We start from the raw sequence: 72,089 nt of genomic DNA, 5'->3' as shown, positions 1-72,089 counted from the left end.
GTGCTGGTCTCATGTGACAGGCTTGGAACTAAAGAGCTCAACAGCTCCTTTTTTTCCGCAATAATGGCATTCTGAGCATTTAAACAGATTCCTTTAACTTGCACATAATAATACCAGCAACCAGGAGCGCAGGAACTATTTTTTGGGTTGAGGTGCTGTATATACTGTACAAGAACAATAACATACATACATTAACATAATGAAAACATGTATAAACCCAGATGAGACAACAACACCCAGCGTTCCAGCCACCATTCCTGCACGTTTTTGGGCGGTCTAGCCTAATTAACAGTTTGTGAAAGTTAATGGAACCTCTTTGAATAAACATAATGCCCTTAATTTGAACAATGAAGGAGCAAGTGAGTTCTTGAGTTCCATATTGAACTAGATGAGTGTCAGTACATGTGTGTTAATGTGTATTTTCTGTGGCAGAGGAAAGAGGACTCCAATATAAATACACAAAGTAGTGGGTGAGTGCAAGTTCCAAAAATGTATTTTATGTAGAGTATACAAAATATATTTTGACAAAAAACTGTCTCAGAACCTGCCATTTTATGAATTATACATCTATTTTGTCTGCAGAATGAAATTTACCAATTCTATTTCTTACACAAAACACAGTGAGACATTTAACAAAAATCTTGTTGACATAATCAAGCAAGAAACTCGGAAAATTATTTTTTTCTGTAGTATGGTGCAAAAATATTTTTTTTTCACTAGCCAAATCAATTTCTATCACTGGCAAAGTCAATCACTGTAATTGCATTGGAAGTTGTAAATGTCCCACTTAATGATCTACAGTATCTATCCCATTTCATTTGTGAGCATACATCTTCCGTAGCTCATTTTATATTTACCATGCAGTCAGGAATATTAGAAATAGTTATCAAATACAAACAACAGTATAAAGGTTTTCGAAAAACATAGATGGATGGAAAGATAAATACTGTACATGATCTTTCAATTGTAAGGCACATGTTTTGAGGATACATTTCCACTTTAACAGTGGGATTATAAAACAATCTAGCAAAGACTGTATTCCTCAAATTCCCAACTCCATGGTATATGTACAGTATAATGACTGATTGCGCATACTGATATAGTAAGCCTCATTGTGTGATATTCTTAGAGACAGACTGGCCTGGGTGGCAGGGTTACCTCCCTGCCCCAGATCAGCCTTAACTTTAATTAGTTGGATTAGTGCCTAGGCACCAAATCCTTCTGACCTCTACTGCTGAAAGCCTCATCTGTCTCAAGATTAAAGATGGACACATTTTTTTGTGAATTTTGATCCGCAGCGGACCGTTCGGTTCCTTTGGTCCACGGCTTTCAGCGGATCAATGTCAAAAAGGGCGATTGGTGTTTTGTAGCTTTTGAACTTATTTTTAGCAATACACTCCATGGATTTTTTTTTTTGTGTGAGTATTATGCTGAGTATAGCGGATCGGATGTGAAAGCAGGATACCTTAACTATATTTTCTGCAATGGGAAAAGATTTTGTGCATAGGGCTTCATCACTGTACATGGAAGAATAAATGTATTTTCATTAGGAAGAATGGTAGGGCAATAATTCCTTCCCCATAAATACAGAACATGAACCCTGCTCTAAAACATAAAAACAATCTAACTGTAATTCTACTTACATTTTATATCTGGCAAATAACAGGCTATAATAAATGTTTGTTACGCAGCTTTTGCTGACACAAGTAATTCCTTCCAGTAGCATCCATTATCATGGTATGAGTCTAGGCAAGAGAGGGGGGTTGTGTGTAATCAATTAAAGCTCACATGAGAAGTGCATTACTGAAATTGTAACTCATACGCTGTAAATCACTCCAGATACTTATCTCATGTCGTCAGTGACCGTGTCATAACATCTTCGTAGCAAGAAATCACACGCTCACAGATAAAATGTCCCCCCACCTATCCCGTCTTGTCCCGTCCTGTCCCGTCCTGTCCCGTCCTGTCCCATCCTGTCCCATCACTCACATCCGTCGCTGCCTCTCTTACTCCACTTTCGGTTATGCCCTCTCTCTGTCTCACACACTCTCTCTCTCGGTCTCACACACACTCTCTCTGTCTCACACACTCTCTCTATCTCTCACACTCTGGATTTGGATATCTTATTTACCCTGCAGATGCAGCAGCCATTATTTGAACACTTCACATGGTGTATACCTCGGAATACCCATGTGATGGTACGCGATTTCTTCCAACCATATCGCCTTAAGACGCGTGTTGACTCAGGTTTTTATCGGGTTCAGAAAATTGCATTTAGCGCAATCTGCAAAAGCGTCGAGAAACTCAAGTGGGCAATCGCTAGTTGTCTTAAAAATCTAATAGCAATTCAACCTGTCTTTTATTGCCGTACAGTTCTGCAAGTGAGTGTGTGTGTAATTGTAATTTGAAGATTAACATTACGAGTTCATACTGTATGGTGTACATGGGAAAGAAGTATTTTGTACAAATTACCGTAAGTGTTGAATTTGGATAATAAAGAGAAAAGGAGTAATACAAAAAAACAATGTCCCCCTAAGCTAGATGTTCAACAAATAACTCAAGGGTTACGACATTGCCAGTTGGTAGATATCTGGAGGGAGCAGCACCCTCAGAGTAGGGATTACACCTTTTTCTCCAACCCACACAACCGCTATAGTCGGTTGGACTACTTCCTGGTATCCAATAGACTGGTCCCAGTGGTCTCCCACACAGGGATACACGACATTTCGTGGTCAGACCACACACCAATTGAGCTGCGGTGCACACTAAATTTACTAGACAGACCGGGAGCAAATTGGAGATTAAACGAATTGTTGCTAAAAATACCAGACACTAAGAGAGAAATTGGAGAGGGCAGTGTATCATCACACACCACATTGTGGGAGGCCCATAAGGCTACCCTAAGGGTTCTCTCATGTGCCTAGCAGCTAGGCGCAGGAGAGAACAGGAACGTCAAATAAAAACCTTGCAGGAGAAATTGGCTGCCCAAACGGAGGCCCACAAAAAATCCAAAAACGACGACACCCTGAGAGAACTCTTAGATACTAAACAGCAGTTAAACATTCGATTGGCCTCCCAGGCGGAAAAGGAGATGAGCTGGTCTAAGCGAAGGTACTTTGAGAGGGCAAACAAGCCGGACACCCTTTTAGCTAATCGACTCCGCAACAAAATTCCAAACTATCACATACAAGCCATCCGCACGCAGGGGGGAGATCTTACTTCAAATCCTAAGCGGATCGTAGCAGAATTCAAAAGCTACTACGAGACGCTCTACGACGGAGGTAAGGTCATACACAATCAAAACACGAGGGACAATCTCAGGGAATTTTTGAGGGAAGCAAAACTGCCGACATTGAGCCGGACGGAGGGGGAAGCGTTACAGACGGACTTCTCTTTAGAAGAGTTAACGGAAGTTGTAAAGTCACTTAAGCCTGCCAAGGTGCCTGGCCCAGACGGCCCCACACTTATTGAAGCTATTTAATTCGATCATGCAAGGGGCCTCGTTTCCAGCCCAAATGCTCCAGGCGTCCATCTCCCTGATCCATAAATCGGGTAAGGACCCGGCAGACTGTAAGAGCTAACGGCCAATCTCGTTGATAAACACGGATATTAAAATCTTCTCCAAACTCTTAGCTAATCGAGTGGGTACCGTTCAACCCAGATTGGTTCATCCAGATCAGGTAGGGTTCATTGGGGGAAGGCAAGCGGCAGACAATACCAGACGAATAGTCGATTTGATTGATTTGGCACAAAAGCAGAATATCCCGTCTATGGTATTGAGTCTGGACGCCGAAAAAGCCTTTGATAGGATCGATTGGCCCTATTTGAGAGGGACGCTGGAAGCATTTGGTTTAAGGGACGTCTCTTGGGGGCCATTATGGCGTTGTATGAGGGGCCAACGGCAAGGGTACGGCATCAAGGGTTCCCATCAGATCAATTTCAAATTCAGAGTGGCACCCGACAAGGCTGCCCGCTGTCTCCATTGCTGTTCGCCCTGTGTGTAGAACCCTTGGCGGCGCATTTGAGAAATAACCCGGATATTACGGGAATATTTGTAAAAGAACAGTCACACAAAGTGGCGCTATACGCGGATGATGTGATCCTGACATTATCAAATCCCCTTACCTCCCTGCCCAATGTCTTTTCAATTTTGGGGACCTTTAAACAAATCTCAGGGTTCAAAATTAATCAGGCCAAATCAGAAGCCCTCAATATAAATTTACCTAAGCCGGTGGAAAAATTAATTGGACTAAATTTCAACTTCAAGTGGCAACCCTCTATGATCAAATACCTAGGGGTATATATCACTAAGGAGTACAAAGCTTTGTATAAAGCAAATTATCCCAGGTTGTTTCGGACTCTGCGAGAGGATCTCAGGAGATGGGCGGAGTGTAGCATCTCGTGGATAGGTCGCATTCATAGTGTGAAAATGAATCTCCTCCCACGGGTGCTGTACCTTTTCCAGGCCCTCTCGATCCCCCTAGTAAAAGACGTTATCCTCGCGCTACAGTCCTTAATAACAAAGTTTATCTGGAATAAAAAGGGCCCGAGAATTAGAAAAGAAATCTTGAGGAGGCTGACCTCGAGAGGAGGGTTGGGGGTGCCATGCTTGTTCGCCTACTACGAAGCAGCCCAACTGAGCCAGATTATACAATGGCACGCAGATCCGAGCCTTCGGAGGTGGGTAGCATTAGAAAAGGAATGCTGCGCACCGATAGAAATACAGAATCTAATTTGGTTGCCCAAACGGAGTCGGTCCGCTATGCGGACACCGCAGCAGGCCATGGTCAGTTCCCTGAAAACCTGGGAGGCGGTCAAATTCAAATGTTTTCTCACATCCCCGAACTCTCTGATGACCCCCATTTGGGGGAATCCAGACTTTGCTCCCTGCATGGATAGCTCTAATTTTTCAAATTGGATTCGAGCAGGGTATCTCCGTCTAAACGATCTGGAGGGTAGACAATATATCAAAACCTTTGATCATATCAAAGAGGAGCAGGATATTCCTAACGCAGAATTCTTTAGATACCTCCAGATCAGAGCTTTCTATAATGAAGCTCCTATTCGGCCCCGGAGAACAAATTTCGAGCAGCTCTGTTCAAGAGACACGGACTCAAGGGGACTAACCTCCAGGATGTACAGGGAAGTGGTCTGCCCAGAGACGGATGACAAACCGAGACTTAGTTACATGAGACAGTGGGAAGATGACCTAGGGGAGACGTTAGAAGACGATGACTGGGACAGGATCCTACAGGCAGCAGCCAAAAGCTCTATCTGTACCACGTTAAAGGAGAACGCATATAAAGTCCTGATGCGGTGGTACTATACCCCCACTAAACTATCCAAATTTGTCAAAGGCTACTCTCCGCTCTGCCCCAAGCAGTGCGGAGACAGAGCGGACTTGTGCCACATGCTGTGGTCTTGCACGAGGGTGACTTCGATTTGGGCGGAAATTAGGGAATGGCTCCAACGATTGCTGGAGGTGGAGATCCCCCTGGACCCGTGGCTGTTCCTATTGGGCAGACGGGTCGAGGGGATCTTGAACGCTTCACACAAGTTGATCACACATTTGGCAACTGCCACCAGGTGCGAGATCGCAGCATTATGGAAACAACCAGATATCCCAATTATTCCCAAGATCAGGAACAGAATTTGGTTTGTCTGCCGGATGGAACAGTTAACAAGTATGGTTAACGACACCGGTTCAAATTTTCTAAATGTCTGGGAGCCTTGGCTGGCACAGACGGACATCCCGGGAATAGACAGTGCCACAATATTACAATGATAGTTAAAAATGCGTTCTCCGGTGACAAAATGGATCCTTGACCATATAGTGACAGGGGGACTGGGGGGTGGGCAGGAACCCTGAAGGCGTAGGATGTCCCAAGAGGGAGAGTTAAAAGAGTAAAGAGGTTCACAGACCTGAGGAGAAAGGTACACACACATATAATCACCCTGAGACTTCGAAGAGGAGACCAGTTGGCTGGATGGCAAGGAGCCAGAGTGTTGCCCCCCCCCCCCACCAAGGATACAGATCCCTCCACGCACCCCCCTCCCCCCCCTCTCTCCTTCGCTTTCTTACCCTTTGGTCATGTCTCCCTGTCTGTCCTGTGAGTCCGGTGTGTCAATGTGATGGATAAACGTTAAAAAAGAGGTGATGATACTGAAGCCATTGGGTTGTGTTACCATGTCTGTAATATTTCATCTAATAAAATCAAAGTTATAATAAAAAAAAAAAAAATGTCGCCTCTTCCGAATGTTAAATATTTTTTCCGCTCATGCGTGTACAGTATGTCTCTGCTAAGAAACCCCAAAAATAAAATATGTATATAATTTATTCTATATGTATTATTTATTATTCAATACTTTCAACTTGTGCTACTGTAGTCTTACTCTTCTTTTCATACTGTTTTATTTTATGCGCATGTGTGTATGTCTCATTGGAACCTTGTTGAAAAGCAATATGCGTGTCATCACATTTATGCGCATGCGTGTATGTCTCATTGGAACCTTGTTGAAAAGCATATGCGTGTCATCACATTTAGGCACATGCGTGTACGTCTTTGAACTACAGGTACAGGTATAATCCTGCACACCCGGATCAGTGTGATACTGTAAATCCTTCTTGGGGATTTGGCGAGAATGACTTCTCAAAAAAATAGACCATCTTTTTTTTATTCTCGACATGGGCTTAACAATTTTTGCCATTCTTACAATCAATAACTAGCTTTTTAATTCTACAGTAATGTATACTGTACTTTATGAGGTGGTGACATACTGTAATTTTTATTTGGGGGTAGGGGTTCAAAACATTCTGATGACCTGCACATCTCCCTCCCCCACCCCCCCACACACACACAAAGAATTTAAAGAAGGAACAATTTTATTTGTACAGGATAATCATGGAAAAATTAATAATTCTTCTTCCAAATTTACAATCTTATCTTTATGTCTTGGTAATGGCTGCATTTCATTCTGTAGTTCTTTTGTCATTGAGAGAGGGTGGATTAGTGTAAATGACTGACCTTTACTACAGTATACACACAGTACAATACTTTTGCACATGCCCCCCCTTCCTGTAGTTCTGCAGCTCTGAAAAGAAAAGAAAAAAATAGTGCATTAAAGTGCATTGAGTATTTCACAATATTGGACTATAACTACTGTCAAACTATATACAGTATAACTCTATAACTACAGTATAACTATAACAAGTTATGGATTGGAGCACTGTGTCTTACCTGCCAGTATTGGGAGAAGAGGGAGGGGGTATTTCCTATACTTTGGGCCTCATGCAGAGAGCAGCGAATTTTAAAATTGGCGAATTTATTAAAAAGTAGCTTTTTTGGAGAGTTTTATTCTCCATATGCAGAAAAGTGCGAATTCTGCTATGTTTAACATGGATGCGTCTGGCGAGTTTAAATTGGCGAGATGCGCGCTTCAGAAACTTGTAAAAACAAATGCGCGCCTTTTTTTTTCCCTTTGCAATGGCCGCGAGCGGCAGCTTCTTGCCAATTTTTTCTGGCGAGGGAAAAAGGAGACAATAGCGCCATTTTATTGGCGCGAACAGCCGCTAGATGCCGTTCGCGGCTCTCTGCATTAGGATATTTGTAAAACTGGCGAGATTGAGGTTTTCGCCAGCCGCGAGGCGAGTTTTACAAATAGAAAAGAAAAATTGGCGCGTTTTTCGGAAATCTCCATTTTCTGCTGTTTTCTGCGCGATTATCTCCAAAAAATGGCGAATTTCGAAAATTCGCTGCTCTCTGCATAGGCCCCTTTATCTATATTGCACTAACTAAATACTGTATAATTATAACTATACTACTGTAGGTTAGACAGCACACAGATATCTAATACAAATGTACTGTAGAGTGTACATCCTGTACTGTGTGTGTGTGTGTGTGTGTGTGTGTGTGTGTGTGTGTGTGTGTGTGTGTGTGTGTGTGTGTGTGTGTGTGTGTGTGTGTGTGTGTGTATATACATATACACACACACAGTACAGAATGTACACTCTACAGTACATTTGTATTAGACACACATATATATATATATATATATATATATATATATATATATATATATTTATGTGTGTTACAAAGGGGAAAAAAATTAAGTAGCGCCACTAGTGAAACTAGTGAATAATAATAATATAATTCTAATATGTGCAACATACAAATAATTATAATAAAAAATACTTCCAAAAAATGCTAACAATCCTATATAAATGTAAAAAAAAATAATTCAAATAATATATTATAATAATATCAAACAAACTCTAGATGCATGAATACATTTTTTTCTGCATATACAATATTAAATAAAAAAGTCCATGTGCAAATGTTCAAACCCTAGAATGAGTCCTGATGGGTATTTCAGAACAAAATGTACAAAGTCCAGGGGTCCACAGCTGCTCTCAGATGGATGGATCCAATTCCAATGTAGATTCTAAAGGAACAAAAAGAAGACAGAGAGCGCACGCCACATAGTGTATTATTGTACATTAATTAAAGAGGGGGATGGAGGAGGGATTAAAAACACTCACAAAGTAGATGTATAAAACAGGCAATTTGTGATAAAAATCACCAACGAGGCAAGCACCGTCCCGTGTTACGTCGGCAGTCCAACAGGAAATCTTCAAACGATTCACAAGATAGCGTTCATCCTCTAATAACGATCAATAAAGTCCTCCACGCAATGTGGCATACGAGTAAGGCCTTAGTAAGACACCATGCACGCTCCGGCCGTAAAGCGTGCACGTGACGTGATGACGTAATGTCGTGGTGTACGTCCCTGATGCGTTTCGTCACAATACTGCAACTTTATCAAAGGGAAATGTGTCAAGGTCTCCTAGACCTCCTGCCTAGCCATAGTTCTTCTTTGTCCACCGAGTGTGCTGCTGCCTTCTGTGTGCTCTGGGGTTCCTCTGTCTGTCTGTCTTCTTGTTGCTCCTGTCTCTGTCCTTTATAGCTTCTGCTTTTTGGTTGGTTCAATTGCCTTTGTTTTGAGTCAGACTCCTATTCACATGCCTCTGTCTTTGATCCTGATCTGTTCCTGTATTTTGATTCTGTTCTTAGTAAAGGCCCTTGCTGGTAATCTGGCTTGTCCCTGTTTGTGCCCTGGTCTCAGTCCCTGCTCCCCGGTCTCAGTCCCTGCTCCCGTTCTCAGTCCCTGCTCCCCGTTCTTAGTCCCTGCTCCCAGACCTGTTCCTGCTCCCCTGTTCTGTTCCAGTCTCCTCGTTGCCGAAATTTGCTTGTTACCTGACTGTGCTGTCTGCCGCCTGCCTCGAACCCCTGTTGTCACCCGACTGCACTGTCTGCCACCTGCCTCGGACCCTCTGATTGTGACCCCTACTACGCTCCTGCTGTTCTGGCCACCGAGATCCTACTGCCACAGGAGTCTCCCGTGACAGAAAACAAAGGCCACTTCTGGACCTCGCCGGAACAGATTCTCTGCCTTCCTGCTTCAGCAGACCCCATCCTCTTGGAGGAAGATAAGTACCTTTTTTTGTTTTTTGAAATCCCAGTTGAGATCCTGAAGGTTTTGTTGCTGCAAAGGTTTCTGCAGGGTTTTTTGTGCCACTTTCTCCCTGAGAAGAATTCCCTTTTACAAAAAAAGCCTTCCCTTCAGTACCTGTTTTTGCCATTTTCAGACTTTCATTACCGGGACAAGGATTGTTTGTGCATTGTGGGTGGACTACTGCAGATTTTCAGACTCACATTTCTATTTAAGACAGTTACCTTGATTTACTGCTTTCCCTGGTTGGACCACTGCTGTTCACAGGGTCCCCATTTCAAAAGACAAAAGTGATCCCATTATTTTGTTGCTGCATGCTGTGATTTTCCTGCAATCTGTAGTTCTTCCTATGATTGGTTCCAAGTTTTCAGGTTTCCCTGTAGTTTGTTTCTCTGTCAGTTATTTCCATGCTTATTTCTAAATATTCAGATTTAACTGCAGGTTTCTCTGTATGATATCCCTACGCCTGATATCTAAAGTTTCAGATTTAACTGCAGGGTTTTCTGTCTGATATTCCTATGTCTGATGTCAAAAGTTTCGGATCTAACTGCAAGTTTTTTTCTGTAGTAGTTTCCTGCTGTCTATGATATTTCTATGCCTGATTTCTAAAGTATCAGATTTAACTGCAGGTTTTCTGTCTATATGATATCCCTATGCCTGATGTCTAAAGTTTCATATTTAACTGCAGGTTTTCTGTCTATATGATATCCCTACGCCTGATGTCTAAAGTTTCAGATATAACTACAGGTTTCTCTGTCTATTTTTTTCCTTGCATTTATGATACCTCTGTGACTGATGCTATGGTCTCAAAAGGTCAGCTCTCCTATCTTGTGTCTCTCTGTGTCTCTAATATTCCTGTTGTTCATTCTGATGCTTCTGCTTTAAAGACACATTCCCGCTTTACTGGTTTCTTGGGAAGTTTGGTTTCCCTACAGTATGTCCGGAGTTTTTGGCTCCCACTCTGAAAACAGTCTTGAGCAGTAAATGTGAACACAGTACCACTGATTCTTCAGAACTTCTCAAAGCAAGGAAGAAGAAAAATAAAGGAGGTATTACTGTGGAAGTTGCAGAAGGAATTAAGGATGAACCTTTAACCTCAGAGTCTGCACTTGATGAAAGAGATATGCTGCAGTTTAAGGCAACTCACAGACTTATCCCAAGAATAGTGAAAGAAAAGAAAGATGTATTTAATCAAGGAAAAGATGCCCTAACTCAGACACTTCAATCTGCACGAAAAGAGATTGATTGTCTTCATGGATGTTTAGATAAAGCGCAAGAAGTCAAGGCTGCACTACAAAGCGTCTATCCTCAGCAATTGCTAAGTGTGTTCTCCAGGAAAAAGAAAAGCACCAGTTGGAGAGTGACCTGGATGTCATGTCAGATGAGCTGGAGAGGGCATATGCTGATACTGCCGAGGATCAGCGTCTCACTTCTAAAATTAACGAATTCCTGGAAATCTCTATGAAGGAAATTGACAGGCTTAACACAGAGCTTAAAGTCTCCCAGGAGGAGATACGTTCTGTGAGAGAGAGCTTTGAAGGGTTAAATAGCAGTTTTGAAACTGTAACCCAAAAGTGCAAGAATCTCTATGTCCAAGTCAGTGAAGGAGATAAGAAACTCCATGAATTAGGAGAGGAGAAGAAACAGTTAGCCCAGGAAAAGTTAGATGTGCAGACAGCACTGCAGAATGCAGAGAGAGTGCTGCAAGAAGAACTTGTCTCGCTGGAGCAGCGCACACAAGCAGATAATATGCTGCAGAGTCAGCTGCAAGAACTGCGTACACATCTGCAGGACATGAGGGAGAAATGGGTGAATGCTGAGGAAAAGCAGCGAGTTCTGCGGGAAGAAAGTTTCCAGACTGCCTACAAAATAAAGATGCTGCAAGAGTATTTGAGAACCCAGTGTGTCCCCAAAGAGCAGCATGAGGAGCTGAAGGCCACACAAAGCATAACCAGAGCCTCTCTGGAGGAGGAGCTTAGAGCCCAGGTAACCCTGTATGAGAGGGAGCACAAGACGGTCCAGAAACTGAAGCAAGATTTAGAGTAGCAGAGACACTGCTCCATCCCTAATAGCCAGTACACCCAAGAGAAAGAGACTTGGAAAAGACAAGCTGCTGAGACCATAGCAAAGGAATTTGCAGGGCTCCAATACGTGATGAGGGATGCATGGAAACGAGCTGAAAATGATCACAGTGAAGAGATGAAAGCCCTGAGAAGAGAATTGCAGGATGCACTTAACCAGGGATCTCTCACTGAGGAGTGGAAATTGCAACAACACCTAAAAAGGAAAGAGTTAAAGCTGACAGCTGAACACACATCACAGCATCTCACAGCACTGCAGGCGCAGATCACTGAGTTCAAGACACAGCTTGCCAAAAAAAGAGAGGAAGGAGGTGTCCGTCCGTCAAGTTGCTGGCCTGACACTGCGCTATGAGGTCAAGATGGCTGATACCTGCAAAGTGTTGAATCACACAGCCCATCAGAAGGCTTGGCTGCAGCTGGAGCAGGACAAGGTCTGGGAAGAGTACCGGCAGCTGCAGATCAGAAATGAAGAAGATGAAACACATTTAAGCTTTACTCTGAGTCAGCTGGAAGATATGGAGTCGCGACTCAACTCCAAAGAAGCTGAACTGCCAACTGCATTGAGTGGGAAAAGAAGTGCAGAAGGACAGCTTCAGGAGCTGAAAACTCAAATAGCTGGTCTTAATGAGAATTTAGGTGATACCACGAAACGGCAGTTACAAAAGGAGACCATGGAGCGTGAATTCTATGTTCCCACTTACCCATGTGGAAAGTCTGCACCCGTCCTTGATGCCCACATTCCTGATGTCCATGCCTCTGCAATGGAGTTGAACGTATCCAATGGGAAGTTCCTGATTCCAAAACTAAAATAGATATATTGGTCACAAAAAGAGACCAAGGAAAGGGAATATGTCACCTCTGCCGCATGTGAAGAGCCTGATGTATCTTTTCCCGATGCCCCTGCTGTGACATTAGATGGATCCCTGGTGAAGTTCCTTGCTATGCCTAATGTACTTGATGCTGATGCCAACGCTCTTGTGATGAGGATAAATGCACCTCTCACAGATTTCCCATCAGCACTTGACGTACACAATAAGTTGGCCTTCCATCAAGGTTTCCCTGAAGAGCCTGGAGTGTTGTCCGGAGTTGTTGCTGATTCCTATGTTCCTGCGAAACATGGAGTGTTGTCCGAAGGCCATCCTGAGTCGGCTTTCCATCAGGGACACCCTGCTAAACCTGGAGGGTTGTCAGGAAGATTTACTGGCTCCTCTGCTCCCGCTGTGAAGACAAGCGCACGTTCTTCCATTTATCTACGAATATCTGATGCGTCCTCTGCTGAGCCTGTGACCTACTCTGCAAAGTCAAGCTTACTGCTCACAGGTTCTCTGGTGTTTAGGTTGATGCATCCTGACATTCAATAGTTCCGAGAGAGAATTGAATTCCTCTGTCGGCTTTCTGATGGACTCTTTCAGTCTGTACTTGTGGAGTACCCTCTGCCCGCTGACAAACCACCAAAGGTGGGTCATCTTGAGTCCACTTTTCATCTAGGCCTCCGGGAAGAGCCTGGAGGATCGTCCAGAGAACGCTCTTGAGAGGGGGGAGTATTGTCAGGGTCTCCTAGACCTTCTGCCTAGCCATAGTTCTTCTTTGTCCACCGGGTGTGCTGCTGCCTTCTGTGTGCTCTGGGGTTCCTCTGTCTGTCTGTCTGTCTTCTTGTTGCTCCTGTCTCGGTCCTTTATAGCTTCTGCTTCCTGGTTGGTACAATTGCCTTTGTTTTGAGTCAGACTCCTATTCACATGCCTCTGTCTTTGATCCTGATCTGTTCCTGTATTTTGATTCTGTTCTTAGTAAAGGCCCTTGCTGGTAATCTGGCTTGTCCCTGTTTGTTCCCTGGTCTCAGTCCCTGCTCCCCGGTCTCAGTCCCTGCTCCCGTTCTCAGTCCCTGCTCCCCGTTCTCAGTCTCTGCTCCCGGACCTGTTCCTGCTCCCCTGTTCTGTTCCAGTCTCCTCATTGCTGACCTCTGCTTGTTGATCTTCCAAAAAATCAGGGGAGCTTGTCTCGTAGCCATAAAAATAAAAAGAACATTACATAGTGCAATAATGTTTTAAATCAGTGATTTGTGCAAAAAAAGGCTCAAAAATGACTACTCACATTAAAGTAATCAAATTCAGGCAGTCAACCAACTTAAGGGGTGGATGCACCCTGTGTATATGCAACAGCCACCAGTCCCCAACCTCCAAGGAAAAAAGAAGAGACCATATAGTGCAGATGGTATTATATTAAAAAAGGGAATACAAAAATGAAGGCTTACACTTCATATGATCGAGGTAGGCAGTATTGAATTGTGGATAACGGGTGCTCAGCTGGTCGCGATCCTCTGAGTTCCTCGCTCTCCTCTGCTCAACCGGAAACACTCGCGTCCACGCCGGGGCTCCCGTCACGTCACTTCCGGTGCAGTGGGAACCTCCGGATCTGGTGGTAGGAGTGGATCTTTGGTGTTCTTCCTCTCTGGTGTGGGCTGAAACACTCTACGCGTTTCGCTGTTACTTCTTACGGCTTCGTCAGGAGTATCTATTGGCTGCTAGACTGGGTATTAAATACTCTAAACCCCTCCCTCTTAGTTATATTCTATTGGCCAATCAATGTGACGTCATAGGTAAACAGAGCGGGTGGGCATAGCTTATTACATACACCTCCTGATAGTATCCTATTCTCTAACGTCGCTGCGTGAGAATATGTCTCCTGCCACTTGAAATGATTCACCTCCGGAGGCTTTGACCCCACTCTTAAAGTACTGATATCTGGAAAGACAAAATGGCAGACGAGCTCGGAGGAGGCAGTAATTGAGTCAGACAACCTGTGAAGCTTTGTCAAAAACTGTTCTCCTGTTTAATAACGATTTTGAGTCAGGTTATATAGCAATCTTGAGCATAGAAAAAACACAGATATGAGCAACATACTTCCCCTTTAATTCATAGTCTGTCTATTTCAGAAAATGACAGCTAGACGGTTTACGATCTGGGAAGTGGCCTGAGTACAGTGTTTGGAGGCAGTTGAAGGAAATGTCATTCTTCAGGACAGTATATTGTGTAAGACATTCGTAGAAGTCATGCTCAGCATGGCTGGCGACATTTCCTGTTTCTACAGAGCTAAATAAGTCTGAACAAACAGAGTTCAGTTGGCATTAACTGGGAGAGAGGTCACTTTCTGACATCTGACTTGAAGACACAATTATGTATGACATTTGGCATTTAGTTAGTTTCTGAGATTTAAAATGTTAGTACATAATGGTTATAGAGGAATGGTTATATAGCAAACAAAATGGAGTCCCCCCTTGATATACACATTATCAATCCCTCCTTTTGTCATCACAATGACAACGTCTAAGATATAGGGGTCTCGTACTGGCTTTGAATATTATCATAATCCACTAAAGGTATCGGGACTCTAGTGGTAGTAGGTCTAGAGTCATGTATCATATTTGGGAAACTATGAATGGGGGCATTAACGTTCAGTGATGCATAGGTGTGATCAACTGACTTTCCAAAAGGCATAATCATTTTACATAAAGATAAACACATTAATTTGCAGCATGAAAAAATAACGACTAATACTACAAATATGCTAGTGAGTAATATCAGTCCCATAATAAATTTCCTTCTCAATTCTCCAATCCATGCGCCTAACCCAAAAGTCCAATCAAACTGATCAACTCTCTCAGTAATGTCTGAAACAAGAGTTTTGATGTCAGTCACATGGTTTTGCAATGACTTTGAGTGATCGGAGAGATTGAAACAACACATTCCATCAAAATCTTGACATCCATGCTCATGTTTAAGCAAAAGATAATCAATTGCGGCGCGATTTTCCAAAATTGCTTTGCGTGTACCTTGTAAATCTATCATCAGTTCCTCTAGGGCCTGGGAAGTGTGATTTAACCCCTTGGCTACAGCACATGCCAGTTTGTTGAGAGTTCTTGCTGAATACACAGCCAATCCAGGAACTCCAACAAAAGAGACTGCTAGACTTACAATTTCAGCAGTTGACAATAAAGTTACATGTGAATTGCAATCTTCAGTAAGTGAAATAGTGGATCGCTTAACTTTGGTTTGATGTAAGCCAGGTTCTACAGAAAACATCATTATCCCTAACCTGGTGAGAGCACATGGTCCCCCTGAGATGTTTCCTGGTATGTATGTGTATGTAGTATTACCACAAGAAAACAACCATCCAACGGGAAGTTTAACAGAATATAGATGACTTGGTGTGCTTATTGTGTGATTGCAACTCATAGTGTTATTGACATTAGCACAGTTGTCATCAGCTCGATTACACAATATTCGGGTCATGTTGGTGGATGCTGAGGATGTCAATTTTACTTGTTTACATTTGCCTATCTTTTCAGGATTACATGTCATTTGATAACATATGTCACCCTGTGTTATATTCTGGGTCGTAATTTGTGTCATGTTAGCCCATTTCTCACCAATACACTGGGGACAGTCACGACAGTATTCATAGAAAGAAAAATGCTGTCGCACATCATGATGTTCTGCCAAACTATCATTATTGCTTATGCTAAATACTTTTAACAAAATCTCTACTGGTGTGGGTACTGCTATTAAACAGCTTGTGATTATGTCAGTGGTGCTGGTCATGTCGGCTAAACAGAAATGTGACATATTCAGTACCTCAACAGCCAAATGCTTCCAGATGTTAGTTTTGACTTCTGTTAGAAATGAAGCCATACGTTTGGAGCGTGTGTAATGTTTTCCTGGCAGATTGGAAGAGTTAAACTGGACCTGTTGTACATGGGTTTTGCTTTCATCTTGTTCTCTGGAAAAGAGAGAAGAGATTTCACCTTCCCCAGAGAAAACAGAGCTTTCAGGTGGACTGTGGTGAGGACAGGTAATAGTGGTACTAGTGTTACCTAATCCTTTTACGCATATGTAGTAAAGAATGCATACTATTATTGTCAATATGCACAAGAGTAGACACACTTGTATGCATCTGCGCCGATTCTTCTGAAATCGTGTCTCTGGTATTTCCCGAATCTCAATTCGTGGCTCTACTCTTTGGTTGACTTGATACGTGATGCGTGAATCCATGTTGACAAATCTTCAGTCAGCACGGCTGTACGAGTCACTGCGAGGATCGTGGTTGGAAGTCCGTAGGGAGGTTCTGTTGTCCCTCCTTTGGCGGGCAGGCGCTTGACAACGACTTTGTCTCCGGGCTGGAAACGATGTGTCGGCTTATCTGAAGGGAGCGGAAGAGAAGAAGAAACATCACCATAGATGCCATTCAATTTCTGTATCAAGTGATAAACATAATTCTCTTGAATTTGTTCTAGGTCTCCAACTTCCTTCGGGCAATACGTACCATGAGCCCAGGGAGTTGGAAACGGCCTCCCCATTAAGATTTCAAAAGGTGACAATTTGGTAGTACTATTCGGGGTCATCCTAATTTCTGCAAGGACTGCGGGAAGGACATCTGGCCATCTTGAAAAGGTACCATTTGTTCCTTTCCGCAGTTTATCCTTGATTGTACGATTGGTCCTCTCTACCTGACCTGAATACTGTGGGTGGTAAGGTATGTGAAACTTCCAATCTATAGCGAGAGTCTTAGCAACTCCATGAGTCACCTGGGATGTGAAATGTGTTCCTCTATCACTGTTTATTTGAAGAGGACATCCCCACCGGGGAATGATTTCTTTACAGAGTATTTTTACAACAGTCTTTGCGTTTTCGTTCGATGTAGGAAATGCCTCAACCCATTTGCTGAATTGATCTACCATTACCAGTAGGTATTTCAGCTTTCCTGCAGCTGTTGGCATCTGTGTGAAATCAATCTGTATTTGCTCCATTGGGCCACTAGGTGGCGGTAGATGTTCATGTTTTGCGGGTCTTGTGCCCTGCGTGTTGCTCTGATGCATGTTAGACATCTGGCTAATTGTGTCTCAACTACCTGATCAATGTCTCTGACTAAGAACAATTCCTTAATCTGATCACCTGTAGCTTTCTTTCCCTTATGCCCAATTCCATGGAAATGTGAGATTAGAATAGGGCTAGCTATTTTAGGAAAACCTATCACTGTGTCCTTAGTCCAAATCCCATTCTCATCCTTGCTCAAACCTTTTTCCTCCCATAGCTCTACATCATATTCTTCTGCAAGTTCCTGTAACATTTTAAGATCATAGTCTGGGAAATGGCATGTCATTACCATATTGAGCTGTGTGTCAACAGTGGTGTTGTAGGCTGGAAACATAATCTGTGATTGTGCAGCCTCTTTCGCATAAAAATCAGCCAACTCATTACCTTTGGCCTCATCTGTCTCTCCACCAGCATGTCCTTTACATTTAACAATTGCTAGTTTACTGGGTAGCAACATGGCATCCAGTAACTGCTCTACCAATGTGGCATGTGATATTCCCTTACCATCAGCACTTACAAAACCACGATTTTTCCATATGACTCCAAAATCGTGTACCACTCCGTATGCATAACGAGAGTCTGTGTAAATGGTTACCGTATTCTGAGATGATGCTTTACATGCTTCTGTCAATGCTACTAATTCTGCTGCTTGAGCTGAAACAAACGGTAAAGCTCCAGAACAGATAACTGTGTCTGGTAACCTAACTACTGCAAATCCAGTCAGATATACTCCATCTGAGGGTTTAGAGCATGACCCATCTACAAACAATGCATATCCCTCCTTAAGGGGCGTACTTTCTAAGTCGCTCCTTACTGACGTCGTGTTGTGTATGTTTTGTAGGCAGTCATGATCTTCATTGCCTATGTCAGAGTTGTGCAGTAACAGATTAGACAGAATTTGAGCTGGACCAGTGTGTGGTGGGTGATATTTGACAGTGAGATTTGAGGTAGATGTGAGGATAGTTTCATACCCTGTTCTACGCTGTGCGGTCATGTGCTGCGTAGTGAGGTTCTTAAGTACATGTAGTACCTGGTGTGATGTATGCAAGGTTAGTTTGTGTGACAGCACGATAGTTTGTACTGCTTCTACCAAAATAGCGCATGCAGCTACTTGTCTTAAACATGCCGGGAAACCTTGCACAATCTCCTGCAGTTTCTTAGAATAGAATGCCACCGGTCTATAGCCTGAGCCATGTTCTTGCGCTAGTACGCCAAGAACCGCCAACGACTGTCTCGCTGCAAAACAAATGGAAAGGCAGGTTATAGTTCGGCAAGCCCAGAGCAGGGCTAGAACACAAAGCAGTCTTAAGTTCAGTGAATGCAGTGAGAATCTCTGGCGTCCATTGCAGTGTGTCTGGCTTATGCACCAATGTCATTTGTCTCAAGATGTTATCCCAGTGGGAACAGTTCGGTATCCATTGGCGGCAATAGGTGATCATCCCCAGAAAAGACAACATAGCAGCTTTCGTCTTGGGCTTGGGGAGAGTGGCAATTACCTTGACTAGTTCTGGCGAAAGGAGTCTCTGTCCTGGCTGTAGTATGAAGCCTAAATATTTGACAGTTTGTTGCGCCATCTGTACCTTGTGTGGTGAGACATTATGGGCCTTATTCAGAAAGCCTCGATAAGGCCCTTATCGAGCACTTATCGACCAAAATGGCTACTGGTATTCAGATAGCCTCGATAAGTGCTCGATAACGGCCCTATATCGACGCAAAATTTTATCTCCGTCCGAAATTCGCTGACTGAGCAGCGATCAGGCCCTTATCGACCATTTTCGGAGGGTTGATAAACTCCCGCTATTCACAGACCCGCGAGTCGGGTGTCGCGGCCCATCGCAGCCCATCGCAGGCTTAAAAAACGATTTTCTCCCCAAATCCACTTCCCCACAAAATTGTTGGACAATTGGTGGGGAAATGCCTCGATGAGCTGCGATGGGTCGGGACTTACAAGAAATCAGGCCCCTTTCCTGCCTCGGATTGATGCCGGGGGTCTCCGGAGCTGATAGCCATTAATAGCAGCTCCGGACCCCCCCGGCATGCATCTGAGGCAGGAAACATGAATGTACAGCAACTTCATTACCTTAGCGGCTAACCGCTAAGGCAATGAAGGGGTTAAACACCCGTGCCAGGCTTACTGTAATAAACATACAGTACAATACAATACAGTGGCTATCGGGGGTGGGTGAAGGGGGAATTTGGCCCTTAGTGGCTGTTTAGGTATTGCGGGGGGGTTGCGGGGGGAGTTAACCCCTTCATTACCTTAGCGGTTAATACCGCTAAGGTAATAAAGGGGTTAACCCAACCGCTACCCACCCACAAGGTCTAAACACCCATCCTTAGGGCGAATACCCCCTTCACTCACCCGTGAGGCCTAAGCACCCACCCCAGACTGACTATACCCACCCTATACCCATTGAGTAGTATAGTGGTACATCATACCCATATAATAATAATATGGGCATGATAAGCCTCTAAAGCACTCAATGGGCACCCTAATAAAAATACAGTAATACACAAGACACACAGTAATAAAACCTAACTATACTCCCAAAAAACACACTTCACTAAATAAAATCAGTAGCCAGCTAATCCAATCAATAGAAGCAATTACAACATCAACAATGAATTAATAAACCATTACCCAATCAAACCAATTAATCCCTAAAGCAACTCAAAATGAATAGTAACACTAACCAATGTAAACAATGAATTAATCCTACATTAATTAATGTAAAACAGAAAGTGAATCCCTGCGCTTCTCCCATAGGGATAGCAATCAATGGGGAATATATATATATGTATGGTGTAAATATCTATAAGAAAAAAGGAGACTTTTGGTATACATCCTTTGATCAAATAATGCCAAGCCTGCTAACCACGTCAAGGTAAGTCTCTTTAGCAGGTCCCTACGCTAAATGCATACTAGTGTTATGTGAAATAAGCCCAGAAGGGGTTAAAATATCAAAGCATATGCTTGTATAACCTAGTGCAATTAAAAACTGGTATATACCAGTACAGATACTCACATGTAAGTGAAGTGAAATAAGGGGACCTTGCTAGGAGATTATATACCTAGAAGAGGAGGGGCTGGCCTGCCACAAACTGCTCAATAAGCAGTTGCAGGTGATTGGCTAAATATATTCAATTACACCATAGTAGTGTTGCCCTCTAGGAGCGTGCTGCAAAGGATTAAAATCGGCCCAACAAATAATGTAAAACAAATATAATCACTGCGCTTCTCCATGTAAAGAGCATGCAGCTAGTGAAGGAAATGGCCATACAAATGTGCAAAACAGAAAGTGAATCCCTGCGCTTCTCCCATAGGGATAGCAATCAATGGGGAATATATATATATGTATGGTGTAAATATCTATAAGAAAAAAGGAGACTTTTGGTATACATCCTTTGATCAAATAATGCCAAGCCTGCTAACCACGTCAAGGTAAGTCTCTTTAGCAGGTCCCTACGCTAAATGCATACTAGTGTTATGTGAAATAAGCCCAGAAGGGGTTAAAATATCAAAGCATATGCTTGTATAACCTAGTGCAATTAAAAACTGGTATATACCAGTACAGATACTCACATGTAAGTGAAGTGAAATAAGGGGACCTTGCTAGGAGATTATATACCTAGAAGAGGAGGGGCTGGCCTGCCACAAACTGCTCAATAAGCAGTTGCAGGTGATTGGCTAAATATATTCAATTACACCATAGTAGTGTTGCCCTCTAGGAGCGTGCTGCAAAGGATTAAAATCGGCCCAACAAATAATGTAAAACAAATATAATCACTGCGCTTCTCCATGTAAAGAGCATGCAGCTAGTGAAGGAAATGGCCATACAAATGTGCAAAACAGAAAGTGAATCCCTGCGCTTCTCCCATAGGGATAGCAATCAATGGGGAATATATATATATGTATGGTGTAAATATCTATAAGAAAAAAGGAGACTTTTGGTATACATCCTTTGATCAAATAATGCCAAGCCTGCTAACCACGTCAAGGTAAGTCTCTTTAGCAGGTCCCTACGCTAAATGCATACTAGTGTTATGTGAAATAAGCCCAGAAGGGGTTAAAATATCAAAGCATATGCTTGTATAACCTAGTGCAATTAAAAACTGGTATATACCAGTACAGATACTCACATGTAAGTGAAGTGAAATAAGGGGACCTTGCTAGGAGATTATATACCTAGAAGAGGAGGGGCTGGCCTGCCACAAACTGCTCAATAAGCAGTTGCAGGTGATTGGCTAAATATATTCAATTACACCATAGTAGTGTTGCCCTCTAGGAGCGTGCTGCAAAGGATTAAAATCGGCCCAACAAATAATGTAAAACAAATATAATCACTGCGCTTCTCCATGTAAAGAGCATGCAGCTAGTGAAGGAAATGGCCATACAAATGTGCAAAACAGAAAGTGAATCCCTGCGCTTCTCCCATAGGGATAGCAATCAATGGGGAATATATATATATGTATGGTGTAAATATCTATAAGAAAAAAGGAGACTTTTGGTATACATCCTTTGATCAAATAATGCCAAGCCTGCTAACCACGTCAAGGTAAGTCTCTTTAGCAGGTCCCTACGCTAAATGCATACTAGTGTTATGTGAAATAAGCCCAGAAGGGGTTAAAATATCAAAGCATATGCTTGTATAACCTAGTGCAATTAAAAACTGGTATATACCAGTACAGATACTCACATGTAAGTGAAGTGAAATAAGGGGACCTTGCTAGGAGATTATATACCTAGAAGAGGAGGGGCTGGCCTGCCACAAACTGCTCAATAAGCAGTTGCAGGTGATTGGCTAAATATATTCAATTACACCATAGTAGTGTTGCCCTCTAGGAGCGTGCTGCAAAGGATTAAAATCGGCCCAACAAATAATGTAAAACAAATATAATCACTGCGCTTCTCCATGTAAAGAGCATGCAGCTAGTGAAGGAAATGGCCATACAAATGTGCAAAACAGAAAGTGAATCCCTGCGCTTCTCCCATAGGGATAGCAATCAATGGGGAATATATATATATGTATGGTGTAAATATCTATAAGAAAAAAGGAGACTTTTGGTATACATCCTTTGATCAAATAATGCCAAGCCTGCTAACCACGTCAAGGTAAGTCTCTTTAGCAGGTCCCTACGCTAAATGCATACTAGTGTTATGTGAAATAAGCCCAGAAGGGGTTAAAATATCAAAGCATATGCTTGTATAACCTAGTGCAATTAAAAACTGGTATATACCAGTACAGATACTCACATGTAAGTGAAGTGAAATAAGGGGACCTTGCTAGGAGATTATATACCTAGAAGAGGAGGGGCTGGCCTGCCACAAACTGCTCAATAAGCAGTTGCAGGTGATTGGCTAAATATATTCAATTACACCATAGTAGTGTTGCCCTCTAGGAGCGTGCTGCAAAGGATTAAAATCGGCCCAACAAATAATGTAAAACAAATATAATCACTGCGCTTCTCCATGTAAAGAGCATGCAGCTAGTGAAGGAAATGGCCATACAAATGTGCAAAACAGAAAGTGAATCCCTGCGCTTCTCCCATAGGGATAGCAATCAATGGGGAATATATATATATGTATGGTGTAAATATCTATAAGAAAAAAGGAGACTTTTGGTATACATCCTTTGATCAAATAATGCCAAGCCTGCTAACCACGTCAAGGTAAGTCTCTTTAGCAGGTCCCTACGCTAAATGCATACTAGTGTTATGTGAAATAAGCCCAGAAGGGGTTAAAATATCAAAGCATATGCTTGTATAACCTAGTGCAATTAAAAACTGGTATATACCAGTACAGATACTCACATGTAAGTGAAGTGAAATAAGGGGACCTTGCTAGGAGATTATATACCTAGAAGAGGAGGGGCTGGCCTGCCACAAACTGCTCAATAAGCAGTTGCAGGTGATTGGCTAAATATATTCAATTACACCATAGTAGTGTTGCCCTCTAGGAGCGTGCTGCAAAGGATTAAAATCGGCCCAACAAATAATGTAAAACAAATATAATCACTGCGCTTCTCCATGTAAAGAGCATGCAGCTAGTGAAGGAAATGGCCATACAAATGTGCAAAACAGAAAGTGAATCCCTGCGCTTCTCCCATAGGGATAGCAATCAATGGGGAATATATATATATGTATGGTGTAAATATCTATAAGAAAAAAGGAGACTTTTGGTATACATCCTTTGATCAAATAATGCCAAGCCTGCTAACCACGTCAAGGTAAGTCTCTTTAGCAGGTCCCTACGCTAAATGCATACTAGTGTTATGTGAAATAAGCCCAGAAGGGGTTAAAATATCAAAGCATATGCTTGTATAACCTAGTGCAATTAAAAACTGGTATATACCAGTACAGATACTCACATGTAAGTGAAGTGAAATAAGGGGACCTTGCTAGGAGATTATATACCTAGAAGAGGAGGGGCTGGCCTGCCACAAACTGCTCAATAAGCAGTTGCAGGTGATTGGCTAAATATATTCAATTACACCATAGTAGTGTTGCCCTCTAGGAGCGTGCTGCAAAGGATTAAAATCGGCCCAACAAATAATGTAAAACAAATATAATCACTGCGCTTCTCCATGTAAAGAGCATGCAGCTAGTGAAGGAAATGGCCATACAAATGTGCAAAACAGAAAGTGAATCCCTGCGCTTCTCCCATAGGGATAGCAATCAATGGGGAATATATATATATGTATGGTGTAAATATCTATAAGAAAAAAGGAGACTTTTGGTATACATCCTTTGATCAAATAATGCCAAGCCTGCTAACCACGTCAAGGTAAGTCTCTTTAGCAGGTCCCTACGCTAAATGCATACTAGTGTTATGTGAAATAAGCCCAGAAGGGGTTAAAATATCAAAGCATATGCTTGTATAACCTAGTGCAATTAAAAACTGGTATATACCAGTACAGATACTCACATGTAAGTGAAGTGAAATAAGGGGACCTTGCTAGGAGATTATATACCTAGAAGAGGAGGGGCTGGCCTGCCACAAACTGCTCAATAAGCAGTTGCAGGTGATTGGCTAAATATATTCAATTACACCATAGTAGTGTTGCCCTCTAGGAGCGTGCTGCAAAGGATTAAAATCGGCCCAACAAATAATGTAAAACAAATATAATCACTGCGCTTCTCCATGTAAAGAGCATGCAGCTAGTGAAGGAAATGGCCATACAAATGTGCAAAACAGAAAGTGAATCCCTGCGCTTCTCCCATAGGGATAGCAATCAATGGGGAATATATATATATGTATGGTGTAAATATCTATAAGAAAAAAGGAGACTTTTGGTATACATCCTTTGATCAAATAATGCCAAGCCTGCTAACCACGTCAAGGTAAGTCTCTTATTTCACTTCACTTACATGTGAGTATCTGTACTGGTATATACCAGTTTTTAATTGCACTAGGTTATACAAGCATATGCTTTGATATTTTAACCCCTTCTGGGCTTATTTCACATAACACTAGTATGCATTTAGCGTAGGGACCTGCTAAAGAGACTTACCTTGACGTGGTTAGCAGGCTTGGCATTATTTGATCAAAGGATGTATACCAAAAGTCTCCTTTTTTCTTATAGATATTTACACCATACATATATATATATTCCCCATTGATTGCTATCCCTATGGGAGAAGCGCAGGGATTCACTTTCTGTTTTGCACATTTGTATGGCCATTTCCTTCACTAGCTGCATGCTCTTTACATGGAGAAGCGCAGTGATTATATTTGTTTTACATTATTTGTTGGGCCGATTTTAATCCTTTGCAGCACGCTCCTAGAGGGCAACACTACTATGGTGTAATTGAATATATTTAGCCAATCACCTGCAACTGCTTATTGAGCAGTTTGTGGCAGGCCAGCCCCTCCTCTTCTAGGTATATAATCTCCTAGCAAGGTCCCCTTATTTCACTTCACTTACATGTGAGTATCTGTACTGGTATATACCAGTTTTTAATTGCACTAGGTTATACAAGCATATGCTTTGATATTTTAACCCCTTCTGGGCTTATTTCACATAACACTAGTATGCATTTAGCGTAGGGACCTGCTAAAGAGACTTACCTTGACGTGGTTAGCAGGCTTGGCATTATTTGATCAAAGGATGTATACCAAAAGTCTCCTTTTTTCTTATAGATATTTACACCATACATATATATATATTCCCCATTGATTGCTATCCCTATGGGAGAAGCGCAGGGATTCACTTTCTGTTTTGCACATTTGTATGGCCATTTCCTTCACTAGCTGCATGCTCTTTACATGGAGAAGCGCAGTGATTATATTTGTTTTACATTATTTGTTGGGCCGATTTTAATCCTTTGCAGCACGCTCCTAGAGGGCAACACTACTATGGTGTAATTGAATATATTTAGCCAATCACCTGCAACTGCTTATTGAGCAGTTTGTGGCAGGCCAGCCCCTCCTCTTCTAGGTATATAATCTCCTAGCAAGGTCCCCTTATTTCACTTCACTTACATGTGAGTATCTGTACTGGTATATACCAGTTTTTAATTGCACTAGGTTATACAAGCATATGCTTTGATATTTTAACCCCTTCTGGGCTTATTTCACATAACACTAGTATGCATTTAGCGTAGGGACCTGCTAAAGAGACTTACCTTGACGTGGTTAGCAGGCTTGGCATTATTTGATCAAAGGATGTATACCAAAAGTCTCCTTTTTTCTTATAGATATTTACACCATACATATATATATATTCCCCATTGATTGCTATCCCTATGGGAGAAGCGCAGGGATTCACTTTCTGTTTTGCACATTTGTATGGCCATTTCCTTCACTAGCTGCATGCTCTTTACATGGAGAAGCGCAGTGATTATATTTGTTTTACATTATTTGTTGGGCCGATTTTAATCCTTTGCAGCACGCTCCTAGAGGGCAACACTACTATGGTGTAATTGAATATATTTAGCCAATCACCTGCAACTGCTTATTGAGCAGTTTGTGGCAGGCCAGCCCCTCCTCTTCTAGGTATATAATCTCCTAGCAAGGTCCCCTTATTTCACTTCACTTACATGTGAGTATCTGTACTGGTATATACCAGTTTTTAATTGCACTAGGTTATACAAGCATATGCTTTGATATTTTAACCCCTTCTGGGCTTATTTCACATAACACTAGTATGCATTTAGCGTAGGGACCTGCTAAAGAGACTTACCTTGACGTGGTTAGCAGGCTTGGCATTATTTGATCAAAGGATGTATACCAAAAGTCTCCTTTTTTCTTATAGATATTTACACCATACATATATATATATTCCCCATTGATTGCTATCCCTATGGGAGAAGCGCAGGGATTCACTTTCTGTTTTGCACATTTGTATGGCCATTTCCTTCACTAGCTGCATGCTCTTTACATGGAGAAGCGCAGTGATTATATTTGTTTTACATTATTTGTTGGGCCGATTTTAATCCTTTGCAGCACGCTCCTAGAGGGCAACACTACTATGGTGTAATTGAATATATTTAGCCAATCACCTGCAACTGCTTATTGAGCAGTTTGTGGCAGGCCAGCCCCTCCTCTTCTAGGTATATAATCTCCTAGCAAGGTCCCCTTATTTCACTTCACTTACATGTGAGTATCTGTACTGGTATATACCAGTTTTTAATTGCACTAGGTTATACAAGCATATGCTTTGATATTTTAACCCCTTCTGGGCTTATTTCACATAACACTAGTATGCATTTAGCGTAGGGACCTGCTAAAGAGACTTACCTTGACGTGGTTAGCAGGCTTGGCATTATTTGATCAAAGGATGTATACCAAAAGTCTCCTTTTTTCTTATAGATATTTACACCATACATATATATATATTCCCCATTGATTGCTATCCCTATGGGAGAAGCGCAGGGATTCACTTTCTGTTTTGCACATTTGTATGGCCATTTCCTTCACTAGCTGCATGCTCTTTACATGGAGAAGCGCAGTGATTATATTTGTTTTACATTATTTGTTGGGCCGATTTTAATCCTTTGCAGCACGCTCCTAGAGGGCAACACTACTATGGTGTAATTGAATATATTTAGCCAATCACCTGCAACTGCTTATTGAGCAGTTTGTGGCAGGCCAGCCCCTCCTCTTCTAGGTATATAATCTCCTAGCAAGGTCCCCTTATTTCACTTCACTTACATGTGAGTATCTGTACTGGTATATACCAGTTTTTAATTGCACTAGGTTATACAAGCATATGCTTTGATATTTTAACCCCTTCTGGGCTTATTTCACATAACACTAGTATGCATTTAGCGTAGGGACCTGCTAAAGAGACTTACCTTGACGTGGTTAGCAGGCTTGGCATTATTTGATCAAAGGATGTATACCAAAAGTCTCCTTTTTTCTTATAGATATTTACACCATACATATATATATATTCCCCATTGATTGCTATCCCTATGGGAGAAGCGCAGGGATTCACTTTCTGTTTTGCACATTTGTATGGCCATTTCCTTCACTAGCTGCATGCTCTTTACATGGAGAAGCGCAGTGATTATATTTGTTTTACATTATTTGTTGGGCCGATTTTAATCCTTTGCAGCACGCTCCTAGAGGGCAACACTACTATGGTGTAATTGAATATATTTAGCCAATCACCTGCAACTGCTTATTGAGCAGTTTGTGGCAGGCCAGCCCCTCCTCTTCTAGGTATATAATCTCCTAGCAAGGTCCCCTTATTTCACTTCACTTACATGTGAGTATCTGTACTGGTATATACCAGTTTTTAATTGCACTAGGTTATACAAGCATATGCTTTGATATTTTAACCCCTTCTGGGCTTATTTCACATAACACTAGTATGCATTTAGCGTAGGGACCTGCTAAAGAGACTTACCTTGACGTGGTTAGCAGGCTTGGCATTATTTGATCAAAGGATGTATACCAAAAGTCTCCTTTTTTCTTATAGATATTTACACCATACATATATATATATTCCCCATTGATTGCTATCCCTATGGGAGAAGCGCAGGGATTCACTTTCTGTTTTGCACATTTGTATGGCCATTTCCTTCACTAGCTGCATGCTCTTTACATGGAGAAGCGCAGTGATTATATTTGTTTTACATTAATTAATGTAACCATTAAAAGACAAATAAATGCATTACAACTATCTCTGAAGTATCCATAAAACACATTAGCTAACATAATATAACTTTAAGTACAAGCGAACACCAATCGCAAACCTTTTAATACATTAACCATAAACAAACAATCACATCCACATCAATAACAAGCGAGAAATGCCCCCCAAATATTGGCATAATAATGTATTAATCTGTACCCGAAAGAGGTACAGATTAATATATTATCAGTCAATGTGCCTCCCCCAAAAAATCAAAAAACACACCCAAAAATTGACCTGTAAAAAGAGACATTTACAAACATTGAATATCTTACTTACCATTAGAAGCGGTGGCCCTCCGACTCCCGGGGTAACAGGAAGCTCACGTACCTTGAAGGCCTCCAACAGCATCCGATGCCATCATCCATCAGGATCCGGCTCAGGTACCCCAAACTTCTTTTTTCTTTCTTTACTCACCGTCTTCTATCTTCATCTGTAACCATTTCTTGTTGTTCTTTATCTTCTTTCTTCATCTGTCAATCCATAAAACCCCATGTTAAATCCCAGCCGATGCTGTCTCGTCGGCTTCTTGGGCTCAAATGAGGCGTCACGGCCTTAAATATGGCTTGTGACGTCACATTTACCCTCACAATGGTTAACAGCCACCTGATTGGCTGTTAAAACCATGTGCAGACTTAAAAAAAAATTGTTGCTGTGACGTCACTTAAAGGGAATGATGCCAGCCAATCAGAATGGCTGTGCTTCATTTACCTTTAACATGACGTCAGTAAATCCAAGATGGCCGCTGGGTCACAAGGTATTTCAGCCAATCAGCATGTGGAATTGGTTCCCACGATCTGATTGGCTGAAATACCTTGTGACACAGCGGCCATCTTGGATTTACTGACGTCATGTTAAAGGTAAATGAAGCACAGCCATTCTGATTGGCTGGCATCATTCCCTTTAAGTGACGTCACAGCAAAAAAAAAAAAATTAAGTCTGCACATGGTTTTAACAGCCAATCAGGTGGCTGTTAACCATTGTGAGGGTAAATGTCACGTCACAAGCCATATTTAAGGCCGTGACGCCTCATTTGAGCCCAAGAAGCCGACGAGACCGCATCGGCTGGGATTTAACATGGGGTTTTATGGATTGACAGATGAAGAAAGAAGATAAAGACCAACAAGAAATGGTTACAGATGAAGATAGAAGACGGTGAGTAAAGAAAGAAAAAAGAAATTTGGGGTACCTGAGCCGGATCCTGATGGATGATGGCATCGGATGCTGTTGGAGGCCTTCAAGGTACGTGAGCTTCCTGTTACCCCGGGAGTCGGAGGGCCACCGCTTCTAATGGTAAGTAAGATATTCAATGTTTGTAAATGTCTCTTTTTACAGGTCTATTTTTTGGGTGTGTTTTTTGATTTTTTGGGGGGAGGCACATTGACTGATAATATATTAATCTGTACCTCTTTCGGGTACAGATTAATACATTATTATGCCAATATTTGGGGGGCATTTCTCGCTTGTTATTGATGTGGATGTGATTGTTTGTTTATGGTTAATGTATTAAAAGGTTTGCGATTGGTGTTCGCTTGTACTTAAAGTTATATTATGTTAGCTAATGTGTTTTATGGATACTTCAGAGATAGTTTTAATGCATTTATTTGTCTTTTAATGGTTACATTAATTAATGTAGGATTAATTCATTGTTTACATTGGTTAGTGTTACTATTCATTTTGAGTTGCTTTAGGGATTAATTGGTTTGATTGGGTAATGGTTTAATTAATTCATTGTTGATGTTGTAATTGCTTCTATTGATTGGATTAGCTGGCTACTGATTTTATTTAGTGAAGTGTGTTTTTTGGGAGTATAGTTAGGTTTTATTACTGTGTGTCTTGTGTATTACTGTATTTTTATTAGGGTGCCCATTGAGTGCTATAGAGGCTTATCATGCACATATTATTATTATATGGGTATGATGTACCACTATACTACTCAATGGGTATAGGGTGGGTATAGTCAGTCTGGGGTGGGTGCTTAGGCCTCACGGGTCAGGGTGGGTAGGTGATTAAGGGGTTAGGGACCATTAGAATGTATTTTTTTTTCAATATATGCTTTCTGGCAACGGAGGACAGAGGGACCTGCTGTTGTGGTAAGTATAACTGTATTTATTTATTTTATTTATGTATGCGACTGCAATGTTTAATAATGGGCAAATAATATATTATCCATATCTGGATAATAGTTAATTTGCCCATTACTGTACTGTATGGATTTTGGAGGGGGGGGGGGGGGGTGGGGGGCGTGTATTGATGTGTTTTTACATATTAATTTAAATATCCATTTCTTTAATAGTGTAGAGGTGCAGGGCGTCTCCGGAGCTGAACCACGTTGGTTTTATGTCCGGGGACCCCCTGCTTCCCGAGATACAGGCCCCATTATGGGGTGCCGGTATCCCTCTGCATTGAAATGTCCCGCGTCACGTGATATTTAATGGATATTTAAATTAATAAATTTCGGGTGACATTTCCGCTGGGAGAGGCAGCGCTCTCAGAGCAGCTCTCTCTCTGCAGCAGAAATGAATCGCTGGTTTTTGCCTTTTCAGAGGCTCGAGGCTCTCGCTGGCAGCAACTCGCCAGGTTTGGGCATTCTGCTATCACTGGTATTCGAGCCTTTCTGAATACCGTGATAGCAACGCCCAAAAAACATTCATTTTAAAATCCCTGGCGATTTTTTTTATGAATGTTCTCTGAATAGGGCCCTACTGCTGCGGCCGAGTTTATTCGAGCATTTGCCCGTTCTCGGCCGCAGCAGTAACCTGGCGCGCGCCGGAGGGTGCCGGGCGCGCGCCGAAGCAGCGGAGGAGCGCCCTCCGATCGGGGCGCTCTCCCTCCCACTGCTGGGTCCGCTGGGTCCCCCGGAACCCCCTGCCGCCGTCCCCCACATCGCGGGACACCAGGGCTCCCTCGGGGAGCCCTGGACGCGCGTGCAGGGGGCGCAGGCACCCGATGACGCGTGACCGCGCATCGGTGATGCGCGGCACGCTGAGGGAGTGCGGCTAGCACGCCGGGGCATCCCCCGGCTTTGCGGTGCTAGCCGTGCTGCAATAAAGTGTGTCGGTAGTGTATGACCTGTAGCAGCGAGATGCTCCATCAGACTATGCGTGTCCAGAGTCCATTTTTCTTCCGTTTGACTGCAGAGTAGTAAATCATCCACATACTGCAGCAAAACAGAGTCACCGGGCAGACACCAGTCAGCAAGAGTCATGCGCACAATCAGGCTGTAAGCCGTGGCAGAATCGCAATACCCCTGTGGTAAACGACACCAGCAAAATTGTTCACCTTTATAGCTAAACGCAAACAAAGATCTTGTGTTGGGGTGCACCGGAATGGAAAAGTAAGCTGAGTTCAAATCTATTACCGTGAAATAGTTTGCTGTTGCAGGTATGGCTGTAATGATCGCTGTAACATCTGGTACTATAGGCGCTAATGGTTGCACTAACTGATTAACTGCGCGCAAATCTTGTGTGAAACGCCACTGCGAGCTGTTAGGTTTAGGGACAGGGTTAACTGGTGTGTTGTATGGTGAGACAGTTGGTTCTATCACTCCCTTTGCGAGTAATTCCCTGATAATAGGTTCTATCCCTGCTTCCTTCTCTGCAGTTAATGGGTACTGTTTGGTGTAAACCGGACTTACTCCTGGCTTTAGTGTAGCCTCATATGGTGTACATGAGATGAGACCTGGGTCAGTGTGAGAAGTAGCCCATACCCATGGGTCAATGTCCTGTAATGATAAAGGTATGTCAGTAGAAAAAAGATTCCATTCTATATCCCATATCTCGTCAATAGGTAAATACTTGTCCTGTAATACAAGCTGCTGTCCCTGAGCCCATATGAAGGCTCCTTTGTCTGATGCAATGTAGATAGTCGTTGGTGTGATCCATACACCTTCAATGCGAGCAGACACGTCCGTCTGCCAGTGTCATGCTGAAAAAGAGAAAGATCATAATTATTGGGGGAGAGATGCGGGGAACTTACAATAATCCCCCCCTTGTCATCAATGCTGATGTCAATTTGCATTTTGGCCATTAGATCACGTCCCAATAAATTCACTGGACATTGTGGAATAACCCTAAATGGGTGCTGCCAGTGTGTGTCAGACCTAGGATTTAATTGAACTGACAAAATAGGAGTGTTGTAACATTTAGTGAGAGTACCCTCAATACCCATAGAGGACTCGTCTGCTTGCTTCATTGGACCCTTGTAGGAATGTTTATTAAGACAAGAACGCGTTGCACCTGTGTCTACAAGAAAATAAGTTAATCTGCCATTGACATACAATGATAGTAATGGTATATCTAACCAACCATTAGACACAGAAGCTTGTGGGCAGACGAGGGTTTCTGTCCTCGGGCATCCCTATTGGCTATAGGGCATCTCTTGGTTCCACGCAACATTATACTGAGGATTGGAAACATTTTGGCCTTGATAATTGTGATTCTGATGTTGCCTCTGAGTATTCTGCTGATGATTTCTGCTGCTATTCTGCTGGTACTGTATCCTGCCTGGTTCTGCTGGCCATAGCCCTGATGCTGCCTGTTATTTCCTTGACTCTGATAATCCTGCTGCTGATTCTGTTGTGGGTTGTTAACCTGAGAAGGGGCCCAACATTAATTTCTCCAGTGCCCTGGTTTCCCACAGTTAAAACAAACGCCTGGTTTGCGCCGGTTATTGCCTTGCTGTCCCCTACTCCTTCCTTTATTCTGTCCTCCCTGGCTTCTGTAATTATTTCCTCTATCATTCTGCACTGACCCATCATGAGCATGCATGATAGTATCAGGCGGGGGAGGGGGTGGGGGTAGAGGTGTACGATCTGGGAAAGCTCCTGCACCATCCTTAATGGCCAGGTCACCCATTATTTTCTCAGGTGTCATTGTTTGCCAACCAGTCACTGTCATGTAAACAATCTGCCTATGTGTTTCGCATAGCCCGTTAAGTAAAGATTGTACATACAAAATATTCATCTCATCATCTGTTGCCTTAGGGTATTGTATACCTGCTGTATTAACCCATTCATTCTTAAATCTACGGCAAAAATCAGTAACTGACTCATCCTCTTTTTGTTTAATGGTCATTATCAGACCCACATTTTTCCTTGATCTGCCCTGATCAAAAAAATATTTCTGCAACAGATCCCACATTTTGGAAACAACACCTGGATCATTCCAGACAAACTCACCCTCTGCGGGTGCAGACTCACCAGACCTAAATAGACTAAAGTTGCTCCCTTTACCGGGTGCATCATACTTTTGACTCAAGTATCTGTCAGCCTTAGACCAATCAATGTCAATGTGTCCTGTCAAACAGTCCAAGCAAAATCTAATATCTCCTCCTGTAAATTGATAACCTTGACTTCTCTTCTTTAGATATTTAATTGCACCACTTGGATTTTTAAAAGGATCCGGGCAGCCTTTAGCCCATGATTCCATTAGTGTGGTGTCTAGAGAGTGTATCAAAATATCATCTCCTAAAGTCATAAACGGCAATGCTAAATCAACCTCTGCTTCAGCACAATCCTGTGTGTCAGCTTGTTCCCTTATTTGTGATGCCTGCCGTGTTCTAGTTGATATTGGGGGATCCTGTCTGGGAGAATTATACCTTCTGATTTCCTCAGAGAGTTTTATTGAATCAGCTAAAGTGTCAGCTAACAAGGCTTCATATTCGCGTTTTTAGCAGTGCGAATCGCATCTTTCCTAGTAGTGTTTTTAGTTGTAGCGTTTCTAGGTGTGAGAATGGATGATTGCGGTGTTGCAATAACAGGTTTGCTATCATGTGCGGGTGGTGATGTTAATGCAAATGGATCAGTCAATACGTCTTTAAATTCCTTAAATTCCTCAGTCAGTACCCTTACAGAAGCACAAAACTCCTTAACTCTATTATTGCTGGCTCCTGCAGATGACTCAGACGTCACTGAAGCTGCTGAAGCAGTGGTTTCTTTAAGTTTACTTAGAGGCAATCGGCTAGTGGGTGATGGTATGTCGGAATGAGATGAATCCGAACTAGAATCTTCCCCTTCACTCTCCCTGGAGACAGAGGGTGAAGCAGGAGATGAAACTCTTGTAGGGCTTACGACAGTGGGAAGCTGTCTTTTTGGGCTTCCTTTAAAGGACGACATATGAGGCACAGGCTCAGAGAGCTGTGGTACCTCTGATTCTGCAGTGTTTCTCAACTCTACATATGTGGGTTGAGAGGGTTGTGGGCAAATGCTATTACTCTCCTCCCTACTGTACGTATGGGTGCAGGAGGTTTGTGGTGATGACTTGCAGCATAGTGTGATAAAGCTGCCAACATGGTAGGATCCAAACTTGGATATAGTGGCACGGGTGTGATAGGAGTATACGGGGGTACTTGTAACATCACACAAGGTGGCGGAGGTGGGGGTAAAACATCTGGAGGTAAAAACTCCTGTGGGGGTGCATTAGGGGCTTGGGAATACACCATTGTAAGGTTATCAGGCGGGGGTGGCCAGATTGGCTCATCAGATTTTGGGTTATTATTTTGTTTTACTTTGACTCATCAATGTGAGGTGCAACTTTTACCCAAATGCGGCCACATAATGCCATATAATGCATGTCCCACTCAGGATCTGGCTGAAACCATAGCCATTCAGGATCTCCACCCAAACATAAGCCTTTTATCATTGTCATGTGAAATGGGGCAAAACTACCTTCCCTCGGGAAATGGTTGGATGATTGCATTTTCTCTGACCATCCGGCCATATTATCCACAAAGGGAATTGTGTAAAAAAATATTTAGGTGTTTCTATGTCAGGGTTATATTCTCTGTTAAGGATAAGTGTAACAGTCGGTTTCTGCCTAGACGTCTTACATGCTGTGTTAACAACTTTCTTGCTCTTTTTACAATCATTTGTTCCCTTAGGGCCACTTTTGCTATTTGCGCTTCCCATCATTTAGACAATACAATTCTTACTTGACTAAAGATAAGCAACAATTTAGCAAGCACAGCAGTGTAAAATATTTATGCAATACGGCTTAATCTTATGCACTTATATACTTATCACTTAATTTAAGGCAGGGAAGGGTTAAAAGGAAAAACCCAAAAGAATTCCTATTTGCACTCACCTATACTATTAAATGGTTGGGAAAGATTCAATCCCTGGGTAAAAAACCCATATACCATTTAGTGATATACAGTAAAAATAGTTTATTAAACAGTTATGCAAAGACAAGTACAAATTGTTAAAAAGAACAGGGAATGGGTGCAGAGAGTGGAGTGCTCAATCTGACCTAGTATAGTCAGCACGCAGCTAACAGCAACAAATACCTATGGTATGTCCTCACAGACTAATGCATAACCCTCCTATTGTGCACACGTTCTTGCATGCTGCAAGTGGAGTTTGTGTACCATAGTCATAGAAAGGACCTCTAACACACCCAACCTGTATGTGGTAAGCGTTTGTGTCCTATCTAGAAGGAAATTGTGCTGTACTGCACCAGTAGTTAAGAGCTGGATTCTGCCAGTGTCTCTAAACTACATAGCAGCTGCCTCCTAAATCAGGGAATGTGTTGTGGGTCTCCCTTGGAAGTATTCCCTATATTGTCTCAGATTCCCCTCATGTGGAGTCTACCTCAAGGTAGTGCCCAAAATGATATAAAAACATTTTTCAATGACCTGGAAAGGGCTATGAAACTACAGGCACGTATCTGGTGGGAAATTAAGAGTCTACAGGAATATCTCAGGCTAGACTTAGTCCCAAGAGGCCTTAGACTTAACCTAGCCCCTTCCCAATATCATACGGATGAGGCCTTCCATAAAGCTTTGGAGGCTGTATTACTTAAATGTTCATTTGAACTGATGACAGTACTTTTGGAACATGAAAAAACAAAGCTGACTAAGACCAATAATAACATTGATCAGCTACGTAAATATATTGATACGTGGAAGGGGGAGGAAGAGTTTAATGGTCTGGAGAAAAAACTCCAAACAAATATTGATAAACTTAAAGCAGACATCAAAGTAAGGAAGCAGAAAAAATTTGTGAGAGACTCAATTGACTTTAAGGAGGGTAACATTTTTCGTTACAAAATTAAGGCATCCAGGAAGAAATACATCCCCCTACCCTCAGAGTCCTCAACTGAGTGGGAACATTCCGCTAGTGACACTGACCCAGACACCCAGAGAGAGGGCCCCATTTTTTCGGCTCAGGGTGGGAGTTTGTTACCAAATCCTCAGGAGTTTCCTTTTTTAGGGAGAGGGGGTTACACCCAGCCAGGCTGCGGAAGACAGGGGAAGGGAAGTGTCTCTAAGAGACAGGGAAGTATGGGGGTATCAACCACAGGGACCACCGAGGAGGGTCTACAGGGGACGGAAGAAAAGAAACAAGTAATAAACCTATCCAAGAAAGTACTCAATATACACCATCTTGAAGTACTAGGGAAGGGTCTATCATTCTCCCCCACCTGTGACCTAAATACCTTTGACTGCATAAAGGACCTTAACTTATTTTCAAGGAGACTTTTACTCCACAAATTCTTTCAAAGACGAAGGCTAAATTCTGTACGGGGAACGGCACTTGAAAGTCTTACTTCTAGTGAACTTGAACACATCGATACTTTGGCGGATTTGGTAGCTGAATGTGATAGAAACCCAGGAGAGGGCCCATTTACTGGCCTTAAAAATAAATCTACCTTCACCCCTCCATCTGAATCATGCTCGCATGTAGATGTCTTCGTGAAAATGGTCACAGCTGACATTTTGAAATTACCCACTAAGCTTAAAAAACAAAACCTCACTTACTTACAACGCACTGCACTACGTGATTTAGAACAAGACCCCCTTGTAGAGATCAAACCCTCTGATAAGGGGGGGAATGTAGTTGTATTGAATAAGGATGCATATGCGGCTGAGTGTAAACGCTTACTATCGGATAACACGAGCTATAGGGTACTCACAGAAGACCCAACCACTATGTTTAGAGGACAACTGCAGAATATCTTGAGCGATGGTCTTAACAATAAGGTTATTTCCAAACATGAATTTGACTTCATTATGGTGAAATGCCCCCGTGTTGCGACATTTTACCACTTGCCTAAAATTCATAAGAAGAAATTGCCGCCTCCAGGGAGACCAATAGTCTCAGGAATCGTCAACCTGACATCCAACGCAAGTGTATATATCGATACCGTCCTCCGTCCATTTGTAAACACACTGCCATCCTTCCTAAGGGACACAAAAGATGCCCTGTTGAGACTAGAGGACGTAGTGGTAACTCCCGACACCCTACTTGTAGGATTAGATGTAGAAGGGCTGTACACCAGTATCCCCCACCCAGTTGGACTCAAAGCCATTACACATTTCCTTATTCAGCGCGATACAAGTTGTTACGCACACAATGATTTTATCCTTCAGCTGTTAGATTTTGTATTAACTAGGAACTACTTCCTTTTTGATCAAAAGATATACCATCAGATCCAGGGCACCGCGATGGGGACCACATGTGCTCCCACCTACGCCAATCTATATCTAGGCTGGTGGGAGGAAACAGTGGTCTTCAGCGATGCCCTGGCAGAGTATACAGGACATGTTGAGTGGTGGGGCCGCTACATTGATGACATCATAATGTTATGGAGCGGCCCTAAACAACTTCTATGCCAATTTGTGAATAGACTTAATATGAATGATCACAATTTAAGACTTACGATGGAGGTAAGCGAAACAAATTTGAACTTTTTGGATCTAACTGTCACCAAACAAGCAGATGGGAAGTTAACCACTACAATATATAGGAAGACTACCGCTACAAATAGTCTCCTACGTGCAGACAGTCACCACCCAGGGCACATAATCAGAAACATACCCACCGGCCAATACCTGAGGTTGCGCAGGAACTGCACAACACTTAAGGAGTATAAACAGCAAGCGGTGGATATGGATCTGAGATTTGCCGAGCGTGGTTATTCCAAAAACTCCATCAAAAAGGCATTTAGAAGAGCAAGAGATACACCACGCACACAGCTGCTGGGGGATAGCGTCACAAGAGAAGCAAATCATCAGATTTATTGGTGATTACAACAACCAGTGGGATGGTTTACGGGGCATTTTCAAGACACACTGGCATATTCTAATGAACGACTCCGATCTTAGACAGGTGCTCCAGGAGAGACGGGCCATGACCTGTAGAAGGGCGAGAAACATCAAAGACAGATTAGTTCACAGCCATTTTTCAATACAGCAACAGAGAACATGGTTAGGTGATAGGCGACCGATGGGGTCTTACCCATGCGGTCGCTGTAAAGCATGCCCATTTATGAAGACAACCAAAAGTTTCACAGATCATTTGGAGACCACTGTATTTACTATCAAAGATTACATCAATTGTCTCACAGTTGGGGTGATATATCTTATCACCTGCAGATGTGGCGTGCGATATGTGGGCAAGACACATCGGGCATTGAAGGTGAGGATCCTTGAACATCTGGGATCCATTAGAAACACCTTGGAGACCCCAGTCGCATGCCACCTCCATGCTGAACACAACGGTGATCCCCAGTATCTCACATTCTGCGGCATAGAGCATCTACCATGGGGGCCACGTAAAGGGAACTGGGATAAGCGTCTGATGCAACGTGAGTGCAGATGGATATTCACGCTTCAGACGCTTTCCCCTACAGGACTCAATGAGGAGTATATCTACTCCCCCTTTTTGTGATATTCCCATCCTCCCAATCCCCTCCACTGCCAGGCGTGAATCCTAATGTCATTACCACCACGGTCACTATTACATTTCCCGTGTCCCACTCAGTCTGACCATCAGGCGCTTTTGGGCTATTAGGATTATCATGGGGATCCGGGTATACAGTGGGGGTCTTATACTCCCTATGACCGTTTTGACTATTAGAGGCGGTCATCTAAGGTCCACACATTCCTACATTCCCATATATCCATAGGAATTGTTTTATTGGAATAAATGAGAGGATATTTACCTTAATCACAAGGGCACAAATATAATTGCCCTGTATACCAACTAATTCTAGGGGGTGACCTGCACCTGCACCCTGCAGGACCTTCATCATTTTCATGTCATAATGCTTTCGTTAACATTAATGAGATCAATATGAGTCTCATTGCAAAAATGCCCTCTATATGCTAACAGCAAGAGGGACGTGAGGGAATTAAAACGGTATATTTACCCCATATATAAGGATCACTACAGGCACCTACAGGGTTAATCATGGCCCGTTCATAGCCAGGATCCATTTAATTTATTCACCTCCCATGGTGGTGATTGGCCAATTTGCAAAGCCACTCCCCCGGCCGATCATCATAAAACACCAGGTTAAGTGACTGTTTCCATACTCTTTCTACCTTGACAAAGCGCAGACGCGCAAAACGATCGTCGGTTTTATGACGTCACACTGGTGACGTCATCAGTGAGTGCGGAGCGGAGAGTATTGTGCGAGCTGCTTCTGCCCAAGATACCAGGTTGTATATGGCTGGGCTAAGACTGCAGCGGGGGATTGTAGATTTCTACACCGTACTGCAGAGCTGTTCTGTTGCTTTGCTGACAACGCTGTAAACGTATTGCTTGATGGTTTGTCTCCGGCCTGGAGTCTTGTTTGTCAGGACTGCACATGAGGGGAATCTGAGACAATATAGGGAATACTTCCAAGGGAGACCCATAACACATTCCCTGATTTAGGAGGCAGCTGCTATGTAGTTTAGAGACACTGGCAGAATCCAGCTCTTAACTACTGGTGCAGTACAGCACAATTTCCTTCTAGATAGGACACAAACGCTTACCACATACAGGTTGGGTGTGTTAGAGGTCCTTTCTATGACTATGGTACACAAACTCCACTTGCAGCATGCAAGAACGTGTGCACAATAGGAGGGTTATGCATTAGTCTGTGAGGACATACCATAGGTATTTGTTGCTGTTAGCTGCGTGCTGACTATACTAGGTCAGATTGAGCACTCCAGTCTCTGCACCCATTCCCTGTTCTTTTTAACAATTTGTACTTGTCTTTGCATAACTGTTTAATAAACTATTTTTACTGTATATCACTAAATGGTATATGGGTTTTTTACCCAGGGATTGAATCTTTCCCAACCATTTAATAGTATACTGTAGGTGAGTGCAAATAGGAATTCTTTTGGGTTTTTCCTTTTAACCCTTCCCTGCCTTAACATATGTTGATAATTCCCGTATGCACCTCCTATCTATATGTATATATTTTGCGTACATTTGGTGAGCGGCAATATCCTCTGTTTCAGTATACTTATCACTTATGCAGTTATATATCTTATATATCTTATCTAATATATATATATATAAAACATGCAAATAATACAGTAATCCCTTAAAAATCCCTTACAATCCTCCTCCCCCCTTAAAAAAAATTACACTTTCCACAGACACTTTAAGAGTATTTCAAGCAGATAAACACATATATCGCTTTTTCCTTTCTCTCAGCAGGGACTATAACCCTGTGTATATACTTTAGCCAAGGATTACCTAATCCCGACTCACATGAATTTTTTACTCATGTGTCTCTATATTTTTCCTTAACCTTCAATCATTCAGTGCAGAGGTAACTCTAAAAACTTCTAAACCTTAAAACCTTTATGGGCTCTTTGGGCAAGGAGACACAGACGGATAATATACAGATAAAAAGTATCTTGTACACTTACCCAGACTGTGGCTTCTGTCCCAATTCTGACACCATCTGAAAGTATCCTATTCTCTAACGTCGCTGCGTGAGAATACGTCTCCTGCCACTTGAAATGATTCACCTCCGGAGGCTTTGACCCCACTCTTAAAGTACTGATATCTGGAAAGACAAAATGGCGGACGAGCTCGGAGGAGGCAGTAATTGAGTCAGACAACCAGTGAAGCTTTGTCAAAAACTGTTCTCCTGTTTATTAATGATTTTGAGTCAGGTTATATAGCCATCTTGAGCATAGAAAAAACACAGATATGAGCAACATACTTCCCCTTTAATTCATAGTCTGTCTATTTCAGAAAATGACAGCTAGACGGTTTACGATCTGGGAAGTGGCCTGAGTACAGTGTTTGGAGGCAGTTGAAGGAAATGTCATTCTTCAGGACAGTATATTGTGTAAGACATTCGTAGAAGTCATGCTCAGCATGGCTGGCGACATTTCCTGTTTCTACAGAGCTAAATAAGTCTGAACAAACAGAGTTCAGTTGGCATTAACTGGGTGAGAGGTCACTTTCTGACATCTGACTTGAAGACACAATTACGTATGACATTTGGCATTTAGTTAGTTTCTGAGATTTAAAATGTTAGTACATAATGGTTATAGAGAAATGGTTATATTGCAAACAAAATGGAGTCCCCCCTTGATATACACATTATCACCTCCTTTCTTTTAAAAAAGAGGCAGAATTTACACACATAGTTGCCTAATGTGGCAGATAGATGGAAACAACCTCCTTTCTTGATCTCAAAAAAGGGGCACAATTTATACATATATTAGCCTAATGTGGCATATAAACAAACAAAGTATCGGCATAATAAAATTATAGAAACATTTTTATAAAAGATTTAAAATTATATAAAAAATTTAAAAAGCTCAACAATCCTAATCTAGAGTTAACTTTATTCACGACGATTGTGGTATTTCTCAAAAGAAAAGGAGACATAAAAGAAAACACAATTAATATAATATCACAGATAATATAATTATAACATCGCAAAAGATCTCAATATATCAGATATAAAGACCCTTAAAGAAACACTCCCAATTCAATATCCACATTGAGTCCCCCAGGGGTTAGGGTTTTCAATGTGAAAATCCAATAGGTCTCTCTTTTTGTTAGCTGGACATTGCGATCCCCTCCCCTCCAATGGGGTAGAACTTTTTCTAGGACCGTAAATGTCAGCCCTGTGGGATTTCCTTGGTGATATTTAATGAAATGTTCTGACAAGAGATGTGTATTAACCCCCCTTCTAATGTTTCCTACAGTAGGTGTTCTAGAATTCTAATTCGTACATCTCTAGAAGTTTTTCCTATATACTGAAATCCACAGGGACATGTGATCATATAGATTACATAATAAGTTCTGCAGGTGACATGATGTTTTATGTAATATTTTTCTTTTGTCACATGGGAAGTGAATGTGAATTTCTCCGTTGCCCTGTATTTGCAAGCTTTGCATACTGTGCATCTATAAAAACCTTTAACTTTAGGTAACCAATTATTTTCTACATTTTCTTTTATTTTAGGTAACGAGCTCGGAACCAGATGATTCTTCAAGCTATTAGCCTTTCTAAATATAACCGTCGGCACTTCAGGAACCATGTCACCCAATATCGTGTCACCGTACAATGTGCCAATGCTTCTTTATGATGTTAACAATTTTATATGAATCTTTATTAAAATTTGTCAAAAAAGAAAAACTGAATTTATCCTTATTAGTTTATTGAATTCTTTTTCACTATTTCTCTCTGTGTACAATAATTTTCCCCTATTCAAATTCCGTGCTTTAGTCAGGGCACTTTTTAAATTACCCGGATTATACTTTCTGTCCAAGAATCTGTTTTCCAATATCTTAGATTGTTCCTCAAAAACATTAAGATCTGTGCAATTACGTCTTACGCTTCTAAATTGGCCACATGGCACATTGCTTAACCAACTAGGATGGTGACAACTAGAGGGCAAGTTGTAATTATTACTGTCAACCTCCTTGTAGAAGGTTTTAGTTTTCAAACATCCTTCTTCTACAAAGATAGTCAAATCAAGGAAGTTGACAGAATGTCTACTATAGTTACATGTAAATTTTAGGTTGGAATCATTATCGTTAATATATTCAATAAATCTAAGAAGACTTGCTTCTTCACCTCTCCAAACAAAAATAACATCATCGATGAAACACCGCCATATTACCAAATTTGCACCCAGTTCAGGAATAGACCAAATATAGTCTTCTTCCCATATTCCCATGAATAAATTCGCATAGCTGGGTGCAAATTTGGTACCCATGGCGGTTCTACGCTGCTGTAAATAAAATGTATCCTCAAACCAAAAATAATTATTTCGTAAAATAAAAAGGATACTGTCTAAAATAAATTTGAGTGTTCTTGGGATAAGTCTTTGTCTTTTGCTAGCACTCTATCTATAGCCTCAAATCCCTGAATATGTTCTATCGATGTATATAAAGAGGTGATGTCCCCAGTAACTAGAAAACCATCTTCATTCCATTCATGATTTTCCAAAATCTTCAGTATATCAGTTGTATCTTTTAAATGTGACTTAAGCCTCGGTACATATTTGTGGAGATAAATATCAATATACGCTGATAAATTTGATGTTAAAGAATCAATACCGGCAATGATGGGCCTACCCGGAGGGTTAATGAGGATTTTATGTAGTTTTGGAAGATAGTAGAATATTGGTCTTATAGGGTTTTCTTTCCACAAAAAATTATATTCTTGCTCTGACAATATTCCATACATTCTACTTTGATCTAATAATAGCTTCAATTTTTCCTTAAATTCACAGGTGGGATCTTTTGACAATTTTTTATATGTCATACTATCTTCCAAAATTCTATTTGATTCTTTTATATAGTCGCATCTATTTAAGACAGCTACAGTACCCCCCTCCCTTGTCAGCCTGTTTTATGACTATATCTCTATTTTCTGTTAAATCTTTAAGAGCTTCTCTTTCCTTTTTATTTAGATTATGGCAGTATCTTTGCTCTTTTTTCGTTAATTCTTCAAAGTCTTTCAGAATCATATTGGAAAAACATCTACATTTTTTCCTTTTACATGTTTAGGATAGAATGTCGATGGAAGTTTAAGGCCGGAATGTTTTAGATAAAGCTGTGTATCTGCTTCTTCCATATCATTTTCTTTAGTCTTTTTATTTAAGTTTTCTTGTGTTTTAATCTCTACTTCTTTGTTCTGAAAAAATCTCTTGATAGTGAGTTTTCTTAAGAATTTTTGAGCGTCAATAAAAAGTCCAAAGTTATTTGGGCCCACTGTAGGGGCAAACTTTAGACCTTTGGAAATAAGACTTTCTTCAGATTTTGTTAACATTTTAGAACTTAGATTAAAAATGCTGTTCTTTATTTTGTCATCTTTCTGGCATATCTTTGGTTTCTTTCTCCCTCTCTTTCTTCTGATCTTCCTCTTCTTGCTTTGCTTTCTCCATCAGTGGGTGAAACCGATTTGAGGAAGACCCTTCCCCTAAAAAATCCATTATTGTATTATTATAATTCCCTGTACTGTATTCTTTGTGAAGTGCTTAGTACATTTTTGGCACTATATAAATAAATCGCTCTGGAGGAGGTGTTGATAAGCTGTTGAATTTCCTTCTGGTATGCTTTGAGGGGGGAAGGTGTAACTTTGCCAGTTCGAGTGTGCAGGATAATACACTGTATTTCAAAGACATAATTTGAACAGTTTTACAATAAAGGTTCATTGCAGTACATGCTGTAAATAACATGGGTGTGTGACTGAGATATTTCCATAAGCAGTATGCAAAGCAGAACAAACCTACATAGCAAAAGGTGAAGATTTTCAATAATATAACCCCCCAAAAAATGAGACTATGCCACCTCATACAGTATATGTATACAGTCGAAATAAAAACATGCATACAAGACGTTATTAGAGTAATAGAGGTCAATTTTTTTTCTCTAAATTAATTTCTAGGGAAAAAGTACTGTACAACATACTAATGCATTTTACCAGTAATAGTGTAACAAAAATACTTACTCTGTTGTGACAGTGGGACTCCGCTTTACACTTTTTGCCTTACCATGGGCATGATAGCTTACAGTGCTTTTTGCTAAACCAAGGCTAGAAGCAACTAACCAGCATTGGATCTGTAAAATTCCATGTCCTTTCTTGTACATATCCTGTATTCTCATGATGAGATCCTTTGAAATCCTTTTCTTCTGCATCGCTGCTTTTAGAAAACAAATCAAGCACAGACGAATGTATTTTCGATGTGTATTCGATGTGTATTTAATGTGCATTGAATTAACAAAATGGATTGTGTATTTATACTTTAATTTAATGGGCCTTAGCCTCGCTCGACAGGTTTAGTACACAGTACACCCACTTTTAACACCTACAGCTCATGTCCATGCCCACGGAAAAATTCAAATAGTCACACAGTGTATAAAAGGTGACACAAATTGCATAGCCTCCCATACGCTGATCTCTATCTGAACTTGCTCTTGTCCAGATACTGCATTGTGCATTATTCCATCTGCATCCATGGATCAACCCTGATTCTACGGATGAATAACCTGTTGCTTCTTTTGTGCCGACCACGAGAAAGCGAAAGGCGGAAGCTGTTTACAAGCCAAAGCCAAAGCGAAAGAAGAATAAAGAAAACATTCCGAAGACTCCAGTCTAAGAACCCTGTGCCTTATTATGTGAAGAAAAAAATGGCTGCCATATACATAAAAAGCAAAGGCTTTGGCCGGCCAAAATTGACCCGGCAACCCCCCACGACACTGCTCTACTGGGAACCTCCAGCTCATCTGCTCCAGCACCCATCCCTTTCGATGCTCTGCTGGGAACCCCAGCTCATCTGCTCCAGCACCCATCCCCTACGCAGCTCTGCTGGGAACCCCCAGCTCATCTGCTCCAGCACCCATCCACGCAGATGTCTATAGCACTCCTCGCACCATACCCAGTTCGTTCGCCCGCATGCTGAATGGTTTAAGTTGTGGCAAAATCCCTGAAAATTCAACGGTGCAAAAGATTGATCTTATTTTGGAGACCATTTTGAGTATAGATAGGTGTATGGATAAGATGGAGAAGAACATCACGGGGATCTATTCTTTGCTTGGAGGCCCTGCCCTTGTATGTCCGATGCAGGAGAAGGAGGGTGGCCTGGAGGCAACTTATTCTACCTTCACAGTTCCAACACCAAACACACAATGGGACCCTCCACGCTCACCCCCTCCGCCTGCAGAATACATGCATGCCCTTCTGGTGGAGATGACAACCCCGGTAAGGCCACAACAAAAGATGACAACCCTGATAAGGCCACGACAGGAGGAAAGCGTCCTCCCAGACCACCTATCCTCACCCGCTGCCAGAAGCACACCCACTCCAGCACCCAGGATTGTTACACTCTCAGACATCATCTTGCAAGAACTGCACCAGCACGTCCGGGAGAAATAAAAGATCGGAAGTGCTGGTCTAGCCCAGAAATATTCCCTGTTCATCTTTAAACACCACGTCAGTTTTGACATGTACAGCGAGTGGACCCACAATGTAAATTATGAAGGGAATAAAACCAAGAAGGCTCTGCCGGCAAATTTAAGGAACACAATTTTGGAAGAAGTGCAGCGTTTTTTTAATGTTAACACATGTTATGAGAACCGTGATAGACACCATCAATGGCCTTTTGAGGCATACAAGGGCTGTTCCCTGGAAGGACAGCCAATTTTCGTCTGACCTTTCTGTTTGATTGTAGTGTACTATACTGTAATTCAAAAACAAACAAAAAAAACTGTTGATTGTTTTAAATTGTTTCATTGTTTAATGTTTTTAATGCTTGGTACTGTATAATCATTTATTTCTATTTCTGTTTTGCATGTGCATGTCTGGAGCTGGGCGAAGATAAAGTGCAGGAAATCTCCCCCCCACTTCCTCCCAATACTGGCAGGTAAGACACAGTGCTCCAATCCATAACTTGTTATAGTTATACTGTATACAGTATAGAGTTACAGTATATACACTGGCGACACACTTTATTCGAGCTCGGCTAGTCCCACGAATTCGGATATACCCGGGTGTATTGAGGTTTGTGACTGTTTTCTGCCCGAGTGCATTGGGTTATTTTCCAAGCAGAGATTGAAGCATTTTATTCCCGCTGGCTGCAATACTGGACAGTATATATATATATACTGCATTACAATTCATGAATTTATGCCATCTGGTAGACACGCGAAGCATTGCAGCCTATTAAATCCTAATCATTATCATTTAACAGATCAGCCGCCCGTCAGCCAGGCATGAACCCAGGCTGGGAAGGCAAACGCAAAGGGGCTTGTCAGAGGTGAGGAGCGGCACATTCCAGGTATCTGCCAGGTACATACCGGGTATTTGCTCGAATAAAGTGTGTCGGTGCAGTACTGTACAGTATACTGTAGTTATACAGTTATACTGTACAGTATATAGTTTGACAGTAGTTATAGTCCAATATTGTGAAATACTCAATGCCTTTAATGAACTTTAATGGACATATTTTTCTTTTTTTTCAGAGTTGCAGCACTACAGGAAGGGGGGGGACATGTGCAAAAGTATTGTACTGTGTGTATACTGTAGTAACAGTCATTAATTTACACTAAACCCCCCTCTCTCAATGACAATAGAACTACATAATGCAATGCAGCCATTACGAAGAAGATAAAGGCAAGATTGTAAATTTGAAGAAGATGCGACCGTCTGTACTGTATTTTTGTATTATTCTTTTTTCCTTGATTATCCTGTACAAATAAACGTGTTCCTTCTTTAAATTCATGAGAATCATTTGAACACCCCCACCCGCAAATAAAAATTACAGTATGCCACCCACCTCATAAAGTATAGCATACATTACTGTAGAATTAAAAAGCTAGTGATTGATTGTAAGAATGGCAAAAATTGTTATGCCCATGTCGGGAAAAAAAAGGGCGTCTTTATTTCAGACTTGAAATTCACACCTTAATGTGATGACATGCATATGCGTTTCACCAAGGTTCCAATGAGACACACGCTTGCGCCTAAATGTGATGATACGCATATTGTTTGAAAGTATTGAATAATAAATAATACATAGAATAAAAGATATACACTTATTTTTGGGGTTTCTTAGCAGAGTTAATTACACATGCAAGTCTATTGCAATTACACTGCAAAATGCAACGTCAAACAGTAGTGATGATTACAGTACAAGCATACTGTTTAAAGTTTTCTATAAAGCTCACAATTATTCTATCCTAATCATATTCTATCCTAATTGGCTTGTGTATACTTATCTGTGTGGTTGATTTGAAGTGCTAGTTGTTTAAAGTGTGCAATTAAAACCAGAAGGAAAGGGAAGTGCTGTGTATACTAGTGTATACTAGCAGGGGTGGCTGATTTGGGGGAGTGTGCAGTGGGTTAATTTGCGTGGGTGTGGTTTGTTAATTGCTAACCTAACACACCTAAAGTGGATGTGGTTGGTTGATTGCTAGCCCAACACACCTGCAGTGGGTGTCCTTATTTAAACAGAGGCATCTAACGAATTCTGAGCTTGCGTATACTGATCTATGTGCTTGGTTTGAAGTGCTGGTTGTTTAAAGTGTGCAGTTAAAACCAGAAGCAGTTTGAAAAAGGAAGCGGTTAAACAAGGTATAGTATATTGAAGTACAGTTTACAGTTAGTACTTATAAACTTCATAGTTGCTAGAATGAGCAGGATTGAAAATGCCACTCAATGCACATCTTGCCACATGTTTGTGCACTTGGACCAGCCGTTCCAAGGAGCATACCGCAGTGGGAAGTGTGTGTGGGTGGTCTCTTTAGAATCAGAGATTGCTAATCTCAAGAGGCAACTTGCAATATTGAGGGACATTGTCAATCTTGATAGGGGTTTAGAGCTCACTGAGCAGGCCCTTTCTTCGACTAGTGGTGCACATGGTGGCGCTGTTAGTGAGGAGCAGGTAGGTAGCTGGGTAACAGTTAGAAAGGGAAGCACAGGAAATAGGGAGAGGCAGGTCATTTCTGAGCTGACACATCCCAATAAATTTGCCATGTTGAGTGAAGATATTGGGAGTGTCAGGCAGAAATGGCAAGGCTGTGGGAGACTTATTCCTCTAGCAGCCAGCGGAATAGTTCCTCCAGCACAGTGGGGACTCAGGATGCTCAGATGCAAAGAAAGATTGTGGTGGTAGGGGACTCCATTATTAGGAAGGTAGATAAGGCAATCTGTTGCCGTGACTGCACTGTTTGTTTTCTCCCGGGTGCTCGGTTTCGGCACATTGCGGAACGGGTAGACAGATTGTTGGGGGGTCTGGGATTGACACGGCAGTCTTGGTACACGTTGGCACAAATGACAAAGTTAGAGAAAGATGGAGGGTCCTAAAAAGTGATTTCAGGGATCTAGGCCAAAAGCTTAAGGCAAGGACCTCCAAAGTAGTATTTTCTGAAATACACCAGTGCCATGCGCTACCACAGGGAGACAGTCAGAGATTAGGGAGGTTAATGCATGGCTAAGAAGTAGTGCACTGGGACTCCTTTTCTGAGAGGTGCCATCTATATTCTAGGGAAGGATTGCACCTCAATGAAGAGGATTCTTCTGTGCTAGGGGGGAGAATGTTTAAAAGGTTGGAGGAGATTTAAAACTAGGATGGAGGGGGGAGGGAATTAAACAGATAAACTAAATAGAATAGAGGAGGATACACAGGGTTATGGAGGTAGAATAGGGGTGAGTGCAAGTTTGACAAGCAGCGAGACACCCATAGTAAATTCAGATAATACTAGAAAACTTATTTCTTTTTGTACACTGGCGACACACTTTATTCGAGCTCGGCTAGTCCCACGAATTCGGGTATACCCGGGTGTATTGAGGTTTGTGACTGTTTTCTGCCCGAGTATATTGGGTTATTTTCTAGGCAGGGATTGAAGCATTTTATTCCCCCTGGCTGCAATACTGCACAGTATATATATATATACTGCATTACAATTCATGAATTTATGCCATCTGGTAGACACGCGAAGCATTGCAGCCTATTAAATCCTAATCATTATCATTTAACAAATCAGCCGCCCATCAGCCAGGCATGAACCCAGGCTGGGAAGGCAAATGCAACGGGGCTTGTCAGAGGTGAGGAGCGGCGCATTCCAGGTATCTGCCAGGTACATACCGGGTATTTGCTCGAATAAAGTGTGTCGGTGCAGTAACTCAATCTTTATTGGTTTTCACAGTATTACAATAAATGCATACAATCATTGTTCTCTCTGATTTCCAATATTGAATACAGTGTAAAACGACATTCTCAAGTAAATTACAGCAAAACAATATACAAAGAGTAAGGGGGGTGTGACAGGGTGAATGAATGTCACCAGCCATATACCTGGCAAACCTATGTTTAGGCTTGCAGTGCTGCAGTGACGAGGTTAAGTTTCAGTTGAGAAGGGCTGCTTAATTAGTCTGACCCCAGCTGCATAATCAAGGTGTTTTAAAAACCCCAGGCTGTACACACATGCAGGCTAGCTGGTCAGGAGACAGGACTGAAATACTGAAGAGATTACTGCTATACGGTCTGTTTTCAAAGTACATGTGTGATGAACTGTCTATGTCCTGCATGCTGAAGAGAAGCTGCCTTGTTTTCATGCTGAAGAGAAGCTATTTTGTTTTGTCTGCTGAAGAGGAGCTGTTTTGGGTGCTGTATGTTTTAAGGCTCAATAAAGAAGCCTTATCAAGAGACCCCGCGTGTGTGGTTGCATGTACTCTGCAACAGGGGGGGTTCAAAAGGGGGGGGGGTCTGTCCCTCTTTATTTTTTTTTATATTCTTCAGGTCTTCAGAGTGCTATCTCCCTGCCTTGTCTTTGGGCTTCTCTACATCTCATCATAATAAGATTTTCACAACCCTTCCAGCTCTCAGCATAAGTTCTCTTTTTCCGCCGCCAGTATCAGAGGAGAACGTACCTGTTATTATTAAAGCCAAATTGTGGACCTTTCCACTCCTGGAATATCTGTTTGGGCCAGCCACGGTATCCAAACTTTTTGATAATTTTTGCCAGTCGTTTAGGAGACTTTTCAACTTCTCCATCTAGAATATATGCCAAATTTGGATCCGGATTTTGGGTATTACTGGAATTTCGTTTTGTTTCCATAATGCTGCGATCTCATACCTTGTGGTCAGTGCAAAGTGTGCAATTAGTTTCAGGTCGGATTTGGTTATCCCCGGGTCCCGCCTGCTTAACAGGAACAACCATGGACCTAATGGAATTGTGAGGTTAAGGACCCTCTGTAGCCAATCTCTAATTTATTCCCATATAGGGGTTACCCGAGGGCAGAACCACAGCATATGTAACAGGTCGTCAGACTCTCCACATTGTTTGGGGCACAATGGGGAGTATCCCGAGTCAATTTTGCCAATCTAACTGGAGTGTGGTACCACCTCATCAGGACCTTATATGTGTTCTTTAAAGTGGTGCATATTGAGCTTTTGGAAGTGGCTGCGACTATCTGTGTCCATTACTCCTCCAGTGTCTCCCCCATGACTGCTTCCCACGTCAGCATATATTTTAGTTTTTTTGTGACCTTGGGGCTAGAACCGATTACTTCCTTATCCATCTGCGATGTAAGTCCCCTCGTGTCAGTCTTTACTAGACAGAGCCTTTCAAAAGTTGGCAATGGGGGGCGGGCGTGATTTTGTTATAGAAAGCTCTGATCTGGAGATATCTGTAATAATTCAGATTGGGGAATCTCTTTTTCGGTTTTAATTTGTTCAAATGTTTTAATTTTTTTATTGCCCTCCAGATCCCTAAGTCTAAATATTCCTTTAGCTCTCCACATTGAGGAGTCTGTCCTATTCAGGCCTGGAGCAAAGTCCACATTCCCCCAGATTGAGGTCACTAGGGTTCCTTTAGTGGTTAAATTGCATGTCAATTTGATAGACTCAAAACTGCAAGTGAGTTAGTCATTGAGGAGAGCAGCTCTCTTCCAGCTTTAATTGCAGGTTTTGGGGACCAGATCAAGTTGTTTAACTCCAATGGGGAGCAACACTCTTTTTCAATGCTACCCATCTTTTCAATTCCGGGTCTTTTTGCCATTGGGAGATTTGACATAACTGTGCTGCTTTATAGTAGGATTACAAACAAGATACTGCTAACCCCCCCCCCCCCTCCACCTTTTGCTTTGTCAGGATTTGTTTTCTTCCTCTCACTTTTTTTCCTCCCAATATAAATTTGTAGATAACTGACTGAAGGGAGAGTATGTCCTTCAGTCCCAGTGACATCGTGAGAGTCTGGAAGAGATATTGAACTCTTGGAAGGAGGTTCATTTTAATACTGTAGATTTTCCCAATCCATGATATATTAAACTTAGCCCATTTTCCAATGTCGTCCTTCAAGGTTTTAAACAATTTGGGGAAATTTGCCTTATGTATCTCTAGTGATGTTGACTCCCAGATATTTGATGGCTGTCTGTTGCCATTTGAAATTAAAGTTAATTGCTATCAATTTTTCTAAGCCTTTCGGGAGATTAATGTTTAGAGCTTCTGACAATGCCTGATTTATTTTGAAACCTGTAATCCTTTTAAATTTCCCTGGCAAGTCAAAAAGGTTTGGGAGCGAGGTCAGAGGATTTGAGAGGGTCATGAAGACATCGTCAGCATAGAGAGCCAAATTATGGGTTTGTTTATTCAAATTTATTCCTGTGATGTCTGGGTTCAGGCGAATGTGGGCTGCAAGCGGTTCCATACAGAGAGCGAACAAGAGAGGTGAAAGCGGGCAGCCTTGTCTCGTACCGCTCTTGATCTTAAAAAGATTTGATGGGAAGCCCTGATGTTGATCCCTAGTGGCTGGGTTCGAGTATAGGGCTAGAATAGCTCTTACCAGCCTTTCCCCAAAGCCATAAGCCCCAAGCGTGGTTCTTAAATAAGCCCAATCAATCCTGTCAAAAGCTTTTTCTGCGTCTAGACTTAACACCATAACTTTTATCTGTTTGGCATTGGCTATTTCTATCAGATCAATGATTCGTCGCATGTTATCTGACGCTTAACGATCTTTAATGAATCCAACTTGATCTGGGTGTATTAGTCTTAGCAGGATATGACTCAATCTATTGGCGATTAATGTGGCGTATATTTTTATATCTGTATTTATAAGGGATATTGGTCGATAGCTTTTACAGTCAAGTGGGTCTTTACCTGATTTATATATAAGGGATATGGATGCTTGTAGCATGTGGTCCGGAAAAGGACTTCCCCCCCAGTACTGTATTAAACATACGTAGCAGGTGTGGGGCTAAGATTTTGACATGTTTTTTGTAATATAGGTTAGAAAAACACTCTGGACCTGAAGCCTTGGCTGGCTTCAGATCTTTGATCACCTGGGTAAGTTCCTCTAAGGTGAAATCCACCCCCAGTGCATCTCGCTCCCACCCCTTCAGTCTCGGCAAATTAGAGCTTGCTAGAAATTCCCTCAAAGCTCTTTTTGTGTTTGAATTGTATGCCACTTTCTCTCTGTTATATAGATTTTCGTAATTTTTAAATTCCTCGGCTATCACCTTCGGATTAGATGTGAGCGCACCGGTTTTTGAATGTATGGCTTGGATATATAATGTGGGGCCTTATTCTTTAATTTTTTTGCTAGCATTGTATCTGGTTTGTTTGCTTTTTCAAAAAATTGTCTCTTTGACCAACTCAGCGAGTTCTCAGCCTGGGAAGTCAGTAATAACTGCAACTCAATTTGCATGTCTCTGATTTGTCAATGTCTCCACTCTATTGCGGCGTTTGTGGTTTGCTGAGAGTTTTGCTTGTAATTCTGAGATTTTGGAATTTCTCTCTCTTTCTACGGACTGCTATAATTATTAAGGTCCCCCGTAGTGTCGCTTTGTGCGCCTCCCACAGTGTGGTATGGGAGTTCACAGAGCCTTCGTTTATTGTAAAGTATTGGGAGATTTGTGGTTAATCTGTTAGGCAAGCTCCAGGACTTGTTTCCAATTCGCTCCTGGTCTGTCTAGTGTAATTTGTGTGCACCGCAGCTCTCTTGGTGCATGATCTGACCATGAAATATCATGGATCCCAGCCTGGGAGATCTGCGGGACCAGTCTACTAAAGATAAAGAAGTAATCAGGTAGGAGGAATGTGGATGAGAGAAGAATGTTGTAACAGGGGAGTAATCCCTGTTCAAGTAATGTGCCTTTAATCTAGCAGTGTGGTGGTTAACTGCTGGTAGTCAATTAATAAACACCACCTGCCTGATTTAGATTGCTTACAAAAGCCTGTCTAGTGAGACAGGAAGTGACTCCTTAGCTCTGACTCTGAGCTGAACTTTGGAGAGGAGAGATTGTCTTTACTCTCACAACCTGTCTTGAGCTCTGCCAGAAGACAGCATAGCTGCTTTCAAGACACAGGGAAAACTTCTAAACCTGAATGCTGACACACCCTGAGGAAAGGGAGCTGAACCAGGAACAGAGAAGATTTTCCCTCCAAGGAACAGATAAGATTTTCATTCTTAAGAGACTTCTTATATCTGCTTATTTCATGCTATGTGTTTGGGGCTGGGAGAGATGCTTAACTTAGGGAGTTGTGAATTAATTGCATAGTATCTCACTATAAATACTCCCAAGTGAATAGAAGCTTTGTCCGTCCCCCCTGTGTTTGGATGGTTTCCTGATGAAAAGGAAAAGGCACAATAAAGCCTTGTTATAATTTCACCTTACAAAAGTCTCCAATTGTGTACCTCTGTGAACGTCCGTCTACATATGGTGTCCGAAGTGAGATGAGAGGTGTCTTTGAAGTTAAAAAGGACCAGAGATTTTTTATGTGAATTTTTTTAAGGCTTTTTGCCTACAAACAGTCTGAGCAACTTAGAAAAAAAAAACCTCATGCAGCAGAGATCAGAGTTAAAGGGATACACACCACTGAAAACTTACAAAACCACAGATGGACTCTTTTCCCAGATCCCAAGAGGAGAGAGACTGCTGAAGTAGCTAAACCTTATTTGCCGATGACAAAGTGTAATATGGTCATTGAAATAGGGGGTTTGCCTTCCAGCTATAGTCAGGGTTCAAGAAGTGAGTCAGCTCTTAAAAAGGGATAGTTGTTTGTTGTTTTCAAAAGTTTCGCTGAAGCAGTGAATACAGATGGTGACCCACGAGTGGCACTGATTTTGCAAATAAAAGTTGCCACACCGCAAAAGGCTAACAGCGGTGAATGGAGTATGCAGAAAAGTGTGAAAATTGATACAAGACTGTGCTGAAGTAGGGGAATTTTTAGCAAACAAATGCTGAGTGTAAAATTGCCGTACAGGGGAAAAAGGGATTTCTGATCTGTGTAAAAGGTATTTCAAAGCCAATTGCTGAGTGTTGAGTCACCCTGCCGGGAATGAAAGAAATAGTCCACTGCAAAGAATGTTTTTTTTTCTGCAAGTAAAAAAGTCTGCCTATATATCTTGGGAGCAAAACCCGAAGTGTGAATGCCATAATACCCAAAGATGAGACTGAAAATTACTGAACTCAGGCAGAAAACAAAATTCTGTTGCTGAAGCGGAGGGATTGCACCTAGCAAGTAAATGGTGTAAAGCAAACAGAAGTTTTTTTTTACCTAGCAACCACACATTCAGCATACCTAATGAGAGATTATACCTAGCAAGTAAATGGTGTAAAGCAAATAGACGTTTTTACCTAGCAACTGCACATCTTGTATACTCGATAAGAGAAAATGCATGCACAGTACTGCTGATATTGAAAAAAAAAAAATTACCCAAGAAAGAAAAGTCTACAGAGATGCCTGTGAGAGCTACGACCTCTACAAGCAAAATATGTCCATCTGTAGGACTACCACAATTGGGGGTTCTAGCAAATACAGTGGCAACATCTGCAATAGCGCCTCCTGAGGTCAGGAAGAAAATTACACCTGATAGCCTAAAAATGGAGGACAAGATGCAGCGTTCCTGTAATGAACTCTACCCCACAGAAGAGTGGCCCTTCCAGTCCAATAAAGAGGAAGACATCTCTTACGGGGAACCCAAACCGAGTCACACCCACAAAACACCCCAAGAAAGGTGGGGGTGCCTGAACTCGGCACGAACAGAAAAGACCGCTCCCTTTGATGACGAATATGATCAGCAGGAGACAGAGCGGGAGCAGTGGATCACCGAATATTTCCGTCAGCTATTACAGTTGCAAGAAAAGCCGGGTGGATCCAGTGACGCTGCTAAAATTTCAAATGAAGATGGAGACCCCAATATCCCTGAAGGGACGATGTCATCCAAATCAAAAAGGCGGAAAAAGAAAAAGAAAAGCGGTTCTTCACTTACCGTGGAAGGAACAGACACGTCCGCAGATCCTGTGGAGGTAAAGGGGGACCGAGTTGCCCAGCAGCCTAGAGAAAATGGAGAATTCATCCTGCGGTTAACCGAATATCCAGAGGGCCCAAGGCAGAAGTCGTGTACCCCAAAGAAGTGTCTGTCCAGTGCAAACAGTGAGAAACCCTCAACCAACCATCCCAGGGAAGTGGAGCCGGAACCAGTGAGTGACGATCCCTTGACCAACCCTGAAGATGCCCTGAAAAATGCCAGGCATGACTGTGATATGCTCCATGAACAATTGAAACAAAAGGAAGATGGTTACACAGAGCTACAGAAAAATAACGTGAAGCTACATGAATATGTGCTCGCAATGTACTCGTTAGCCAGAACAGAATTGGACGATCTCAAGACTGAGCTAGATAATGCAAATGCAGTAAAATTTCCGCCATGGATGAAAAGCAGAGCCAATCTGATAAAATGGTGGCTACGCTGAAGCGGAAGTATGAGGAGGCACTAAAGCAGATGACAGTCTTCCAGCAAGAGGTTCACACTCTTCGCATAGAGCTGAATGCCTCACAACAGGAGGTTAACAGTGTCCGGATAGAGGTGGACGTATCTCAGAAAGAGGTTCAGACACTCTGCAGAGCACTGGATGCCTCACATCATGAGACCAACAGCTGCCGCACAGACCTGGAAGTCTCCAGAAAGGAACTACACAGTCTCACTGAGGAGCTGGACATTTCAAGGGACGCAGAGCACCAACTGCAGAACAAACTGCAAGGTCTGCATACACACCTCCAGTATGCTGAGGAGAAGCAGCAAACGCTGCAAGAAGAAAAGCTGCAGGCTGCTAAAGAGGTACAAACGCTGCAGGAACGTCTGAATACCCAGTACGTCCCCACAGAGCAGTATGAGGAGCTAAAGGCCATGCTGCATGTCACCACAGCATCATTGGAGGCGGAGCTTCGATACCAGGTGACTCTGTATGACAGGGAGCGTGAGAAGGCTCAGAAACTGGAGCAAGAGCTGGAGAGACAGAAAGACTGTTCCATTCCCTTGAGTCAGAACACCAAGGAGAAAACAGATGCAGCGGCAACCTTGACGACAAAAATTACAGAGCTCCAGAATATGAAGGAGACACTGATACAGACTCAGGGAAAGCAAAGTGCGCCGATAAATTCCCTGAGAAGAGACTTGCAAGACGCACTCAAAAAACAAGGATCTCTCGCGGATGAGATTACAGTCCTACAAGGACAAGTATTGACCCTGACTAAGCGTCAGTATCCCACAGCCTCAAAAACCCATGAAGACAAGGGTTCAGTGAGAGCTGGGAATACCGCTCATCTGAAAGACAAGGTTGCAAAATTTGAACCACCTAAACAAGCACTAGCAAAACCTTCAGCCACCCAGCAGGCAACAAAAGAAGGTACACGTGCTGAATTAAAACCAGAAGAATCCTTAGCTGATGAAGCTGAAAAGATGGGACATTCTCTGGAAGTGGGTGTGGAATTGCAACTTAATCTCAAAGAGGCTGAACTAGCAACCCCATTGAGTGGGAAAAGGGCAGAGACACAGCTTCAAGAGCGGAAAACTCAAAGGTCTGTTTTTAAATGCTCTGCAACTGCTGCTATACAATCTGCCTACAATAAGACAAGCACCCGATGCGAGAGAAATCTCATGACCGTGCACGTAGAAAAAAGACTATACTTGGAAAAAGTCCTCCTCGAGCGACTGAGGGGTGCTGATCTCAAGCACCTTCAGGAGGAGAAACGAATAAACTGGAGAAAGGGCTCCAATCCCAGCAGGACTGAGGGTTCTCTTCCTCCATCCACTCTCATTCAAGTCACTGAGATATCTAGAATGAGAGTGGAAGGATGGGCTTTGGCCGTGGCAAGCCCGAGCTTCCCACAAACAGGGGAGGTATGTAACAGGGGAGTAATCCCTGTTCAAGTAATGTGCCTTTAATCTAGCAGTGTGGTGGTTAACTGCTGGTAGTCAGTTAATAAACACCACATGCCTGATTTAGATTGCTTACAAAAGCCTGTCTTGTGAGACAGGAAGTGACTCCTTAGCTCTGACTGTGAGCTGAACTTTGGAGAGGAGAGATTGTCTTTACTCTCACAACCTGTCTTGAGCTCTGCCAGAAAACAGCATAGCTGCTTTCAAAACACAGGGAAAACTTCTAAACCTGAATGCTGACACACCCTGAGGGAAGGGAGCTGAACCAGGAACAGAGAAGATTTTCCCCTCCAAGGAACAGATAAGACTTTCATTCTTAAGAGACTTCTTATGTCTGCTTATTTCATGCTATGTGTTTGGGGCTGGGAGAGATGCTTAACTTAGGGAGTTGTGAATTAATTGCATAGTATCTCACTAGAAATACTCCCAGGTGAATAGAAGCTTTGCCCCCCCCCCTGTGTTTGGATGGATTTCCTGATGAAAAGGAAAAGGCACAATTAAGCCTTATTATAATTTCACCTTATAAAAGTCTCCAATTGTGTACCTCTGTGAACATCCGTCTACAAACGTATAGTCCTTCTTCTGTGGGGGAGCTCCCTCCATATATCTACTAGCTGATATAACTTCAGCCCTGCCTTTAGAGCTGCTGATTCATCTCTGTGTTTAGGCCTCAGGGTGCCTGATCTATCTACTTCGGGGTCTATTGCCGTGTTAAAATCACACGCCACATTCAAGAGGCCTCTGGCTACTCTGTGTATGATCTTGAAAATGGAAGTGAGGAAAGAAGGGTTGTAATCACTAGGGGCGTAGATATTGACCTGCGTCAACAATTGGCCATTGATTGTACCGCTTAAAATCTGCTACCTGCCATTTTTCTCTGTCAACTTTTTCTACTGTGAATGTGATACTATTATGAAAAAGAATTGCGACTCCTTTTTTTCTCATTGGCAGAGGAAAAGTTTATTTGACGGAAATGTTTATCTAGAAATTTTGGGGTGCTCTTATTGCTAAAATGGGCCTCCTGTAGCATAATGATGTCAGCATGTTTCCGTCTGTAATCATCTAGGGCTGCACGGCATTTACACGGCTGTTGAATCCATTTACATTATGGGATATAATATTCAACCCCATGATCCTCTAACTTTTAAGCTATCAACCCGAATCTGGGACCGCCTGATTTTTGACCCCGCTAAAGAGGGTTCCTTCAGTTTTGGTGCTTCCGCTCTCCAGGGACTTTTTTGGTGGTATGGTGTGAGTGTAATGTGGGTAGGGAGGGGGGAGGGAGTAGGTTGGTGGGGTGAAAAACTAGGGTAGAACCTAACCAGGTCTGCATCCCGGGTGGCTCTCTTGGCCCTAAGGTAAATTGGGGAGTTGCCCCACCCTTCCAGGTGGCCGATAATCTGAGAAAAGCCGGATTTCCCCAGCCTAAGGGTCTTGTGTGAGTAACATGTATACCATGTCACTTTTTGTGAGGCACACGAAGAAAGCCAGAGAAAACCCCTCTCCGGCATCCTCAGGAAACTTTAACAATAACAAACTATATACATTTTATAACCATCAGTAATTTAAACAGACAAATAACTTGATTTGAAAAAAGATGATGGAGCACTGCTGCAAAATGAAAGGGCTGGAGGCTAGCTAGTGAAAATTAAAAATGCTTTATTCAAAGATGCATAGTAGCCATCGCTACAAAGAGGGTTCTCTAATGCGTTTCGCGCTTGCGTGGCGCTTTGTCAAAGAGTGACCTGTGTTCTAAAAATGCTCCCTAAATACCAGCTCAATGTGGAAGTGAATTCGTGCCAAAATGACTCACCCGATCACGTGGGATAGACCGGGCAGTAAACTACGGAAGCCACAATGGGGAAAAAAACATCTCCCTGATTGAGGTAGCAAATCAGGAAGTATGGAAGCATAACAACAGAATAAAACAATTCAACTCCCTGGATACGAGCTCAAAGAGGAGTTGAATACACGCCCAGATGGTAACCCGATCACGTGGAATACGGACCGGGTGGCAAACTACACTGGCGACACGTTTTATTGCAGTACGGCCAGTTCCGCAAGCCAGGAGATTTCCCGGCTTGCTAGTGGCATCCCCTCGGCGTGCCGCGCGTCACCGATGCGCGGTCACGCATCATCGGGTGCCTGCGCCCCCTGCACGCGCGTCCAGGGCTCCCCGAGGGAGCCCTGGTGTCCCGCGATGTGGGGGACGGCGGCAGGGGGTTCCGGGGGACCCAGCGGACCCGGCAGCGGAAGAAAGCCCCGATCGGAGGGCGCTCCTCCGCTGCGCGCCAGGTTACAGCTGCGGCCGAGAACGGGCAAATGCTCGAATAAACTCGGCCGCAGCAGTATAGGAACTGCAATGGGGAAAAAGAAACGAGAGACATCTCCCCATTTTAGCCAGCAAGTCCAGGAAGTGAAAGAACATGACAACAAAGTTAAATACAACAGGGATAACAATGAAAACGCTACCAATAACCATAGTATGTATTGGTGGTCAGACAAAATATATATAAATAAAAAGAATAGAAAAAATATGTAAACCCTATGAAATGTGATGACAGCATAACACAACCAAAAAAATAGTGATAAATATCTAATTATAAATGAATAACTATAAACTAAAAAAATTATTAGCAAAAGTATATTGGTTCCAAAGAACTAATATAGATTTGCAAATAGTTAAATAAACAAAATGTAGAATAAAATCTATAAAAGAATCAGAATAAAATGTATTAATATATAGAATTTTTATATATACATTGTCCGTTTCAAGATTATTGTTTCATTTCCTTTTTCAATTATTATTTTTTATGTTGATAATATTATTATTATTGCTGTGATAGATTTTTACCAGTTATATCTTCAATTATGAGGTTTTGATTTTTTTCATTTTTTTCTTTTTTCTTATAAATCATAATTTACTATATTATAACTTACATATAGTTTATACGGAGATAATATCATAAGGTGATTTAGTTATGTTTATCTATTTTAACACATCTACATATTTACACCTGTAGAGATTCATTTACACTTTTATAGATTTTATTCTACATTTTGTTTATTTGACTATTTGCAAATTTGTAATAGTTCTTTGGAACCAATATACTTTTGCTAATAATTTTTTTATTTTATATTTATTCATTTATAATTAGATACTGTAGATATTTATCATAATTTTTTTTGGATGTGTTATGCTGTCATCACATTTCATAGGTTTACATGTGTTCGGTTTTTTATTTAAACATTTTTATATTAATATATTTTTCTCATTTTTATTTTCTTCCATTTTTTTTTTATATATATTTTTTCTATTCTTTTTATTTATATATATTTTGTCTGACCACCAATAAATACTATGGTTAGTGGTAGCTTTTTCCTTGTTATCCCTGTTGTATTTAACTTTGTTGTCATGTTCTTTCACTTCCTGGACTTGCTGGCTCAAGTGGGGAGATGTCTCTCGTTTCTTTTTCCCCATTGCGGTTCCTATAGTTTGCCACCCGGTCTGTATTCCACGTGATCGGGTTACCATCTGGGCGTGTATTCGTTTCCTCTTTGAGCTCGTATCCAGGGAGTTGAATTGTTTTATTCTGTTGTTATGCTTCCATACTTCCTGATTTGCTACCTCGATCAGGGAGATGTTTTTTTCCCCATTGTGGCTTCCGTAGTTTACTGCCCGGTCTATCCCACGTGATCGGGTGAGTCATTTTGGCGCGAATTCACTTCCTCATTGAGCTGGTATTTAGGGAGCATTTTTAGAACACAGGTCACTCTTTGACAAAGCGCCACACAAGTGCGAAACGCGTTAGAGGACCCTCTTTGTAGCGATGGCTACTATGCATCTTTGAATTAAGCATTTTTAATTTTCACTAGCTAGCCTCCTGCCCTTTCATTTTGCAGAAGTGCTCCATCATCTTTTTTTGGATATCTATACTCGTTCTATGGACGGAGGCATGCTATTTCAACCAGGAATTCTATGGACAACCTAAAAGTGAGTTATTCACATTTATTATAATGACTTTATATGCAGATAGACTGTTGTCGCTCTAGCCTAGGGACAGTGGATTATTACTCTTAAATTACTGTGGGGTGAGTTCTCTTTATTGGGAATTCATTCCCACATCCAAAGTGAGTTTTGTCCTATTATTGAAGTCCTCAATTATGGCATTATTGTGAGCTCTATGCCTTTCAAACTGCACATATTATCTATCTAATGGATATATATGTTCCTGGACTTTTAAAGCTATATTGCAATCGTCATCCTGGACATTGGAAGCACCATCCTGGGATTTACTTCTCATCTTCACTAAATAACTTGATTTGACCACATCGTCTCGGGCCCCTTGTCATAAATGGAACTTTTTCAGGTTGGCCTAAAGTCGTGAGTGGAATACCTCAGGGGTCGGTACTGGGACCCCTGCTTTTAAACTTGTTTATTAATGACCTTGAGATTGGCATCGAGAGCAAAGTCTCCATCTTTTCTGATGATACTTAAATGTGTAAGGTAATAGAATCAGAGCAGGATGTAATTTCTCTCCAGAAGGACTTGGAGAGACTGGAAACTTGAGCAGGTAAATGGCAGATGAGGTTTACCACAGATAAATGTAAGGTTATGCCTTTGGGATGCAAGAATAAACAGGCAACATACAAATTAAATGGGGATACATTTGGGGAATCCTTGATGGAGAAGGATTTAGGAGTGCTTGTAGACAGCAGGTTTAGCAATAGTGCCCAAAGTCATGCAGTAATTGCAAAGGCAAACACGATCATATTTTGCATTAAACGGACAATGGATGGAAGGGAAGTAAACATAATTATGCCCCTTTACAATGCATTAGTAAATGGAAAAAATAGGGTAACCCCAATTATCGAGGCCACTACCAGGCACTATGGAGTGTGTTTAGGAAAGAAGGTTTAACGCCGGTATATAGGTGATGCAGGTAATAAGGCAATATATGGGTATCTCCGATACTAACAAGGGGATTGGGGTACTGGAAAACCGGTTAGAGGTACAAGGGGACACCTCCCAAGGGGGCGCCCCCAAGTAAATCACGGCCCGGCTACCAATATATCCTCACCTGTCTCCCCTGTGTATCGCATGGAGGTCCCTTGAAAGCCGTTCCTGTTTGCGGCTGCAAGCTTGATCCTGGAGGTCCCTTGAAAGCCGTTCCTGTTTGTGGCTGCAAGCTTGATCCTGGAGCCTCTGTGTGCTGGGATTCTGCTTGCTGGCGTCTGCGTGCCCCAACCGGATATGACGTCACAGATGAAAAAAATGGAGATTGCTTCCGAGGTTCACAGCACCTTCACTCAGCCAGTTGTATGAATATAAAAAAGTTTATTAGTAACCAGGTGAGGATATATTGTTAGCCGGGCCGTGATTTACTTGGGGGCGCCCCCTTGGGAGGTGTCCCCTTGTACCTCTAACCGGTTTTCCAGTACCCCACTCCCCTTGTTAGTATCGGAGATACCCATATATTGCCTTATTACCTGCATCACCTATATACCGGCGTCAAACCTTCTTTCCTAAACACACTCCATAGTGCCTGGTAGTGGCCTCGATAATTGGGGTTACCCTATTTTTTCCATTTGCATGATTACAATCTGATGGCCCACCAGGAATACTTGTTATGAACTTATGAATTATGGACATTACATTTCTTGCTGTGTTATGAGGAAGTAAGCAAATACAAGTTATCATTGGAGTTTGCGAAGTGTGCTCAAAAAGGATTCAGCCAATGTATGTTTTTTTATCATTATAAAAACATTATATATATTTTTTCATTAAACCTTTTTTATTTTTATTTTTTCATATTGTTTACCTCATTTGAGGATACTATATAGCTTGGAGATGGAAGAAGTGGATATAGAACTGGAAACTATATGTGTGGATACATTTGTCAATGCTTGTGGGGACAATACTAAAAGGTCTAAAAAAGCTGCTCATTTGTTTGATGAAAGCACGGAGGTTATTTGTGAGGAGCCCTCAGACCTCACACATTATTTTGTTAAATTGGAAAGACTTTTGGTGTCCAATATACGCTTATGGTGGGATATCACATCATTGAATAATTACATCAGGTGTAAAAGAATACCACGAGGACTGCGTATTAAAAAAACTCCAACATTTGGTTTTACTACCATGCAGTTCGAACAGGATTGGACGGACACTTTAAATCAATGTTCAAACAAACTGATGGAATTAATAATACAGCAGAAAACCAAACAGAAGGAGCAACTAATGCTTGAAATAAACCTTCTTAGAAATAATTTGAAACCATTCACCAAAATGGACCAATTTATTAATAATGATAAAACACTGCTGGCTAACATTGAGAGTATAGAGGACTCAATACTGTAAGTGAGAAAAAACACAGCAAATTTGAACGTGACCGTGCAGACTACGTCAAAGGCCAGGTGTATTGCTGGCAGAAACCCCAGAATAGAGAAAATATGGGACCAAGTGTACAAAGAGGCCCTAAAAACCAACAGAAAGGGTGGTCTAAAAATAATTCAAATAAATCCATCCTAAAAGGGGGATCTACTGATATGTCAGGTGCAGAGTCAGATTACTCAGAAGGTGATTTCAGATCCCACTCAGTATCCTTTGAAGGTTCCACTGAAAGTATACGGGACAATCAGGGGAGGTCAAGGAGTGACAGCAGATCCTCCATTATAACCTCTGGAGCTAGATCTAAGACACAGGAACAGGCACCCTCCTCCTCTTCTTCTTTTTTATCAACAGGAACAAGTACACACCACGAACCAGACGATCGCAGCAGAAACGCAGACACACGCGGGCGAACGAAGAGAAAGAAATACATGTAGAGGACACTGTTAATAATGTGATTAATCTCTCTGGAATAGATTTGTCATATTCTCAGCTGACATTACTTAACAAAGGATTGGGCTTTGCCCCAGTCCAGGATTTCCATCTATTCCAGACGGTCATTGATCTACTGTACAACGTTTCACACGTAAACTATCACTTAAAAAGTTTTTTTCCTCCAGAAGCCAATTCCACACTGTTAATGTGCCTGAAATAGATATCCCTGACACATGTGATATTGATTTATCCAATACTGTTTCTAATGTAGATAATGAGGTTATGTCTAATATTTCACTTCATACTTTCCAGGAAACCTGTGTATTATCAGATTTGGATGCATTACTTGAACTGCAGGGTGAAGACATTAATGCCTTCTCCCAACTTTTCTTCGGTACCCAATCATCTGGTTTAAAAAGGAAGTCCATCTTTTGCCCAAATAATAGCAGGGGACCGTTCATCACGGCATTCGAAAGGTTGGTAGAAAGGGACTTGCAAATACTAGCAAAAGGCTTTTCATGTTCATCTGTGCATGCCAATAATCTGACATACACAGAGGTCCAGGAGCTTGATGTCCTGAAAAGTAACAAGGACATTATGTTTAGGAATGCTGACAAAGGGGGGGCCCTTGTTGTTTTATCAACTACACAATATAGACAGGAAGCACTGAGACAGTTGGGGAACCCACAACATCACAGATTATTGAAAAAAGATTCTACAGTTGAATTTATTTTGCAGTATAAGGAACTCATTGAATTTGGTAAAATTCTATGTACACTCAACAAACAGGAAATTGATTTTCTAAGTAACCCACATCCCGTGATTCCGGTGTTCCACCATCTCCCAAAGATCCATAAGTCACTGGTCAACCCGCCTGGTCGTCCTGTAGTGGCAGGAATTGGATCTTTGGGAGATGGTTTATCAAGCTTTGTGGATTCATATTTACAACCCCTTGTTTGCTCATTGCCATCTTTTATAAAGGATTCTTCGGATCTCATGGTCGATGTACAGGACCTGGTCTGGAAGAAAGAATACAGATGGGTCACACTTGATGTGATTTCTCTTTATTCAATTATACATCACGATCACGGGTTGACAGCAATTGCACATTTTTTACAATTATCACAATTATCCACGTCACTTTGCACTTTTCTTTTAGAATCTATTACATTTTTATTAACTCACAATTATTTTATGTTTGATTCACAATTTTATTTACAGTTGTTAGGCACTGCAATGGGCACGAGTTTTGCACCATCATATGCAAACTTATTTATGGGTTTATGGGAAGCACAATATATTTATCACAGCAACAATATTTATCGTTCACAAATAATTTATTTCAAAAGATTCATCGACGATCTCATCATAGTATGGGACGGCGATGAATCATCACTTCTTACATTTATCAATCTCCTTAATTCTAATGACAGAAATATTAAATGTACTTATGAGCATAATGTATGTATGTATGTATGTCTTTATTTGTATAGCGCCATAAATGTACATAGCGCTTCACAGTAGTAATACATGTCATATAAATAACAAATATAAATAACAGATCATGGGAATAAGTGCTTCAGACATACTGTAAAAGTAACATTAAGGAAGGAGTCCCTGCTCCGAGGAGCTTACAATCTAATTGGTAGGTAGGGAGAACGTACAGAGACAGTAGGAGGGAATACTAGTAAGTGCGTCTGCAGGGGGCCAAGCTTTGTGTCATGTGTCCATGATTATCCAGTGCTACTCATATGCTTCATAATATTAATTGTATAAATTATCTAGACCTGCTTCTGTACATCGACCATGATCAAAAAATCCAAACTGATATATTCCGTAAACCCAATTCTAGGAATACATTACTGTCAGCAAAAAGTTGCCGCCCCCAATAATTACTCAAAGGCATCCCTAAAGCTCAATTTATACGGTTAAGACGTATATGTTCAAATGATGAGAATTTTTATTCACAATCAGAAGCATTGTTTCAAAGATTTCAGGCCAGAGGCTATAACAGTAGGGATATCCAAACGGCATTTGAACATGCAAGATCTTTGGATCGTTCCGTACTCCTGGAAAAATATAAGAAAAAGAAACGTTTTATGGATCAAACAAAACCTGTTCCTGAGCTAAGTGAATTCAGTCCATTTTTTGTTACCACATATAATCGACAATCCAAACAAATATGTGATATCATACATAAACATTGGCATACTCTGTCACTTGACAGGGATATTGTAGAATATATAAGAAATGGGCCAAGATTCACATTTAGGAAGGCTAAAACTTTAGCATCACACCTGGCACCTAGCCATTTTCAGTCAAACTCTAATAAAATAAAAGGGATCCCTAAGGGCTTTTTTGCATGTGGAAATTGTTCTATGTGTAGGTATGCCCACAGTACCAAATATGTAAAATCAGAATCTAACACAAAAAAACATTTTATTAAGGAGTTTCTAAATTGCAATATGTCCTTTACTATATATCTTTTAAGATGTGGCTGTAATAAAATGTATGTAGGACGCACAATTAGACCTGTCAAAACTCGCATAACAGAGCATGTAAGACTTATCAAAAGGAATGATACTACCCACCCTGTCCCTAGACACTTCTCTAGATGCCCCAAAGGAGGTATAAATAATTTCTCATATACTGCTATTGAGCATATACCTTGTCATGCTAGAGGAGGACATAGGGAAGGTGTATTGAATAAACAGGAAATGTACTGGGTGTACACCCTGAACACACTCCATCCGGCCGGAATCAACCAAGACTGGGAGCTCAAGCACTTCTTGGTGGGGTGATGGCCCAGTATGATAGGTGTTCAGGGTGTGCTTACTGTCCAAATTATGTCTATTTGGGTATCATTACCCATTATAGAAAAATCATTAATATAATGTTAATTCAAAATATCCACTGTGTATTATAACATTTATTAAGTTTTGAGAATTAATTCTATGTTACATTATTCATTTATTTCTATGATTATGTAAGCTATAATTCCTATCCACTTTCTTTCAGATTGAATTAATTGATTAATTATTATACAATTTATTAATGTTTTATTTATTCCAGTATTTGAACATAATGCTTTGTATGATTTTGATTTTAATTTTATACAGCATTAGGCTGTCATTTTAATATTGTTAACAATGTATGCAATATTTGCATGTCTGTATGTCCCTTCATGTAGTGAGCGATGTGATATAAACAGTCCTATAGTATAGCGAATCACCTAATTGATTTCAGCAGTGATAATTTATCTGACCTTAGGAATGATTGGCTGTTGATCTAGCTCTCTCCCTATATGAACTGGGACATTGTGCATGAACAGCACTCTTTGAAAAAGTCCTGGCTTGGACGAAACGCGTAAGAGTGTTCATGCTGTTGTACATTGCTGGTTACTAATAAACTTTTTTATATTCATACAGTACAACTGGCTGAGTGAAGGTGCTGTGAACCTCGGAAGCAATCTCCATTTTTTTCATCAATGCATTAGAAAGACCACACCTTGAATATGGAGTACAATTTTGGACACCAATCCTAAGAAAAGACATTATGGAACTAGAGAGAGTGCAGAGAAGAGCCACCAAATTAATAAAGGGGATGGAGAATCTAACTTATGAGGAGAGGCTAGCTAAATTAGATTTATTTACATTAGAAAAGAGACGTCTAAGAGGGGATATGATAACTATATACAAATATATTCGGGGACAATACAAGGAGCTTTCAAAAGAACTATTCATCCCAAGGGCAGTACAAAGGACTCGGGCCATCCCTTAAGGTTGGAGGAAACGCGATTTCACCAGCAACTTAGGAAAGGGTTCTTTACAGTAAGGGCATTTAAAATGTGGAATTCATTATCCATGGAGACTGTGATGGCCCCGATACAATAAATTTGTTCAAAAAAAGATTGGACATCTTTTTTGAAAGGAAAGGTATACAGAGATATACCAAATAAGTATACAGGGGAAGGATGTTAATCCAGGGATTAATCCGATTGTCAATTCTTGGAGTCAGGAAGGAATTTATTTTCCCCTTATGAGATATCATTGGATGATATGACACTAGGGTTTTTTGTTTGCCTTCCTCTGGATCAATAAGTAAGTATAGATATAGGATAAAGTATCTGTTGTCTAAATTTAACATAGGTTGAACTTGATGGATGTACCTCTTTTTTCAACCTCATTGGATTTTTAAATCAGATTCACAATGTGCAAGCAACGTTTAAAATAGCGATATTAGAGGTCCATCAAAATCCCTCCTTTGCCTTTTTCAGCTTGTCAAAGTTTCTTTTCTGGGGATAAAAAATTCATGCAATTATTTCCAGTATTGAGCATGCGTCAAGTCGTGTCATTGGGAATTAAAGCAGCAGTTCAAGCAATATCCTACTGTACATGTGCATGTGTACGATGAGAAAAAACTTCTGATAGGCTCTGACTCCTGAACCCCGCCCTCTCCCTAACTGTCCATCTGTATCTACTGTAGTAACAGCTCAATCAATCATATTACAGGACAACATTTTCAATAATTGTGCAAGAATTGAATTACACTACCGACACACTTTATTAAAGTGTGGCCGGTACCGCAAGCCGGGAGATTTCCCGGCTTGCTAGTGGCCGCCCCTCGGCGTGCCGCGCGTCATAGACGCGCGGTCACGCGTCTTCGGGAGCCTGCGCCCCCTGCACGCGCGTCCAGGGCTCCCCGAGGGAGCCCTGGTGTCCCGCGATCGCGGGACGGTGGCAGGGGGTTCCGGGGGACCCGGCGGACCCAGCAGCGGTAGGGAGAGCGCCCCGATCGGAGGGCGCTCTTCCGCTGCTTCGGCGCGCGCCCGTCACCCTCGGGCGTGCGCCAGGCTACTGCTGCAACCAAGAACGGGCAAATGCTCGAATAAACTTGGCCGCAGCAGTAAATTTAATAACTCTGCGCAAAGCGATTGATTACAGGAGAACAGACCAATCTGCAGCTTACTGTAGCTAATCACTTGTCTGTGTGCATATTGTAATGATGCACATACTTTAATGCAGCAGTGCCCAAACTGGGGTGCGCGCCCCCTTGGGGGGCGCAAAATTGTTTCAGGGGGCTGTAGGAGGACGTGCGCAGAGGTATGCAAGGGAGACTTGTTAAGGTGAAATTAAATAAGGCTTTAATTGCGCCTGTTTCTTTAACATAAGAAAATAATCCACATATTCAAATAAGGGGTCAAACAAAGCTTCTGTTCACTTGGGAGTATGTCTAGTGAAACCTATGCAGTCCACAACTCCCTTTAGTTTAGCATGTCTCCCAGCCCCAAACATATACAGTATCTTGATATGTGCAGATACAAAGTCTTATAAAGGAAAGTCTTATCTGTTTTATTGTAGTTGGAGGGAAAGTCTTCTCTGTTCCTGTGTTGCTGCCTTTTTCCACAGGCTATATAAGCATTCAGGTTCAGAAGTGCTTTCCCCTGTGTCTTGCAAGCAGCATGCACATTTTCTTCTGGCAGGCTCAAGACATCTGTTCCTATGGTCAGTCCCACTACTTATGATACTCAGGAACAATCTCCCTTCCTGTCTCAAAGGGAGGTTTTTCTAAGAAACCTAATCAGCCAGTGTAACGATGCGTGGAACACGCCCTCTGTGGCGTGTCCCTTCCTTACCTGTTTACTTCTGATTGCCGCCCTCTAGCTGCGAGTCAAGATCCTGTGTCTTTAAGGATTCTGAAGCAAGCAACGCCAGCTTGCTTTCTGGCAAACCCTGCCCTCTTCCTCCTGACAGGAAGTAAGGCTCTCTTTGACTTTCTCTCTGCTATTAGTCTTTTGCTACCTGCCCTGGTGCTTGCTGGTACTCATCGCATACTGCTCCTGCCTGGACCTCCTTGGGACCTTTACTTATCTCCTGTGGATTCCGGAAGACTGGGACAGTCACTCTTATACTACTGGTTATTTTATCGTCGGGTAGTGTGGGTACCTGCTAAGTAGGGTTCACCTTGACGTGGTAGCAGGCTTATAATTCCTTGGCCAATGGATTAGACTAAGAACCCTTATGTTATGTTTAGTTTCGCTGCACCTTGCTGTTTCTGTCACTATGCCTTTAAGAAGTCTGGACGTTCTCCAAGAAGCAATCCTTCTCTGGATTTTACCTTGTGCTCTGTACTCCATGCCCATGTTCCTGTATCATGTTTCTGGTTTCCATTTCCAGACTCCTGTGCTGAAGCGTTGACTTCCCACACCCCCGCGTTGGTGCCTGAGAACGCGTGCACTCCCGCTTTGCTGTCAGAGCATGCGCACACATGCAGCCGGATCACTCGTGCCTCTGAGTAGGCATCGCACCGCCGGATGCGTCGCGCATTCTCATGCACGCGGCGCGGTCACGTGACTACGTGCACCGATCCCCAGCTGCGTGGCAACTTACTCCCTTCGCATCCCCTGCGGCCTCCCCACCTCGCTGACGGTCCTTCCCTTTCTTCCCTGCGCTTGTGAGGAGAGCACAAGCGTGACAGCCAGGGGGTGTTGGTTAATTGACTACCAGCAGTTAACCACCACACTGCTGGCTTAGAGGCACATTTCCTGAACAGGGATAACTCCCCTGTTACAGGGGCACTGGCAGCAGGCTTTGATTTTGCCTGAAGCAGAGAGAAAAGCAGATGGTAGCTGCATTTTCTCTTTCGGCCATTAGGTGGCACTGTGCTACACAGCTCCGGCATTTCCTCCATGTTGAAGCAGGAGATGAGTGCCTGAGAGTGTCAGTGTGACATGGGGAAGGGGGA

This window comes from Ascaphus truei, chromosome 1 (assembly GCF_040206685.1).
Source record: "Ascaphus truei isolate aAscTru1 chromosome 1, aAscTru1.hap1, whole genome shotgun sequence".
In the NCBI taxonomy this organism is placed as follows: Eukaryota; Metazoa; Chordata; class Amphibia; order Anura; family Ascaphidae; genus Ascaphus; species Ascaphus truei.
This window is presented reverse-complemented; position numbering follows the sequence as displayed.